The sequence below is a fragment of the Poecilia formosa genome, unplaced genomic scaffold (assembly GCF_000485575.1).
Source record: "Poecilia formosa unplaced genomic scaffold, Poecilia_formosa-5.1.2 Scaffold3, whole genome shotgun sequence".
NCBI lineage: Eukaryota > Metazoa > Chordata > Actinopteri > Cyprinodontiformes > Poeciliidae > Poecilia > Poecilia formosa.
In genome coordinates this window covers 6,348,293-6,409,524 of record NW_006799942.1, presented here as the reverse complement: position 1 = coordinate 6,409,524, position 61,232 = coordinate 6,348,293, and the positions used below count along the sequence as shown (strand labels likewise).

At 38.4% G+C, this 61,232-nt stretch overlaps 2 protein-coding genes across 4 annotated transcripts; one reads left to right on the top strand and one right to left on the bottom strand.

Moving 5' to 3' along the window:
• Positions 1-16,331: 16,331 nt before the first annotated feature.
• si:dkey-251i10.1 (ADP/ATP translocase 3) lies at positions 16,332-19,003 on the bottom strand. Its single transcript, XM_007557417.2, has 4 exons — positions 18,786-19,003; positions 17,495-17,981; positions 17,253-17,393; positions 16,332-17,141 (listed from the first exon to the last, which is right to left on the bottom strand). Exons 1-4 carry the CDS (start codon positions 18,894-18,896, stop codon positions 16,984-16,986), a joined length of 897 nt encoding a protein of 298 aa, XP_007557479.1. The 5' UTR covers positions 18,897-19,003; the 3' UTR covers positions 16,332-16,983.
• A 4,812-nt stretch (positions 19,004-23,815) lies between these two features.
• LOC103141665 (GDNF family receptor alpha-4) lies at positions 23,816-48,477 on the top strand. 3 transcript variants are annotated; one of them, XM_007557405.2, is made up of 10 exons: positions 23,816-24,052; positions 24,235-24,441; positions 34,496-34,762; positions 34,843-34,935; positions 35,012-35,381; positions 37,665-37,774; positions 38,170-38,304; positions 41,665-41,801; positions 44,283-47,855; positions 47,889-48,477. In XM_007557405.2, the coding sequence occupies exons 2-9, from the start codon at positions 24,387-24,389 to the stop codon at positions 44,484-44,486; spliced, it is 1,371 nt and encodes a 456-aa protein (XP_007557467.1). In that variant the 5' UTR covers positions 23,816-24,052; positions 24,235-24,386; the 3' UTR covers positions 44,487-47,855; positions 47,889-48,477. The 3 variants fall into 3 exon arrangements, with proteins under 3 accessions (XP_007557467.1, XP_016529806.1, XP_007557460.1); XM_016674320.1 differs by having other exon boundaries at positions 24,232-24,441; XM_007557398.2 differs by having other exon boundaries at positions 23,816-24,441.
• The last annotated feature ends 12,755 nt before the right edge of the window (positions 48,478-61,232 follow it).

Below are 61,232 nucleotides of genomic sequence, written 5' to 3'. Positions count from 1 at the left end.
TTTTGACGGTCAAGATAACGTTTACTAAATTTTTGTGTGTTGAGACAGTATTTGAGCAAAAATATGTTTCCTCTTTTTTTTTTTTTCCTGGAGTTTAGAGTTTTACTCATTTGCATACACTGCCTTTTTAATATCCTAAGACTGTTAAGGCTACTTAGATTTCTTCCACTGCAAAACATACGAAAAAATGGAAGAGTCTTCTGCTGATGGTTGTGTGTGTGTTTTTTTAGCCTTTTTCACAGTTAAGGCAGGCTGGAATATGGGACTAAACTCTCTCCTTCATAATTGCTGCTCCTCAACCTGCACCCGACTGTTATGGGATATAGATTTAGAGGAAAAAAAAAAAAAAAAAAAGGATTTGTCACTTCAACTATTGTTGTTATTGAGTAGCCTGTTTGGTTTTAATCTCATAATTGAATTACAGTTTCGCGGGGAGGGGGTCGGACGGTTGCCGATTGGATCGGTGTTGTGAAAGATGGCGCAAATTAATTTTGAGTCGGACTAAAAAGCAAAATAATTGCCGCCCTGAACCTAGAACACCTGTGTAACCTGTTCATTACGATTGCGGAGCTGTTTCAGCAGGTGGGAGCTGAGTGCATTACTCTTCGTGCATTCTCTGTCTCTCTCCCTCTCTCTCTCTCTATCTTTCTCTCTTTCTCTCGCTCGTCGAAGGCTCAAATGGCATGCAACGTTTTGAAAGGAAATACAGTCTGAAAGCAAAACAAGTAGCTCCCATCAATCGATAGCACGCTGTTTCATGATATACCACAAGCTGCAGATGGACTGTGTGGAAAAACAGCATACATTCCCAATTTTCCCAAACACCAAGACACAGCATGTGTAGAGTAGATGTGGAAGCTTGTGTGTTCATGTTGTCTCATTCATGCATTGCGCTACTTAAAGTTAATTACAGATATTTTTTAATTCTTTTACATTGATTTTTTTTTAATCCAAAATAGGTCTCTCACACACATGTGTTTATATATATACACACACACACACATACACACAGAAAAACACATGCACACGTGCAACTGCCTGCAACTGCAACCTGAAGGATTTGCTTCTTTTAAAGCGAGCAAACACTTTCAGTAGTTGTACGATAAAGCGAGTAACTAACTGCATTCAGGGAAGTCTTCAAAAGACCTCCTGTCATTTCAGAGAAAAAAAAGTGCTATTTTGCACATTTTCTTAAAATGCCTGTGCTTAATATTTAATCGTTTTCCTTAAATGAACTTTCTTTTATTCAATTTCAAAGGAAAAAAAAAATCTTTTTTTTATCTTGATAAGTGGACTGCATTATTTTCTTGCATATATGTTGCACTGCTTAAACCAATAAGTGCACTACTGTTAACAGAGATATAGTTTTAGAAAAGAGATTTTTTTTTCTTTTCGTTTTTTTAAGAGTTCACATGAATAGCGGTGTTTCAACTTTTTTTCATTTAGTAAATTTCTCAATTCTCGGCTTTTGTTATGGCTTGCCGTTACCTTCAGTATATTCTCGTGCCGTGTTAATGCAAGCATTTATTTTATTTAACCATTGTGTGTGCTCATCTATGTTTAAACCTTTGAAATATTCTATCGTGTCAGTTCCCTATAAGAGTTTATTTGATTTCTTTTTTTCTTTTTTTAGAAACAGTGCAGAAATTTCCTATGAGAACATCCAAGCCAAACAGCATTAACAGTGAAACAACAGTAATAATAAAGAACCTCCCGTCAAAGTCTGTTGGCGGAAGTAATATTATATTATTAATAATAGATTTATAATATGTGTGTATGTGTGTAAATGACGTGCGTGCGTGTGTGTGTGTGTGTGTGTGTGTGTGTGTGTGTGTGTGTGTGTGTGTGTGTGTGTGTGTGTGTGTGTGTGTGTGTGTGTGTCCTGGAAAAAAAAAACAAAAAACTTTCTGTTGTGATGGAGTGCAGCTTCTTTGATATCAGTCCGTCACTAGTGCACAGTCATGTCTCTTTCCTTCGGTGTTTGTGTGTCAGTGAGCGTCTGTGTGCGGTAAATAGCCTAATCAAATTGTTGATAAGTGGAATATCTCAACTGTAGGGCTTCCTTTGCAATATGCAGCGCAGGTACTATAAGAAAACAGCTCTCCAAATCTTTTTGGGCTAATAAGGCACCTGTAACAATTCCTTGGCTTAGGCCAGCTGGCACGCATCCTGCTCCAGCTTCTTTAGCTTGATGAGAGAAAATAAACACTTGTAAGAAAAGATCTTTGAAAGTGTGTGGTTGGTCCTCAGTAAAATTAGCATGTTATTGAACATTTGATTGGGCCTGTCTCTATGGTGTGCATAAAAAAAAACCTATGAAGTGTATGGTTCCTATTCGGTAGCTGTTGTTGCCTAGTTGGCAATATTGCTGCATGCTAGTGCTACATTTGTCTCTACACAGCACGTGGAGGGTTAAATCTCATGCCTTAACAGACAATGCACTAAATAGAAATATGTAAGCAACTGCCGAGATCTCTTTCCAACAGTATCGCCACTCGTATGGCACAACGCAGCTCGTGATGTTCGTCGTCCGTTCAAGTTCCAAACACTGCCAAACTAACATCATCACTTTTTCCAACGAAAATGAAAAAAAAAAAACAGAAAAAAAAAAGAAAGGAAGGAAGAAAGAAAGGCAGAGACAGAGAGTCAAACTGTTTCGGTGTAGTGGGTGTGTTTCGGTGAGCTAACATTCCTTCATGGCACCTAAATTTCTACGTACGTGTTTTTATGTGAACACCTATATCAAATGCACTATTGACTGTAGCTAGATGAGTACAACCAGCCTTGTGGTATCATTGGTCTAAATAGTAGTAGCTTGGTGTTGGTTTTTGAGATGTTTGGTTTCACAATTACACTATGAGTTCTTTCTCGATCACTTATATTTAATTCTTTTTCTCATGTTGTTTTTGGAATAACAAAAGTAGCCAATCTTCATGTGACCTGGGTGAGGGCTAGAACTTGTCCCATCGGTGGCTGATTTCTTGTATCATAAGGTGTTTGATAGGAGACGAGGTTTGGAAGAGAAGGAACCTTTTTGCTCCAGTGTGTCATAATGTGCTATAGCATACGCCCCATTTCCCCTTCCCCTTGTTGCATTAGCATCACGTGTCCTTCACTGTCCATAGTTATATATTCCTTAGATTACTTCGGCTAATTGTGGTGGTGCTTAATTCTTCTCTCGGTTGCAAAAAAAAAAAAAAAAAGTTAAATTTTAGTGCCTTGCAAAAGTTGTCGTGCCCTTTGAACCTTTTCACATTTCCTCACATTTCTACCACAAACTGCAACAAAATTTTCTGGGATTTTACGACAGACCAACAGATGGTAGTGCGTGACTGGGTAGTGAAGAAATAAATTATACATGGTTTTCAAATGGTTTCATAAATAAAAATCTGTGAGTGTTGTGTGTGTGTGTGTGTGTGTGTGTGTGTTAGGGATTGGTATTTATTGCATCTTTAATCATTTTAGAGACATTTTTTAACCATTATTTTGTCTTCGTAACGGAAAACTCTAATTGCAAACTCCAAAAACTGTTTTTTTTTTTAGCACTTTTGGTTCCTTGAGAGCGTCAATAAAAATCTGTTTATTTGAAAGTATGAATAAAAGTAATTATTGATACAGCTGCCTTAATTAATGCCGTAGCGTAAGAAAGTAGTCTGATAATGGGTAAGTTTTATTTTTAAGAGACATTTGTAGTAGTTTTCCTAGGAAATAGCAAACAGTAATGGTCGTAAAAGTAAAGGTAACATTGAAAATCAATATTTACATACTTTTTATTGTTATTTTTGTCATTGTCTCAAATTTAAGAGAGGAGTTTCTGTCCATATTGCCTATCCTTACATTCGGCTCCATTAAGTTGATGTTTTTGTTGAACAACTAGAGAATGAAATTTAGTGCAAACTTTGTTGCAAAATAGCTGAAAGCACTCATAGGATTACTCTCCATGGTTCACCTGCATGTGGACAATCCACTGACTCTCAGTTGGATTTAGGTTATGACTTTGACTGGTCCATTTTAAAACGCAAGTATGCTTTAATATAAGCAATTCGGTCAAAGCTTAAATTATGTTTTTACTCTCGTTGCCCTGCTGGAAGTTAACCTCGTTCCCAGTATTTTACAAACTGTATTTAACTCCATCCAGCCTTTTATCAAGCAGCATCCCCACAGCAAAATGCTGCCGCCATCATATGTCATGTAACATTTCCACACTGCTTTAAAAAGCTCCACAAGTTAATCAGAGATGAATTGTGTGTTTTCCTTGTTCTTCATTAGTGTTCTGTAGAAACCTCTGGATTTGGCTGGATTTTTAAGGTGTCGCTGTAATGAACATGAGGGCGTGTGACATTTATTTTCTTCTGCTTCACAGTGCTACACTACCTTGTGTTGGCCTATCAAATAAAATTCCACGAAAAAAAAAAGAAACATAAAAGTTTGTCAGTTTAATGTGTAAAAATCCATAAAGGTTAAAGGGTAATAAATACTTAGCAAGGCATTTTAAAGGTTGTTGCAACATTATCCTGAAATTTATTCCTCGTTTCCTCAATCGTGCTTCTTATAGTTGTAGGTCTAGACCTTTCTGTTCGCGACACGCTCGCATATTCTCCAGAACGGTAAAAAAAAGGAAAACCTTTTTGTAAAATAGATGATAGCCTTGAGCCTGCAGCCGTTTGTGTTGTGTTTGAAATATATTCCTGTTTGTTTTGTTTATATTAGCGTAGAGACACAGGGTCTACAGTACATTGTTGTCCTTCTTGCAGTAAGTTTAAAATTTCACTGTTGAAGTTGATTATTTCAGAACTCTTCCTGCTTCTCTGGTGGTCATTATGGTGGTGTTCATAGCATTTTTGCGTGGCTGAATTAAAGGAGTAGTCTGCTTTTTTTTTCTTTTTCCTACCGTGTACTTATATATCCATGTATGCTTCGCATTGAGGTGAGAAGATGGATCGTTTCAAGCGTAGAACAGGGTCATTTTAGTCTGAAAAGCATGGGTCCGTCTCTCAGTCTGTCTTCACACATTTTAAAGTCAGATTCTATTTTTATCCAGGCAAGTCACACAATTCAAAGTAGACTACAAGAAGCACCACTCACACAGTAATAAACTGCATTTTGTCCTTCCAGTGCATATAAGAGTAAAATGGTTACAAATATGCTATATATATTTTGAGTATCCATCTCCATGCAGAAAGAGAATACATTTTCAGATAGTTTGATTAAAAAACAAATCCTAACTGCAGCTAGAGTATTACTGTACTTTGTGGGATATAGGGAGTATGCCTAACAAGTGCCTACCAGAACATGCAGCAACTATACACAGAATATTCATAGTTTTTCTCTCCTGCGTTGCACAAATACAGTATATACGCTATTAAGAATATACTATTTATACTAGTACAGCTGAAAACCTAGTGCTTGTGAGTGCAGCAAATGAGAACCCTTTAAAAAAAAAAAAAGAATACCTGAAATGTTTTATTCATATACAGTAAAAGCTACATCTGCGAGTTTTCGTTTCGTTCGTGTGTTACGTTCGTACCATCTGGAGGATTTGAAGATTTAAAACGCAGTCATGCTCGTTTAATTAAATAGTAGTAGGGTTTGATTTTAGCTCAGAAGCTCAGCTTGGTTATTTCTCTCTTTTGTACGGAAGGCTGTTTGAGTTTTTCTTCTTCTTCTTCTTCTTCTTCTTCTTCTTCTTCAGTTTACATTTGCAAACAAGCCATATACTGGAATGTACTGTACGAGTGGGGAGAGCGGGCAGTGGTGCTGTGTGAGCAGCAGGGGGAGACACGGGAGCTGGACGGAGGAACGTTTACACACCTGCCCGTCACAGCGACATAAAATCCAGGTTTAATCCCCGGATATTTCATATCTCCCTGTTGGTAAATAATGCCATTTTGCAAGATTATAACGGCGTCTACGAGCACAGCAGTCGCTGGTTAAACTCGTACTTTCTTGTTAATGAATGTGATGGTTTGCAGTCTGTTGGAGGTGGGAAGCTGCTTGTAGTCCTTAAGTTGGTTTCAAAGTCCAGAGCTTTGATAACAAGGCACCTACACATGCAAACCAAAGCCCAATTTCCTCACAGGGATCCTTTAGGTTTTATTGTAACTTGCAGCCTTGTTTATGTGTAACTGGGAGCTATAAAGATCTAAGCAGTGAGCAGTGTAGATAATTTATTTTTTTAAAAGAGAGAGATAATTTGTACTGTATGCTTGATTGGCACAATTTTAGAATTTGGAGACAGAATGGGAATTTTAAGGTTTTGGCTTCGGGTAAACACATTTTTGCGTGCACAGCAGCCTCTTAACTGGCTCCGACGAGCAACACGAAAACAAAACTGAAAGAAAAATAAACACAGATCAAGTTACAAAACTGAGCTTCTGCAAGATGAAAAGGTTTTGGGATGGCTTATTATTCTGTCCCCTGTGGACTAATTACCCGGTTTTCTCTCCAACCTTCTCCAACTTGGTTGTCATGCCAATTTCCGGAAGGGGTGCACTTTTAAATTGTACCATTATTCTTAAATTAGAAGTGAGAAACGGGAACAGAAGAAAAAATATAAAACAGATTTAAAATGAAAACTTTGTGCGGACCAAACGAGAAGCTCATGATTGTTTCCATTTTAAATCTTTAAATCCTCCACAATGCGTCTTTTTGAAGTAAATAGGAGAAAACAGCTATGATTAAAGACATGGTTCATAATTTTTGAAGTGAACTTCGGTTGCAAATTAAACACGATATCACACCTGCATGAGACACGCATCCTGTGTGTCTTTGTTTAATAGAAATCCGGATTAGTTTTTCCTGAAGCTGAAGCTAACGGCTGGTCAGAGCGGACAAAAATAAAACTCCAATCTTAACAACATCATAATGGTTTATAAACCATTAATAACACTGGCAATGCCCTAACAATCTCTTCCTATGTAAACAGAGGTACATGAAATGCATCTGGTTTGAGTAACTGCCTGCTATTAAGGTAAATTTTAAAATAATTTTTTAAAAAATTATAGTGGCATAAGTGGATGCTATTTTATTCCTTTACTTTTTGCCAGGCAGTTGCAGAAAACTAGATTTTGTATTTGTTTTTTGGTCTCAGTATGTGTTTTACAAAGGAAGAAACATTGCATCCTCCTCCCATTTTCCTTATAAATAACCGTTAATTTCTTTGAAAATAACCCCCCAGTCTGCAAACATGATGACTCAATTATGATATATTTGAGCTTTAAGATAATAAAAGTCCCCTTTGGTCTTGGCCCTTCTTGGTCTAGCCGTAAAACTCAGCTTCCAGCTCCAGCTAATCCGGATTTATTGTAAACGAAGGCGCCAATGGACTTACTGCAGGTTAGATATTAACTGTTTGTTACCAGAGCATCACTCCAGCACTCTGAACTGTCCATTTAACCAGAGACACGCGTAGTTTCATAGCATATAGGCATATAGGCAATGTCATCTATCTAACCGTTACTTCTCAGAAACAGTGTCTGTTCAGGTTCTACAGATATCCAGATTCTGTTTTGACTTTAAGCTTTACAAACACAGTGAAACAGCAGATTATAAAGTATAAGACAGCGATACTAAGCTATAACAAAATCTACTTTCTATTCACTATATGAACATGCAGTTATTAGGCTACCCCTGTTTTCATCAGTCGTCGTCCTTCGATGACCGCGGTGGATCACCCCTCTCCTTTAGCAGAGCACAAACTCTTTTTTTCTTTTCTTCTTTTTTCACAGTGATTAGGGGACTCAGCTGTGTTTTAGCCTCTGAAGACTCGACTCTTAAGGCTTTTATTTTTTTTGTCTTTTCAGTCACTGTGGCCTTTTTATGGCTTAGTTCAGCCGGATGAGACAATTAAGTTTTGAAGTGTGCAGCAGCGTAACTAAACACATACATTCCTGTCTTCAGTCCAGCACATTCCAACTTCAAGTCTGGCATTTGTTTCCCACTCTTAAACCACCTGATATCAAATCAGTTCGTTTTAACGGCAAATCTGTTCCATACTCCCGAGAATATAGTTCAAATAACGCTTGAGTAAAATTTGCATTTCCCTTACTTTTTAAGAAAAAAAAAAAAAGAAAAAAAAACCTGATCCGTTATTCAAATTCTTCGTAAGATCTCATAACCTCTTAAGCTCTGAGCACAGCTTATTCTTGTGCGGACTGGTTTTATAGGCAGCACGCACTGTTCTATTGCTCTGTTTCTCTTGGATGTGTGCATCACGTTTTTATCGTGCAGACGCATGAGTTTTAAAACAAAAACAACCCAAAATACAAATGGAAAAGTCGAGATCCTTGACGCTGCTGCTGCTGTCTCAGCCAATTCGCCTGGCTTTGATTAGAGATTTCTAGCGCGATTCTGAAAGTTGTGGTAATTTGCAAATTATTAGGAGATACTTAAAAAAAAAACTGTACAAGTTTTTTGTTTTCACAAACCAAAGAAGGGTTAGGATAACTTCAGTTTTTGAAGAAATTCCTTTTTTCTTTTTTTTTTTTTTATGTGAGTAGGGTTCCTGCAATCAAACTCGATTGCTTAAGTTTTCTTTTTTTGTTTTCTTATAGATTTTGGCAGGATGCTTGTGAAACTGCGTGTACGCTTTGTCACTTGATTGGTTGTTTATAGTTTTGTGGATTGTGTTAATTGCCTATCGTAGACCAAAATAGACTATCCTTTTTTTTGTTTGTTTGTTTGTTTGTTTTAAATGAGAAATGCAACAAAACATAAAAATGAATCCGACACAGTAGCTGTGATGTAAACTTATGGCATGTTGAAACATGTATCAGATTGTAAATGTTGCATTGTTGCTCGGGCAAAACGTGATATTCAATAACGTGTTGGTTTTCTTCACACACACACACACACACACACACACATTTTGCAAACTATTGTACACTTCTTTTCTTCTCCATCATATGGGATTACTTCAGATTACTTTGTCCGATTGTTTTTTTTTTTTATGTATTTCTGTGTTTTTGTAATAGAATTTTTTTAATAAGGCTGTCCCTAAAATACTAATCTGACAATGTGGATTAGAATAGATTCAACCATTTATACTTGAGATGGACCAAGATGTTAATTTTGCACATATTTGTAGGTTGTTTTTTTTTTAAGCCAAAAAAAAAAAAGAAGAAGTAATCATTCACATCTTTCAATCTGAGCAGTTCAAAAAACTCAAATTTAGTCAAGGTTAAAAAGAAATCATCACCTGACAATATGTGAACAAAAAAAAAAAAAACTACACTGAAACCAAATTAAGCGATGGATTTATCCATCACAATGCAATCCAAATATGTGATGAGATACCATTTTTTTTATAACCAATTTTTTATTAAAAAAAAAATAAAAATAACGCACGTCATCTGTGAGATGAATGTAAAAACATTTGGGGAATTTCGGTATTTGACCACAGACAATAATTCATCACTGTAAAAGTCTGCTGTATGCTTCCTTATCCTGTGGTTTCAAAATAGGAAAATTCAATTATCGTACTTCATTTCGTGTTGTACATCTGGGCCGAAGATTTCAACAACGACAAAAAAAAAACAAAACACACTTATAAACCCTAAATTTCATGTTCCCAAATAACAACAACAACAACAAAAAAAGCAGCTTAAATTGATTTTCTTTTCACTTTTTTATGAGGCTTTCTGCTGCCATATCATGTATGTAGATGCTTTTGTAAACATGCACTTAAGTTAAACTATGAGATGTGCATTGAAATATATGTATATTTTGTTTAGGCTCTTTTTTTTTCTTCTTCTTTTTTAGCGTGATATATCATTATTTCCCTACAAATTATTTCTCGGATACAATTCTGAACTTGGCAGAAGTGGAGCTGTTGTAGTAAAGGTAGTTTTAACATCAAAACTAAGCAACCCTGAAATATATGCTGCAGTAATGTGTTTTCACTTTGTCTTTTTTTTTTTTTTGATAATTTATGCTCCAAGTTGGTCTGTATTTTATTATTATTATATTATTATTATTGATGTTATGAAAAAAAGCTTGTTTGAAATGTGTTGACTGCTGTTTTGAAATAGGAGATTTTTTTTTTTTTTTTTCTAAATGTATGTTCAAGGATGTTTTCTATATGATTTGTCAAACACTGGACTGGAGTGAGTTTTCCAACATTTCCAAGCTGAGAGATGTATTTGACAGACTTAACTGCACAGATAACACCCGCGAGCGTAGATGTGAGCCGCCAGACCAAGCTCTTCCTCCCAGCTTCATGAGTGGGAGCATGAATGACATGATCCTTAAAAAAAACAACAACAAAAAAACAGGATCATAAAAGATGTTGAGTTGGTGCTGGTTAGCTGATGGGTATATAAAACAGGAAATATTCCCAAATTGTTGCATGGTAAAGACTGGTGACTAATTTTTGTTCTGTTTTTCTCTGGAAAAAACAAAAAAACAAAAACGAAAAGAGTGCTCTTTTAGATTTTCAGAGAAAAACATATAAAGGGACGCCACTTCTCACCTAAGCAGTTATCACATTCATCTGACCGGTTCCCTCTACGGTAAAGCAGATTGTGAATCATCAGACCAAACACCACTTTTCAAACCAGAAAAGAGATTTGCACTAGACTGATTTTTTTTGGTCTTCTTCTATCTAAAAGCAATATAACGAACTCCACACGTTTTCAACCGTAGAAACCGTACGGTTGTCACTGTCCCTACAGTGCGAGTGCTGATATTTGACCATTTTCTTTTTATACTTGTAGGTACAAAACGTGTCGCCCTTTGAAGTGCACATCCACATCTTGTTTGTAGCAGAGTTTTTGCCTTTTTTTTTTTTCCCCCCACTTGATTTTAATTTTTCTTTTTAGTTTTCTTGCCCTTCTCTCTCCTCCTCTCCCCTCGAGTATTATTGTCCAGAATCAAGTGGCATTAAAACTGTTGTTTCCTCCTGTGAACGATTTTGGACAAAATACGCAGCACTTACACATAAGAAGCAAGATTCAGGATGTCAAAAGGAGAAGAAATAATTCACGATGAGTCAGTGTCATTTGTCTGCATCACACAGCCTGCAACACGTCTGAAGAGAAACAAACAAACAAACAAACAAAAAAAAGAAAGAAAATGCCAAAAGATAAAACCCAGCTGTACCCACCGTTGTGCACATTTAAAAACACTGGTCACGGAGCTCTCTGCATATTTGGTCACTTTGACTGCTATTTTTACAAAAATGTAAAAAATAAAAATTGCTTTAATTAAATAATTAAAAACCCAAAAAGTGCTTCTGTAAACACACCGTTATTGGCTTCTCGTCCAGAGAATCTTTTGTCTACCAAACTGTACCATACGTCATCCTTTTTCAGTGAGGTCACTGACAGCAGCCACAACTTTTCAGATATGGTTTCGTTGACGAGTACATGTAAATTTCCCCAAACAAAAAAAAAAAAAAAAAAAAATCACACAGTAAAACTTTGCCATTTTTTTTTTATTTATTTATCTGGATGTAGTGGCTTTCCTGTTTTTTCCTCTGCTTCGTGGTGTTGTTGAAAGATGTTTGCGGTTTTGTCTAAATTTGCGTGTTAGAGGAAGCATAAGTACGTGCCTTTCTTGTAATCTCCTTGGTGAGTTTGTTTATTATTGAAAAGCTGAAGCCAGCCAATTGTGTTTGCACTACAAACCAAATTGCTTTTTTTTTTTTTTTTCTTTTTTTGTGATGTAGACTATTTAAGCGAGCTTGTTGCGTCACTTTAACCGTACAGTATGCATGAGGGTGAAATTGGTAAAGTCTAGGGCTAGAGCTCTCGTCTGTTGACCTGTAAAACCAGTGCAGCTTAGAGGATCCTTGTGAATATATCTCGGCTTAGTTTCACGTTTAAGTTTTCACGTCCATCTCCTTATATAGCAGTTTATTTTTATTTTTTATTTTGTTTCACAGTTTCAGCAGTAAAATTAAACAACGGGAAAAAAAAAAAGAAAAAAAAAATCAAATAACATATACCATGAATACAGCTTTTACTTTCACATGCCACAGTTAGAGTCACAGAACTTAAGCAAGAAATATTCTTATTTTTCAAAATCCATGGGAATGCATGAGTATACGAGGTCGCCTCAAGACTATTGGTCAAATTAAGTTTTTTTTTGTTGTTTGTTTATATCCAGTAATCTTTTTTCAGTGACATCAGAAAAGACTTATGTGCTTTGTGTCTTACAATTGCACCTTAATCATGTCAGTCCATTGGGGGAAAAACAGCAACAAAAGAAAGGAAAAAAAGGCTGGCAGTGTAATATCTCTGATTTTAGCACCTTACTTACACAGCATGTTTTCACTTTATGCCAGTTTAGCTATTCTTCCATATGTATGATTTCGAATCTAAACCTAATTTTTCACAATTATAAAAACAATTTCTTCAAGGGATGTGCCAAAGTTTAGAGGCGATCTCTCGAGTTGTTATGCTTGTCATTTTCTTTTCATCCTTTTATCAGTTTAAGCAACGGTATGTCAAAAACGTTCCTATAACAGTGTGTGGAATCAATTTATCTCAGCAAACAGTATCATTACTTGCCATTTTACAATAAGCCCTGTATTTCACATATATTTACCAGTGATGTGTATTTGTTATTATAAAGAAAATAGCCGTAAAAGCTTCATTATGTTACATAATATTGTGACTTTTTTCGAAAAACTGTGAAGACTTATCTTGCATATACTTTATAAAGAAGTATTAAGCCTTAATACAAAAGACTAAAAAAAGTGTGGAAGAATAAACTGATTGTTGCTAAGTAAGGATGATTTTTGTAAATGTTACCAGCACTTTTTTTGTAATTTTCACTCTCTGAGGTATTGTACAAGTTCAAGCTGTTTGTGAAGTTTGATTATGAAGGAATAAAAACTAGTACTTTCCTGTACTTCACAGAAAGTCTTGTTGTTGTTTTTTATGCACTTCACTCCGTTGTGCTTCCCTCCCTACGACTAAATGCCCATAAATTAAATTAGACTTTTCACCTTTTCTCACATTGCACTTAAAAATTTAGATGTGTTTTATTGAGATTTAATGTGACAGATCGAGAAACGGCAGCACATAATTGCAACATGAAAGATGTTTGGGGTTTTTTCACAAGTGGAAACGTAAAAATTGTGTTACGCCACCAATATAAAATACGCCGTAACCACCTTCCCTCAGTAATTACTTAATTAGTAAATTAAAGTCAATTTGTGCAATGCGGAGAAGCTTACAGATGGGCTAGCTTGCAAAAACAATATCCAAAGTTGGAAACGGTACGGCACAACTGCAAACCCACCAAGACGCGCAAACCTGACAGGCTGGGCAAGCAGAAAACAGATCCATGGTAAGTCGGGAGGAGCTACAGAGATCCGTGGTTAAGGTAGAAAAATCTTTTAATTAGACAACTATTACTCACACACTCAACCAATCTGGCTCTCATGTAAGAGTGGCATGAAAGAAAGCATTTATTGGAACAAATATTAAAAGAGAAACTGGTTTGCAGATTGCCGCATGCCATGTGGAGGATCAGCAAAGATGTAGAAGAAAGTCTTTTGGTCATGAAATCTAACATACAAAACATATATAGAGCAGATCCACACTTAATGTCACCGTGGAGATAATGTTCTCAACATGAAACACGGTGGTGACAGCATCATCCTGTGGGGACCCTTTTGTTCAACATGGAGAGGGATAGAAGGAGCTCACATATGATGTTGTGCATTAGAGTGGCCCAGTCAAAGTCCAAATTTGAATTCATGTATGGTTTAGATAATACTGAAAGCTCAATCTTAGCTCTACTTGAGAAACTGTGGTCAGACTGTGAACTCATATTTCACAACCTGAAAGACTGAATATCAATATAAACACACAGTAAACCTTTTTTTTTAATCTTATACCTGTAAGAATTTGGTGAAAACTACATTATGTTTTCCACTTTAAAATTAAGCACTATTATATGTTGTGCTGTCACATAAAATCCTAACAATATTCAGTAAAGCTTATAGTTACAGCCGGACAAAATGATTTTAAAAAAAAAAGTGTGAATACTTATGCAACACACTGTACGTGTTGAGAATCGAGAACTTTTTAAACCAAACCTAATATAGAATTTAAATAAACATGCATTTATTCCACAGATTATAGTGGCCTGGTGGAGGTAGGTGTAGATGCCAATTACAGTTAAACTACAAGCTGGAATGGATCCCAGAATGCAGGAAACACCCAGGACGAGCTGCCAGCTAGTTACAATCCTATGACTAATAAACGCTCATTCTTCACTTCACACCTACGTTGTACTTCAACCGTGCAGACTCGAGTGTTTGGACTGTGGGAGGAGACTGATACAGCCGATGGAGAAGCTTTACACAGAAACAAACCATGGAGTGGGAGTGAGGCTACGCAGCGAGACACGCAGCTGCTGACAGGCCATGAAGGATTCTCTCAAAGAGGACAAAAAAAAAAGGAAACATTTCCTGCTCTAAAGCAATCAAGTTAGTGACAGACCGTGCTGCGTTTGTGACCTAAACGAGTAATATTATCCTTGATCCATTGTCAGACTAAAACCGTACAGATGGTCTTCATAAAAGAAGCAGGACAACCCAGTTAAGCGCTGCCATCTGTAGACGATATTCTGTTTCCTGGTACGTCGATGACAGTCAACAAGCTGAATGTGACCAACACACGATTAACAACTAAAATATGGAACTGTAAACAATAAATCACAATCTATAAAATCACATGGAGAAAAAAAAAGAAAAAGAAACTGCATACACACTTTAATGCAGAGTTAATTGAGAGCGTCTGTGTTGTGATATTTAATGTGGACCAGCGGTGTTGGATCTCTGCGCCGCAGCATCAGATAGGACCCTCAGCAGCCTGGGATTCAGCTGTGTGCCAGCTGCAGGGCCTTTTCCCCTGATGAACACAGAAAACTGATCGGGTTATAAACAGCGAGCAAGTTAGAGATGCACCACAGGGCTGAACCACCAAGAACTTTATGAACTAATAAAAGATAATTTTGGGAGCAGCTGATGCAGCTTTTTAGATTTTGTGCGCAGACGAAGACACATGATAAGGACGTTTTTATGCTCTCAGAGGTAGGATGAGTGCTCTTTTTGGCACATGTCAAGATTCCTTCTGTTTGTTTTTCTTTCTTTTAAGTTCTTGACCTTTTCACCTTATTCATGGTGCCACCGACAGGTGTGGTTGGAGTGTGGGGGCATAACAGTGATATTGTTTTATGCATAGCTTGAGAACGAAAGGACAAGTTTTGATATAAAACAACTTTTTACTTTCTCATATAGTCCTTTCTGGTAGCTATTTTTAAATAAAGAAAAACTTGTTCTAATTTGTCAAATAAGTGGATTTTCGGTGAAATTTCCTGAAAACTTGAGTTTTGCTGACTACTACGTTGTTTAAACATATTAGGAGGTGCATTTTTTAATTTATCAGATATATCTTACACTTTTATTACAAGCTCACTTTTTAAATAAAATAAAAATAGTCTGTGCACATCCTAATTATTAAAATGGTATTAAAAGTATTAGTTTTATTTCTCACATCTTCCACTTTTTTTCTTCCACTGAACTTTCCATTAATATGCTTGGTCAGCTTCCTTATCACGTTTTTAAACTTTGACTTTTTGTTGCCTAACTTCCTTGTAGAAAGTGTCAATGACTGCTGAACAACTAATTCAGCTCTTCCCCTTGATTGTGCTGGACAGAAAATGACCCAAAAGTTTCTGCAATGAAACATTTCTGCCATTTTTTTTGGAACTTTTTAACGTTTTGATTGACTAAAATAGTTTACATTTAATTACGATGTCCCTGTAAACACATCTAGCATGAACCTCTTGTGAACAAAATACTTCTTTTGAATTGGACGTGACACAGAAAGGAGCTTTAAGATCAATTTATTTACAACATGAGCACGTAAATGATTCCTTTTCCATTCACTTTAGCAGCAGCTCTGTCAACAATTCAACTTTCATCAACCGGTTAGCAAAGTGCGTGTTCATTGGATGTGCGTATCACGCCTAAAAGGAAAACTTAAGACGCCGTTTTCAAGCTTGTCTGAGCTTAAACCGCAGACGTTTTCCTCTTGCTTACCACTGGCACCACCTGCTGTCAATCAGGCTAAACAACATGCGCTCTCCAACTCCAACCACTGGAAAAATATTTCTGCCTATACTTTAAAATAAATCTTCAAATATGATTCCCGTTTAATGCCTGGCATTTAAATGTCATGAAACCCTTTGGCGTTTCCGCCCCTGTAAAATGATTAAGATTTTACTGGGGGGGAGGAATTACAGCAAGCCGTCACCGTTACTATCCATCACCGCGCAAACATGAAGATCCACCTCTTTAACATTTGGGACTTTTGGCTGATTTAGCCTGAAACATGCAGCTAAATAGTGTATTTTGAAAGGTTCTTTTGTTAAAATGACTTTTCAAATGAGCTAAAAGACAAAAGATTTAAGACTCTACATCTGCCATGAGTTAAGCACTTTAGACTGAAGATGTGGTAGCAACAGAAAGCAATCACCCTAAATCTCCCTGTTCTGAAGAAGTCTTGTGCTCTGCAGGAGGTGTGCCCTGTTCAAAAGGAGAACAGGCTTCGGTGTTCTACTCTAGAGGCTCAAGGAGAGATAAGCGCGAGTAAATATAGCAGTTGAGTGTAATCCACTCGGTGCATTTCATTATCCCGTGAGTGTTCATCTCACGCTATGACAGTGGAGGAGACAGTTCACATCAATGGTTAAGGTTGTTCCCCAGGGGAGATTTATTCAAGTTGGGACCATACAAACCTAGTGAATGACACAAGGAGGTATTTATAATTTTCTTTTTATATCTGGAATGACATTGGTAAAGAGGGTGTGGAACGTTTTAAAATCAAAGATGCACAACATACAGCCACCTCTCACAGCTACTTTGTGAGATGCTAGTTGTTCCCATAAATAAGGCAGAATGCAAAGTCCATAGAAATGGAAAGTTAATACATTTAGCCAAATTGGACAGTGACGTGACAACAAGAATTAGATGACTTTCTTCAGCTCATCGTACAGCACCAGCACGAAGGCGCCGCCCATGCCTCTGAGCACATTGGACCAGGCCCCCTTGAAGAAAGCTTTGCCACCCTCGTCACGTGCGATCTTGCGCCAGCAGTCAATGGTTCCACTGTACATGATGTCAGCTGTGGGAAAGAAAACAAACTACATGAAGCAAAAACGACCATTTCTGCATCCGTAGAAATACGTCCATCAGGCTGGACACGCTCTTAAATGTACAATTTAAACAGACTCACCTCCTTTACGTCCAGACTGCATCATCATGCGTCTACGGACAGTATCGAAGGGGTATGAGGTCAGGCCAGCAACAGCTGTTACAGTCTGTGCGATCATCCAGCTCACCAATATGTGGGTGTTCTTGGGGTCTGGAAGCATACCTGTGAAGGTACAAGCATATGAAAAAAAAAAAAAAAATTAGAAACCACCACACAAAGATCCTCACCATATATACCAGTTATTCAGCATGAAGTCAACATACCCTTAGCTGTGTCATAAATGCCAAAGTATGCAGCCCTGTAGATGATAATGCCCTGCACAGACACGTTGAAGCCCTGGTACAAGCCCCGTATGCCATCTGACTTTGAGATCTTTACCAGACAGTCACCCAGACCCTTGAATTCTCTCTCGGTTCCCGCTTTTCCCACGTCAGCCGCCAGACGGGTACGGGCGAAGTCGAGAGGGTACACAAAGCAGAGTGAGGTGGCTCCGGCGGCTCCTCCGGAGGCAAGGTTACCAGCAAAGTACCTCCAGAACTGGGTGCGCTTGTCGACACCATCCAGGAAGATCTTCTTGTACTTGTCTTTAAAGGCAAAGTTGAGGGCCTGGGTGGGGAAATATCTGATGACATTGGCGAGGTTGCCTCTCCAGAAGGACAGGAATCCCTGCTCCTTGGGGATACGGACAACGCAGTCCATGATGCCTTTATACTGCTTGTCGGCGGTGATCTGTTTGCTGGCATGCTGGACCTGGGATAGTAAAAGGAAAATCATTAGACATCTACTCAACAGCTAGACACATGAAAGTCACAAGGTTCTCCCATTGTGACCTTGTGGCAGGTTAAAGTTGTGAAAGTTGTTAGTGGCTTCCCCCACTGTACCCTCTAATCACTGTCCTCTGGTAATCGCTGATAATGACTGGATTGATTAATCTCGAACTGATTTAGTTGTATAATAAAACAAAAATAACTTGTGAATATTTAAAAGTGAAACCATTTTTAATCTTTAAACTTCCCATTTCTTTGCAGTGCGAATGGGAAAGGATGTAAAACTAGTTGACCCGGCTTTAATAACCGCCGCTGGGCCTCTGTACTTTCACCAACCGCTACCTTAGCAACTGCAACGGCTTTTAACTGTAAATAAAAGTGATATAAAACTCACCTCATATTAATAGCACTGTTATAATTGAAATATTATAATTAAAATTAAAAATAAGTAGGTGTGTCAGGGTTGTACAGCGTGTACCAATGCCGCTACGAGCGTTTGTCCTTTGTTAGCTAAAGCTAACTACCGGCTAAGGTTAAGGCGCAGCGATGCAGTTAGCAACCGGACTCGTGTAGGTCATTCTCACTTATGTGATGACCTTAGATCTTTTACTACATAACTCTTATGAATTTATTGTATTAAACATTAACGGCACGTATGGGTGTCTCGGTAAGCTTGTAGACGAGCAACAAGAACATTTAGTAATACTTCAGGATGTTCTTCAGTAGGGTGAAACAAGCTACATGGCTAACACTCAATGAGCCTCCCGGAAGACGCATTTTTTCTTACCTGAAGGAGAAGCTTCACTCTTTCGATTGGGGCGACGGCTGTTTTGGAAATGGCAGCGGAGATACCGCCAGCCAAGAAATCCTTAGCAAATGAAATAGCTTGTTCACTCATGTTGCGATGTTCTTGATGTGCCTTTCAGGTAACCAGTATTAAACGATGTTTCCCAGCTGCCCTTAACGGCTGATGGCCTGCACCGACGAAATGGCCGATTTTGAAGCCGCGTAGAGGATTTATCGAACCAGATAGCTCGCGATACTGCACGGGAACTCGAACAGTAAACCATTGGCCAAGCCTTCAACGTCATGATGGTTTGTACCAATAGAATGTCTATATTTGAATGACGTAGGCTAGCGTGCTGTACTTTTTTCCCAGGAAAGTAAATTCACGTGAAGTGACTCACTTGATTTGGACACAGAGCAGGAAGAACCTCTGCGTGGATTCTCTTGTTCTTGTCTGGTTTCCGGTTCAGTGTCACCCTGAGAACAAGCTTACCTGACAGATAAAATCTGTATTGAGTAGAAACTATATAAACATTCAAACTGTCTATGATTAACTGCAGGTACTATTCAACAAATTAGAATAGCAATTATTGAACAATTAAGTTAATTTAGTAAATTATTCAAAAAGGAAAAGTCAAACATAAAGTAGATTAGTAACTTATAAAGTGACATATTTCAGTTATTGCCGATAATTTTGATTATCCCATATTAAGCTCCATAGGAAAGTAAAGTGCTGCCCCCACACCAAAAAAAAAAAAAAAAGCCCTACATACATAATAGTGCTCAAAAGGTTTTTAGTAGATGGCTGTGTTGACTGTACTCAATAAAACATAAAGGCAGTAGTGGTAGGAGTTTGTCCTGTAATCAGTGAGTTGCTGGTTTAATCCCTGTTGTTGTGTCCTTGAGGAAAATACTTTCCCCCTGAATGTGGGAATGTTGTGTGAAGTGGTTTGGGGTTCTCTAGTCTTAATGAAGTGCTATACAAGTAAAGGCCATATACCGCAGTGGACCAACGGCATATGACATGGCTCACTAATTATGTGTAAAAAGGTCACCTTCCTCCAGACTCTGGGACCCTGAAGTTTAAATGATATTGAAAAAGAAATAGTTTAACAGAAATGGAGAACTTTGGACTCACCTTTCTCCTTAACCCAGCTAAGAAGCTTCTGATAGCCTGCAAACATCTGTGTGTCTTTGTCTATACATATCTTGTGAAAATGCTCTTGAATTGACATTGTGAAGGACATTATGTCCTTCTACACAACTTTTCATAAATATACTTGGATAAACCACTCTGTAACTTCTGACTAGTCAAGATATAAGTTCATTAAGATGCACTAGTAGCACTACTCTTTTTAAAACACAGCGATAATGACATTATGAGCACAGTTGTTGTTTTTGTTCTTCTGAGAATTTAACATAGTTTTTAAACAATCATAAAAATAAACTGAGAAAGCCTAAATATATATATTTTTTTCTCTTATTAAATAATTGGGTGTTGCACATGTTTTATAAACATTACATTACAATAATATCTTGCAAAACCCAGAATTCTAAGAGCAAGTCACAAGTCTAGGCATATGCAAGCAATTAACAGTCACAAACAACATGAAAAAAAAAATCCCACCTTACAAAGCACACAGTTATAGGCATTACAAATATGTATAGTTTTCTAATTGTTTATCAGGGCAGGATGTTATATATTTTTCAAAAGTGTTCTAAAAAATGTTTATAAAAATGGCTGTTGTCCAAAATATTTGAAATTGTGGACATTAGACTCACCTAATGTAATTCTGAATGCCTTTTGTTTGACTGTCTTTACATTAGTAAGCAACCTTAATATCCATCCATCCATCCAACCATCCATCCATCCATCCATCCATCCATCCATCCATCCATCCATCCATCCATCCATCCATCCATCCATCCATCAATACCCAATTATCCATGCAGAATCAGTCATATAGCATTGCCTAGCTAATGTATGGGTTTGTTGCAATTTAATTCTCCACCAAAGTAGGCTATGTATGGCTTTCCTATGTCATTTCTATGAAGAAGAAAAAAAACATTATTTTCCCAAACAATTTACTAATTAGATTACACCAAGGAAACACTTCTTTCAATTTGATTTCATGTAAGTTTGGAGACTCCCTCTGCCTTCCGCCTCCTCTACGTACACTGCAAGTTACAGAGTAAACCTGCTAAATGCAGCATCTTGGGCTGCTGATGAGAAACCTAATGAAACACATGCCATTTATGCATTTGTCCACCAGGGGGAAGCAAAAGATAACTTGCTATCAGTGAACCAAGACGATAGGACTCTTGGTTCACTGAGTCTTATCATCATTCATGATCCATCCATCCAGGTGTAGATGCAGACTGGTGTGCATGTCTGGACAGATCACCAGTCCATCACATGGCAACTCTGAGACACACAACCTTGGCAGTGCACTCGCATCTAAGGGACATCTAGATTAGCCAATTTGTACTGTGCGAGAAAGCCAGAATCCCAGGAGATAACACCACATGCAAGCTAAACTAAACTAACTCTCTAAACTAACTAAACCTAGCACAGGATGATCACAACTAAAAAGAAATGACTGCAAAACACATCTATCAATTATAATCAGATTTTAGACAGCTGTGCACATTTTTTTTATTGTTAGGGTATTCAAATTATTTACTACCATTACCAAACTTTGGAACTACGGATTCAGTATTTGCCAGCTTGTACTTCCTTTTAATTGACAGCAGATGTCAACAAATAGTTGAAATCTTACATTTAGCAGAATTCAAATCTCACTCCGTATGGAAGAACTCATTTTTAAATGTCTGTGAATCCCTCCTTTTTGTTAGGATCATCAATGACCAAATTTAACATCTTAAATGTAAAAAAACAAAAATGCAAAGGAAAGCCATTTAAAGAAAACCCAAGATGACACCTGTCTCATATTCTGATATGAATCATGCAAATATATGTTTGGAAGAACACTACTGCTTCAGATTTGCACATTTTGGACTGCAGGCATTAGTCTAACAAAACACCTGCTGCTGAACATGAAACTGTAGTCAGCATGAGAAAGGACCATGTCACACAGCATTTCTTGCTGAGATGTGCAGAACATAATTTACAAATCAGAATGTGTTTGGACAACAAGACACTGAGTGAGCATGAACCTAAATATTCGGTGGACTAAAGTTCCCCCCACTAGTTCCACCCGGGTCAGTCGAGTCCAGCTTGTGATCCTGGATCCAGAGCTGGACATTCTGTCCTGCTGCCCAGTACCTGTGGGACACATTTCCTCAATGCCTTTTTTTGTGCGTGAAATTGCACTTGTGCTTCATCTATTCCCCCTTTCCAGGATACCTTTTTAATTGCATTCCAACTGTAGAGATGTTTGTCTTCTGTTCTATGACTTAAATTTATTATTTTACTTTTGTTTTTTCAATTTTCTTTTCCTTTATTTGTTTGTGTGTGTACAATGGCCTTGTATTATGATGATTGTGATCCTGTTTGGTGTTTTATTTTATTTTTTTATTCTGACATTGTACTATGTGTTAAATTCCCTACTGGATTTTGTATAACTATTAAGGTTAAGTTGTTAGTGAAGTTTAAAACAAATGTACACAACATTTGGAACTTCAGGCACCAGCTGGAAATTGGTTTTGTTCTGTCTTGGCGAGAAGCAGCCACAGGTATTCAATGTTTTCATGCTGTAAGATGAGTCATTTTATGAACTTTGACAAGTTAATTTCAGCATAAGCCGTACTTTTATTGACTTTATTATTTTTGAAGCTAAGCTTTTCAAATGAGTCATTTCTTCATCAATGTACACATAAAAAATATGAGGAGAGCTGAATTGCTTCTCATGACAAAGAAGGAAATTATGTTGAGCTTTTTACCTGTACAGCAGGCCAGACACAAAGAGGCAAAATACCTCTTCAGGGTCAAAGGTGAGTAATCACATTTAAAGTGATTCTTCTCTCAGGGTAAATACCTTTCAATTACATGGTTAGGCGCAGTGTATCTTTAATAGTCTCTCAGTACAATTACAGAAGGATAAAAGTGGGAAACACTCTAAGTATGACTCTTCATTGAAGAGATTGGAACCTACTTCATTTAATTTTATATTTTCAAGATTGTTTGTCATACAATCTAAAACCAGAAATTAGGATATATGCACAAACAATACTGTTCCTTCGGGCTCCTAAACCAGCAGAGGGCCCCCAAGAGCTCTCACGTTTGCAAACGGAATGAAACTTTCTCAACTTCAAATGAGTAGTTTATGAAAAATGAAAAATATTGTTGAAAATGCTTCTGTCCATAAACAGTTAAGAAGAAATAGAAATCATCTAGGATTTAATAGAACTAACGGATATGCTAGTTTTAATAATAAATGGTGAAATACAACTTGACAGTTATTTTAACAGTCACAGTTTAGTGTCACTAATCATTTCTGCTGATTGCCTCTGTGTCGCAGTTCCACAATTATACCCATAAAACACTGACTCTAAGTGCAACCATTTAAACTGTCCCTGCCTTATGGACACTTCTGCTGTGGGGGTTGAACTTTTTCAAAAAGTGGCCAGATGGAGTCGAGTAATAATATTGAGAGGGGGAATCAAAACCAACAGAAATTCAAGAGATTTACTTAGCTGACAGAACTAGAAATTTTGATCCGACATCACTTCTGATTTACTTTGACCAAAAACTGAATCTGTAATAATTTAACAGCAGCAACGAGGATGAGTGGGATTCAGTGCTGTTCAAAAAAAATGTCTTAACAAGAACAACAGTGTCTGTTTTTAAGTGGTTTTATTGTTGCGTAATAGTTCTTTCTTGGCATTGGCTATACCTCTTTATCCTGATTAATTCAAAAGAACAGTCTTAAACGAACCCAGTACTGTTCATTGTTGGAAGTTATGTAAATCATTTTCAGAAATTTGTTATTGTGATTAGAGAACTTTTTTGTTTTCTACGTTTTCAATTGAAGCTTAACCGTGGCATTAAAAGATTAAAAATCGCCTCCTTTCAGTTACTTCCTACTGTCCACCTCCTGCTTTCCACGGAGTTACAACTTCACCGCAAAGACCCAGCTGTTCCTTCAACAGGAAACGTTTTGTCTTCCCCATTGGTACGTCCAGCCTGTTCGGGGGCCAATCAGGTTGGGGCTTCGCCGCACTCAACGTCCGCGCGGACAACCGTGGAGCTGAGCTGCGCGTGGAATCCCACGCAGAAGCGTAAAAGGCAACGCGCTTTGGAGACAGGTGCGTTTGCCTTTGCTGGGGAGTCTTTACACGGCAGAGAATCTTTTCCACTTTTCAAGCAATTCACAGGAAACCCGCTGAATGTTTACCTTGTTCCGTACGAATCATAAAAATGAGGGGAGCGACAAAAATCGCGAGAGCTTGAGTCACTTCTGTGCAGTTTTGCCAACTTTGTGCAGCAGACCGTCCGGAACACTTCAGTCCGAGCGGACACAGCAGCGGGAGCAGCAGCAGGAGCCAGAGGAGTGCACAAGGAGGCTGGATGAAGCAGGAGACGGGCAACTGAGCTTCAGCGAGCCGGGTACCCGCTTCCCCATTCCGCAGCTGTCCCCCAATGTCACCGGACAGGATGATGATCATTGGACTTTTGCTCAATGTCTTTTCTCAGGGTAAGGAGCATTTATCATTTAATTGCATGAGTCCATTACACACATTTTCCTCTTCCATTATTTTCAGGTGTCGCATTTTCATGCACATGCGTTTTATATTCAGACCCCTTTACTCTGCTGTCCCTAAATACACTGCAACCACGTCTCCTCTATTTGTCACAAAAAATCTCAATGAAATACTTTGGAGTTTATGGTTTGGCACGCAGGGGCTTTCAAGGGTATGAATACTTTTTCAGTCTATTTAGTAATTAGAAATGCAGCCTCAGGATAATATTTTTTATTTTAAATTTTGTGCAATATTGTGAGCAACTTATTTTAGAGAACAACAGTAAGCTTAGCAGATCTATATTTCCAAAATTTCATACATAAAATAGCACAAAAAAAAATAAAAATAAAAATTGATCTTTGACTAAGATGTACATTATTACTCTGAAATTTTGTTCATTTTGCTAAAGGGATTTTGTATTTGAGGTACAAAAATTTGCTTGTGTACATAAATGTTGGATAGTTATTAAAATACAAGAACAAAGGGAAAAGTGTGTGTGTGTGTGTGTGTGTGTGTGTGAGAGAGAGAGCGATAGAGAGAGAGAGAGAAAGAGAGAGAGAGAGAGAGAGACAGAGATGTTTTTTTCAAACCAAAAGAATGCAGCAAAATAATTCACTCTCGGTTCAAGGTAAGCTACTGAGACATAAAGTCAAAGAGGTTTATTAAATCATAGAGCAGGAAAAGTGTTTTCTATGTGGATGACATCATTGGGTCAGGTCCGTTATCTCTGCCTTGGACCAGATCCAGACAAAGGCTCTTCAAAGTATTGACTGGACTGTCCTGGGCTGCTGCAAATATCACACATGAATTTTTAAACACTTTAGTTCTCAGTACTAAATCAGAGCTTAAGTAAAATTGAAGTAATGATTTAAATCTTTAGGTGAGCATGACAGGTTTGGAGAATCCATTTGTCTTAGCTGATGATCAGATGGAAACAAAGCTGTCCAGAATAGTTCACACTTCACGGATTTGGATTCTTCGTCCTGCGAACACATTCAACTTTCTATAAATAAGTTGTTTACGACCGAAGCCTAAAATCTGAGCTCGGCTGGTAAAGAAAAGTAAAAAAAAAACTTGTTGGTCTTTTATACAAAAAAATATCAATTTAATCAGTGCTGTTGTTTGAATTTCATGTTTTCTCCTGTTTGCATGCACCGCATTGAATGACTTTTATTTAGAGCACCTCTCTCGTCAGTGGGTTCAACGTCGCTGAGACGCATGCAGACATTATAATTGTTTAGATTATGACAAGATAAGAGGAGACGGGGGCTTCCACACGTCCGGCTGCATCCCGATAATGTTGGCTGTGGGTGCCCATTAGAGATTAGGATCGCTGAAAAAGATTAACTGCTTTTCTTGTTAATGTCAAGCCGCTCATGCATTCTGTGTGCCACACAGAGTACTTAGCTTAGGTAGAATCACACCAAGGAAAAACATTCATTTTCAAGTGCCAATTAATTGAGATCTGACTCATTACACATGCAAATTAGATACTCTGTCATGATGTCAGTTCTTCCTATTATACCTGATTGGAAATCAAAAATTATTTGATTCAAAGTTTGTCATTAACGTCGCCGAGAACTGCGGATTGTGCAGAACGGAGTCTTAAATCTGCGTCGGTTTATATTTAATTGTCATTGGTCGTTTCTGCTACCTCAGCAATGCTGGCAGGAACTTCAGAATAAGAGTGCAGCCTCCCCAGCTTGTCTGTCATCAAGACCAAAATGAAGAACATCAAATAACACAATATCTGCTTGATTTTGATTTCATGCGTCTTTAAGTTAAAAGACATACTTTCATATTTAAAGTAACCTTTTCATGTTTCTGCCGCCTGTGGGGTTTTATGCGACAGGCCAACACAAAGTGGTGGCGGTGAATTGTTTTCAAATTATTTTGAAGTAAGAATCTGAAATGTATGGGATGCATTTTTATTCAGATACACCCATGCTAATCACCTTTTGCTGCAGTTCTGGTTCTGTCTGTTGGGGTATGTCGCTACAAGCCATGCAGACCGCAAATTTGAATGACAAAAATGTCGCATGCATTTCCAGATTTGATGGTGGGGATGTGTAAATATCAATTTTCAAGCCTTACCACAGATTCTCAAGTAGGTTTAGGTCTGAATTCTGATTGACTGTTATCTAAACCATTTCATTTTTAGCTCCAGCTGTATGTTCACACCAAAAGAGCATTTTCTTAGTCTTTCAACGACTGCTTTCTTCTTACCTATCTTCTATTAAATGCTTAATTGCTTTCCTGTCAACTCATTGGTACAGAGTTTCCCCATCTGTGTGAATTTCTGCAGCTCCTCCAAAGTTACCATAGGCCTTTTTGGCTGCATCCATGATTAATATCAGTTTTGATGGAAAGCCATGTCTTCGTACACTGATTCCCAACCCTCCTCCTCAGGCAACACTGTCCTGCATGTTTTATATAAGTCTCTATTTCAGCACATTTGATTCTAATGATTCATGGCGTCAAGTGCTGCAGAAGTTGGTTAAATGTCCAGTTATTTAAGTCAGGTGTGAGGCAGCTAGGAGACGCCTTCAGGACAGTGGTCCCTAAAGACCAGGATTGGGAGCCACTGTCTTAATCAATCTTCATTTGCAGATGATAGATTGAACAGTGGTGCATGAGGTGCTCAAATCAGATTTTTTTTCTAACCCAGCCCTGCTTCAATCTCATCCACAACCGCTGTTTTCCTGTCTCTTCCTGATGCTTTTTGTTATCTAATGTTCTCTAATAAACCTCTGAGGCCTTCAGCGGACAGCTGGATTAATTCTGAGATTAATTTACACACAAATTAACCTTCCTTTTTTTTTACTAATTAGGTGCCTTCTGAGGACAAAAAGGTTGTTCTTAGTTTTATTTGGAGGTGTTGGAGTAAATCTGGCTAAATTCCAAAAGCGTACCACACTTTAAAGACTTTTGAGAAAGATTTTTAAAACCATGCGTCCTCTTTCTTCCTCTTCACAGCTTTGCAGTAACACTGTGCTGGTCTCTCACATAAAATTCAAAGAAATGCCTTATTGTTTGTGGAACAATATTCAATAGCTATGAATAATTTTGCGGCTTGCCGTCTTTAGTGTGTCAGAATACAGAAATCCCTTCCTGGTTATCATTTTCCAGCTAATGCAGATGACGTCATTCACACCTTTCCCTGAATTTACCTTGCAGAAATCTCAGAGACAAATGGCCTGACACTAAAAGGCCTGACGGTGTTTGTGCCACGTTTGAAAACTATTGTTAAATGACATTTAACCCGACTTTGACCTGTTACTGCCAGGCCCCTTTGGATTATTACAAAAATCCCAGGCAGTGCAGGCTGCAACTGTTGACTGACTGCTGCTATTTCTGTGCCTTACTTACTGGACCCGATTGAGCCTGACCAGTGTTTGTCACAGGTTCGTTTTTAGTTCACATAAAGTGAAAGATATTCATGAGCATTCTCAGTTTGACTTTTTGAGTTTTTCTACTTGTAGAGTTTTCTCTCTTTGTTGTCGTGCCGTCTTTTTGTCTCTCCTCATGCTGAGGCATTGTCTGTCTGCACTCTGATTTTGTATTTCCGTTTTGTTCACAACAGCAAGACACAAAAAAATAAAATAATAATAATTGGTGCCTGTTGAACATCGCACAGGTAAGATAAAACATAAAATAAACCTTTTATCATAAGTAGTAATTTACATATTAGGCTTTAATGTAATTAAACTATTGAAGGATAACTGTCATCATAATTTCACCTTTTATAAATGTGATTTCTCACCACCAGCCTCTTAAAAAATGTGTTATGGTGATTGTTTTTTTTTCCTATCACCTAACTGCCATTGCCAGTTACTCAGTTTTTTGTGTTAATCTGAATCTTGACTGTCACTCACAGACAACTGCACAGATAAAACTGCTCTGATCAATGGGCATTACATGTGTGTGTGCGTGTGTGTGTGCATGTGCGTGTGTGTGTATGCGTGTGTGTGTGTGTGTGTGCGTGTGTGTGCGTGTGTGTGTGTGCATGTGGCCAAGAAATTATGTGGCACATTGAAATTTAGGAACACAGTAAACAGCAGAAGGCAGAAGCCTGGAAGATTCACTCCGACTGGCTGATGATGCACCTGATGCATTTAACCTGAACTACCGTGGAGGCTTGTGGGGTGTTGTGGTTAATGCATGCATAATGTGGCTCCACAATCCGACTGCCGTGCCTCATTAGATGAGGCATTAGCCACGTAGTAGACGCACTATTTCAGAACATAAAATCAGCGTGCACTCAAGTGCACCTCTGGCTCAACTTTTTCTTTTTTCAGACAACCATTTTACCATCCGTCACTGCTCGACTGGGCTCGGTTCTGGCTTCAGCTTATTGGCGATACACAATACCTGCAATCTTCTTTGTTTAGTCTGCACAAAGAAACTTAGGAAAAAGAGGCTCAACTGGACCACATTCCTGGATTTCCTGCCTCACAGAATCCAGGTCTTGTTTGCATTTCATCAAGCCTAATTGAGGATTCTGCTTATCAAAGCATGGCAGCAAGGCATATTTAGTCAATTCTAGGCTTGGAGTTTGTAAAGGTTTGCCAAATGTCTGTGCCGCCATCACTACACTCTCTTGTGACCACAGAGTGTGAAGAGCTTCAGTCAGTTCAGCAGGGATTAAAAAAAGGGACAGAAGTAGAAGTTGGAATAATAATAACTCTGTTCTTATTCACATTTAATGTAGAGTTCAACACCTCATGCATTTTCTTCTGCATTTAGTAGAGGTTTCCCAAATTTACCAGTCAACATTCGGCCAGTTTGGGAATAAACAATTTTAGTTTCATTTGAGCTGATTCCGAGGAAAACATAGCAAGTAGTGTCACTTATTGGCATGTTTCTGCATTTAGTTCACTGCAGTGTCTCGCTGCTATGTGTGTGACTTCCTGTCGACAAGTCCCTTCTGTCACAGTTCCCGACCAAATTTCACATCAGACTCACACTTTCCCACTAGGCATTCTCTCTTGCCTAATCAAATTACTGCCCAACAATCTGGATTCTCTTCAGCCTAACCCACCATGTTTGAAGAGACAGAAGAGGAACTTGCCAAACCGTCTCTCCCTGTGAGAGTGGGCGCAGAGTGTTGAGGGCGGCGCAAAAATCACGGCGTTAACCTTCATCAGCTTTGCCTCACAAATTCTATTAATCACTCCAGTGAGAAATCAATAGGGTGCTCGCATATCAAAGTAATTCATGTCTTACGTTTTTTTTTTTTCCTATTTTATATCATTTAAAATAAAAATCAGCCTCTGTCTTTTCTAACATTTTTCTCAATCAGGCTTTCTACTTTTTTTTTTTTTTTTTTTAAATGTTGCATTGCAGAATTTACTTTGCCTTGCCACTGTAAAGCCTTTTTTCCTGTTAAAATGTACTACAAACAAAAGTACATGTTATATGGATTTTATAAAGGAAAGACAAAATAGTTCATAATTATGAAGCTGAATGAAAACAATGGCTTTTATTTTAAAACTGTTAAATGCATTTTCTGTAGCCATAGACTTAACATAGACGTCGCCCAATCTGAATGAACTCGAGTTATTAAAGACAAATTAGCAGCATTTCAGTTTTCAGTTTGCAAAGCTGGTTGAGGCAAACCCCAAATTTAAAATCCGTGCCTCACTTTTCAGATTGCTATTTGTAAAAAACGTTGAAGGCCATTCATCATATGGCTTCCACTTCACAATTATGGACTACTTCATGTTGGTCTGTTACTTAAAATCCCAGTTGCATACAACAAAAATTGCCTCCATACAATTGCAATTCTTTGCAATTTAGACTGTTGGCTCTCTGTTTTCCGCTGTGGTAAGAATAGAAGAAAACAAAGTGCTCTCTGTGCATACAGAAGATTACAAGAAGCTTCTTTAAACTGCAGCTCAACACAGTGGGATTTGACACTTTGGTACAATTAGCAATACATAATACATAGGCAGACTTTGCAGATAGACAGGTAATGATCTCCTTTACACTTCACGCGGAGCTGTGACTGTGACAATGACTCACTGCCCTGTGTGATACTATTTTTTCGTCCCGCCTCCTCCTATGGATTCTGTGCGGCGGCTTTGGAGGTTTTCCTGTGGCGGGGATGAAACACAACTTCTGTTCATGATATGTCTCATACCAAAGTGAGACATGGACCTCATGCGGTGCTCGAGATTACAAAACATGCAGCAGCAGAATTGAATTGCAGTCGCGCTTTGTGCCACGTGTCAGCAGGAGCTTAATCGAAGTGTGTCACCAGACGAACTCAAAAGCCGGGTTTGTGCATGAACTGAGGCGATGGATTATATGTTTATGTTTACGAGCTGAGCCAGTGAGCACATGTGATAAAAAGACAGGTACGGATCTGCTAGCCATCATTCATTAGGTTTAATTTCTAACACACTTTATGCGTTTGCTCGCCTCTTCTTCTGCGTGGGGTGCACTGATAAAAGGGTACGACAAATTCACAAAATCAAGACGAAAAGTGTGTGTGTTTCCTATACACACACGTTATATTTTTTGCTAGACTGAGATCGTATGGGTAGAAACTGGTAAGGGTAATTAGGTGTCACATTAAAAAAAAACTAATTTCCAGAAGAGCTTTAATAAAATACATTTTTCACTCACAAAGAGCATTTCCCCCCATTGTTTCCCTCAGGCAGCTTCTGTCTTTTCTGCTTTGTGACTCTAATGGGGCAAGAATCATCATTATGGAGAGATTTGTGGCTTTTCTCTCACAGACCTTCCTGGTTGGAACATTTTGAGTCAAAACAACCCTAACTCCTTATTTCTATAGACAGACGGGCTGTTGTGGTTCTGAAGAGAAACGAGTACTGAGGATTAATAGCTCTGTATTGTAGAGTGTAAATATTTTGGCTTGTCGCCTTATAACCACGTCTGAATCTTGACTGCGCAGGCCTTTGTTTTAGGACGTTGTTCTTAGTTTTAATCAACTTCAATGAAATTGAATGAATTCAATTCATTCAATTTTAATGAACTGCAACATTCCTCAGCATCTCAACAAAAGATGGCATCTTTTGGAGCTAACGTTGATGGCAATGACTGGAAGTGCAGCTCTGGTTTTTGACATGTAATTGGCTGCATCTTCATGGCGGCGAAATGAAAATTCCATTACAGATGGTGACTTGATCGAGAGAAAGAAGGAGATAGATGATGATGAAGAGAATAGGTGAAGGACCAAACCATGGGATAGCCCTAACGTGACAGTGAGTGTCAAAGAGAAATGATCCTCACAAGATTTGTGAGATAAGACTGGAAGTAGCTGCAGGCAAAGTCTGTGAGTCCAGTGGAGTGGTAGGATCGGATGATTTGTGAAAACTGTCTCTGTACTATGAAAAGAGCGAAAAGTTGACTGGAATTTCTTGAATATGGATTGGAGGCGTGCCTGTGGTTGTTGTAGTAGTTGGCTTTCTGAGAAGTGATTTCATATTGGCACTTCTTTACTGAGGTGTGATTTGGAGTTTAGTTTCAGCTACCGTGCTTCTCGAATGGCTGAAAGCCAACATTTCAAGCAAATATTTGCTTTGTGTGCAGTAAACGCCATTTCTTTCCTGAACTTAAATGAACGTATCATATTGAAGAGTTGTACCAAAAATAGTGATTACGATTTATTTTTATAATCATGCTGTTCTCCTTTCGCCTACCTTTTGAAACACATTACTGCATAAAAACTGTAGCTTTACTCTTTGTGTAAATTTAGTATGCTCAAATAACTGTAGGCCTGTTTCCAAAGCTGAATTGTGTTAAATAAACTGTTTTTAGCTTCACAGAGGTGTTGCATCTGGAGGCGGTGTTTGATGTTGGCTAAAATGCTTTTTCCAAATAAATGCATTTCTGTTAAAGAAGGTTCTCACACTCACTGTTACGGCGTCTGACAATGATATATGTTTTCCAAATAAATTACATGTATGTCCCTACAGTATATGAAGTACAATAAGCATAACAAATGTTTTCAACATATTTTATCCTTCAGAGTCTAACGACTCTCATGACAATGCAAGTTTTATTGTGATGATGAATGGAGTAGTTCAAACGATGTTTTAGAAAAAAAAACTCCCTGTGAGGGTTTGTGCATTCTAGACACATCTCATATTTGAGAGTTGGCTGCTGAACAGCGTCGCTTTTGAGGCAGAAAATTATCATGTTCATATTTTTTTTCTTTTTTTTTTATGTTTGTGTGTGTGTGAGGCTGTCTATTCGCCAGAATTTATGCCAAGTTTATGAAGGCAATGCTGCTGGGGTTGCTATATCCAAGAAGCTCTCCAGTGATGAATCCAGTGATGAAAATAGAGTTTGTCAAAATAATCAACGCTTGAAAACGTTGTTCCGGCGAAGTGAACATCTGTGAAATCAGAAAGAAAGGAAATCAATCTTGAAAATGTGCTTTGGATGGATGTCAGCAACTGTAATCCTGCACTGGGGAACCTGGATAAATTATCGCCTGTAAAAAATAAAAAATAAAAACTTCATTACTAGTATGACTCATGAAAGACATCAATATGGTCCAACACTGAGCATTGCCAGGAATCTGACATTACTGTGTTGTGATTTAACAGTGTACAATCTTTATTGTACATGTGTTTGTATTAGCTGATGAAATATAGGCAAAAGAAGCTGAAATAAGTGTGCAGTCATTACCAAGACCTTGGCCAATTACTTCCACAAAATAAACAACAGTAAAACAAAATGGTTGTAAAAGAGAAAGGGGACTTTAGGGCATCAAAACCTTTTGCTTGGGCGACCACGGACTTACCAAAACTCTGCAATAAGTCAGACAGGAGAATACAGTGAGACCATTTAGGCAGAAAAGAGTTTTAACGATACCTTCTGCTCAAGAGACAAGCTGGCAAACTGTGCAAGGTTCAAGACAAGGTGGCAATATTTTAGCAATATTTTCAAGAAAACTAGGAATACAGATATTTTGTTCTCACAAATAATTTGAAGGTTTAACAGACTAGAAAATATAGGAACTGTTGCTAGTCTACACAGTCTACCATTGATTTGTGAGAAAGAATATAGTTGAGAAAACCATTAAGATCCTGAAGAAATTATTAAAACCGTTACATAAAAATACAAACAAAAACCTGAGCTGACGGTGAAAAAAATTACTCACTAATTTGACCTGTTGGAAAAACAGATCTTCTTATGCAAGTAACATTGGGAAACATTAGGACAATGTCATTAATTTTTTTCTTGTCAGATAATAAAACTTTGATCTAGAGATCTTGATTTGGGTCAACAATCTGCCTTTGTCTTCATGGATAATTTGGCTCTGTGCAGGTGAAATTTTGAGGTGGTTCAATACTTGACTCTCAAAACCATTAAGAAAAATGTCAACTAAATGTTTTTCTGCATCCAAATAAGGTAATAAGGTGTTTTATTGCAAAAGAGCTGCAGCTCCAAAATTTCATCTTTTTTTAACATCTTTTTAATCCCTTTAAGGGATCATAAAGTTGACGAGCCAGGTTTCTGCACTGATTTAGATTTTTTTAACGCCATGCCTGAAACCTGAGATGAGCTGATTAACTGCCTGTTTTAGTTTAAATGTGATGATTGATCATTTCGTTGTAGTGTTGCATGTAACCACATCTAATCTAAAATCGTGTATTTTGGTGTATGTTACTTTATAGAATGCTGTCTGCAATCTATTACTACAAGCCTGCTTCCTGGCTGAGATGGAGACCTGAGTTTCACACTCAAGTTGCACATTAATTGCAAAGACTTCAGGCTTGACTTGACTTTTTGACCAGAACATAAACTGCAAACCTTCTGCTCTGACAGGTGAAGTGCAGCCGGACATGGTTTTTGCTGAAAGGATGAACTTGATTCATTATCCACTGACCTTCACCGATCGTGGGATATTAATAACACATAACAACCTATTCATAATTGAGCACACTGTTACCTTACTTTTTAGCTTGCAATCCGTAGCGTCTGCAATGAACCTGTTTGCAGCTCATAATGTCAGAGTCTCCTCTTCTGCAGGCGGCGTTTCAGTATCTGCGTCCTTAGACTGTCTGGTGGCGGAGCAGGGCTGTGTCCAGGAGCCGTCCTGCAAAGGCATCTATCGCCTGCTGGAGTACTGTGCGGCAGAGGAAGCCGTGTCGCCTCTCAGTTCAGATGCCCGCCTGGAGTGCCTGGAGGCCCAAAACTCACTGCAGCATTATCGGCCCCTTCAAGTCTGCAAGTGTCAGCGGGGCTCTCGCAGAGAGGAGCACTGCCTGAAGGTTTACTGGACCGTGAGATTCGCAGGTGGGTGGAAAACACACACTTTGTACGTGGGTGTTCTTTGAATTCGGTTGCTTCATTCGTGTGGTCCAATGTTGTTTCAGCGTACGATGAGTATGAAGTGTCCCCATATGAAGAGCTGAAGTTGAATCTGGTGAGAAACATAGAGGTGTCGCGAATGGCCTCCATCATGGCAGGTAGAGTATGTCCTGTTGGTTTAGAAAGCTGTTTGTTTTACTTCACACTAACGAGTCGGTACTCTGCTTCCTGCAGCTTCCTCTGTTGTCGTGGACGGCCAGAACCAGTGTCTGAAGGCCGCCCAGGACTGCGGCCTCTATGAGAAATGTGGCTCCCTGCGCTCAGAGTATGTGGTAGCTTGCACCAAGCGAGCAACAGCCACCGACAACAGCTGCAACCGCCAGAAATGCCACAAAGCCCTGCGGCGCTTCCTGGAGCGTGTGCCGGAGGAGTACAGCTTCGCTCTTCTTTTCTGTCCCTGCTCTGACACTCTGTGTGGGGAGCGCCGGAGGAAAACCATTGTGCCATCATGTTCCTTTGAGGAGAACGCAAGAGGGGAGGAAAGAGTCGGCAAGCCCAACTGCCTCAGCCTCCAGAACTACTGCTCCAGAGACGAGCTGTGTAGGTAAGAGCCTGTGTGCAGAGAAACAGGAGCAGTAAAGTCTGCAAAGCGATGAGCAGCAACCCATCTACCCACTTTCCAAAGTAGTTGCATTAGTTCACTCAAATATTCATAACAGTTCAACTTCTCATGCTTTTTCACGACAGCCAAAAACTTAAAATATGCATAAAATGAGTTTATTGGGGTTGAATATGATAGACCTTTGCAAAGTAGTTCATAATTCTGAATTTTAAGCAAAAGTTAAAGTGCATGTTTTCAAAATTATGCACATATAAGTTCTTGAGAAGATTTAGCTCCACAGGATTGATGATTTTAGAAACATGTTTGCTGTATTTGTAGCTGCAGATCTCTGGGGATAAGTTGCTACAAGCTCTGCAGATCTATAACCTGAGATATGTTTTATTTTTTAACAAACAGGTCAATGTTTCTGTGATCTTTGGGTTCAGGGTCATCAACAAATCTCATTTTAAATTACATTTCAATCGGACCACCTCACCTTATGTGGACTTATAGGTTTTATATATGTGCATACTTTAATCTGTACCAGCAGTGTCAAACTCATTTTCATCTTGGGCCATATCAGGATATTTAATGTTCTCAAATGGCCAGTTGTGCCAAAATAAATTGATAAAACCCATTTCTAAACTTAAAATGTTACTAAATGAATGTCTCTGCATATGATAAATATGTTTTAAAATTAAATAACATTGAACATCGTTTCACATTGATGTAATTTGACAGTATAAAAATAAAGCTGCTTTGATTTGATTGATAAAATGATAAAATAATATTTAAGCACACAGTTGCTATCCTGAAGGTTCTATTTAGACTTTCTATGTAGAAATATAGACTAATTTAGGGTCAAACTATGGGAGCAGTGGTTAAGCTTAAGCTGTTTTGCTTCTACCATCTTACTCCAGTTCCTCCTAAGAGATCTCCACTGGCTCCCAGGCCAACTGGTTTGTAAAATCCGAACTGTGCGTACCGGGTCAGCCCCAGGGCATCATCCCCACCGAGAGTCCCAAAACGCTCAAGAAAGTTCTGCGTCTGCAGAACTTCTTGCCCGTTCGTGGATAGTACAGAGCTTAGTTAATAGTCACGCTCTCTAGGTCGCAGGGACTCAGGCTGACTGATCATAAAAAGCTTTTCTTCCTGCCTTGGCTCTCCCCTCACCACTTAGACATGGTACAGCAGCCACAGCAGAAGCTACACCCAAACCCACGGTCAATTTCATGGTCTCTTTTCCCAGCTGTCATGAATAATACCGGGAGACAACTGAACTACTCCACCTGAGAGAGACTTCCACATCCCCCCTGAAGCAGCACGGTGCATTTTCCAGGGAGAAAAAAAAAAGACTTAAATTTATGACTCTTAACTGATTCATCCGTAGCGATTACTTTATTCATAAACACATGCAGCACAAAGCAGAGGGGAGCACCCTACACACTTTCCTGGAACGGAAAATGACGGATTTGGTTAGTAATTTAGTCTGTAAGGGAAATTATAGCAAAACAGGTGTAGCATTTACTAATGTTATGACATATAGTTTATATTTTCTAAATGAAAACGGTTGGCAATAATAAAAGGACATTTTCCAGAGACTCATTCTGCAGCCACATAGCAAAGCTGGTGTGTTATTAGCAGCACAGCTCGTTCTGTTTAAGAAAATACTTTTATTATTTTGTTTCTCAAGGCAGCCACAAGTTTCAGCCAATCAATGGGAAAATCCCTGAAACGCTCCTTCAGTAAAGAGATAAAAATATGTTTGGTTCACTCCCTAAGCCCTCAGTATTAAACAAATTGAAATTGGAAAGCTCTTCTTAATTCACTTAATCCAACTTGTTATGCACTGTAAAAATATTTAACCTTTTCACCTTTTTTTCGCCCCACAGTACAACCAGAAACTTCCATGTATTCAGTTTGAATTCGAGTTCATGCAGTGAAGATTCATGTGTTGTTTTTGTCTGTCTGTATTGAAAATGAGATCCAAACAGATAAGATTTAATTTCTGAAGTTTTCTTACAAAGAAGTGTTTGTTGTGCTGAAAAAAACAACAACAAATTTCCAAACATATTTCTAATGTAGGTACTTCTCTTTCTCATCCTTCAATTTATTTCATTGTTTTGATTTATGACAGCCCCGAGTGCCAAAATAAAACTTCCAAAACACTTTAAAATGCATTCAGTTTTTATGTGTTGACGCTCCGAAAACCCATTTTCTCCACTGAGTGTGTGTGCCTGTGTGTGTGTGTGTGTACCTGTGTGTGTGCGTGTGTGTGTGTTTCAGATCCCGATTTGCAGATTTCCAACACAACTGTCAGCAGTCCTCTCTTTCTGCCTCTGGCTGTATGCGAGAGAGCAGAGCCATGTGCCTCAAGGCTTATACCGGACTCATAGGTGAGACGCTGAAAAAAAATTAAAACATGGAACAAGGTGAAACAGAGAAGCTGAGAGGGGAAAAATAACAAAAGCCAGTAGCAGAACTCATTATCAGTTTTGTGTTTCTAAAATTTAATTCACATATTCTTTGTTTTAATGCACAAAATAAAGATGTAGATCAATTAAAATGCTGTGATTCAAAAGCACCATTTCTTGATGGTTTGCATGAGCATAAAAATAATTTTATTTCCTTCCGTTTTAAAATACAACAAAAGCTTCAGTGTACTTGCAGTCATAACAAAAACCAGACAACTGCTGACTTCATAATCTAAAATTGTTTTTGCACGGTGCAAATTCTGTACTTTTGCTGATGGAAAGTGTTGTTTAAAGAGTTTTAAACCTTTGTTTTCCAGGAACCATCATGACTCCCAACTATGTGAGCAACAGCAGCACGGAGGTGTCCCAGTGGTGCTCATGTGAAGGCAGCGGGAACGAACTGCAGGGCTGTCAACGCATCCAGAATCTGTTCAGCAACAACTTGTGTCTACGTAAGGGAAGTGCATGAGAAAGTTTGTGGGACAGTTCAGTTTTAGGGCTGAACTGTCCCAGTGGGCCATAAATTGCGCCCACTCAGGACTTGATGGACTCTTTGGATTACCTGGACTTTTTTACTAAAAAAATCTGGTGGCTATGGTTGAGAAAAACTGAGTCCTTATTTATGTTCATTATATATCAAATGAACATTCTTTCATGAATATTTTAGCTGCCATACTCAAATCTTTTAGAAAACCTGTGAGGAAACCAAGGACTTTATATGATCCACAGCAGACCGAGGCACTATAGAGAAATCTAAATATGGCTTTTCTGTAATTTGTCTTTTTCGGTAGATACATCTGGACCTGCTTTTGGATCATGCTAAAAAGAGAAGAGCAGTAATGGGAGGTCTCTTCCCTCATGCCTCCCAGATGGCTCTTTATTCAACTTAACAATTATGCATAATTTGTATATTGGTGACTGAGAGATATTTTTTTCATGTGTTCCTAAAAGCCTAATTACTATGCTTTTTGTTTCAAGTAAAATAAAATGTTACTTCGTTTAATTTATGAATCAAATCCTTAAAAGAACAACGCAGAGGCGCAGTAAACAAATCTAATCATTTTGGATAACTGGCGTTACAGCTTAGCAGATATTAACATCTGAAACATATGCTGAAAGTCACAGAGTCGTAATAATATCACAATCCAGTTTTCTATAATATTGATCAACTAATATGTAATTACTAGAGTGAAACTGGTTGAAAGGTTTCTGTTTGTGAAGAACAGATTGCTGCATTTAGGGATTACATCTGTAATCGACATGATCAGACAACAAAATAAATAAAATCCAAGGTTTGAAAATGATCAGGTATAAGAGACCTAATGATCTCCTGCTCCTTTCTTACCGTCAGAACACAGTGAGATACTTTAAGTCTCTACTGTAAGGATTAAACTAAACACAAACATTAGCTCCGGCAGTTTGTGGAAGTTTTCGATTTCCCTCTTCTCTCTGTGAATATTGTGAATAATGGCCTCATGTGAAGCAGATCATTAAAACTGAGAGCATAACCACAGTTACTTGAAAATTCTGGATTGAAATGTGGCAAGAAACATGAATTAAAATAAATTATAGTTCTTCTGAAATGTTAATGAGTCAATGCTGCAGCTTAGGTTGCCAATTTCCTTCATGTCTTTATACTTTGTAGAATAAACTCGCAGCCGACAATCCTTGTATCACTGTAATAACAGAGGAGACGTCGTATTTCAGCTGTCAAATGTAAGTATTATCTAAATGAATGGCGAGATGCTAATCTAACTGAGCGCTTTCTAATGTGCATTAATACAGAATTCAAATGAGGTGGGCCATAATTGATGATTGAGAGGGCAAGGCACTGAACCATAATGTTTTCTTATAAATAAATGAACAGCGAGAGATGTTCTCCCGGGTGCTTGGCCGCCTGCCAAATGCGAATGTGATTCTGAGACTCGGCAGAGTCGATGAGTCCTTTCACCAAATCGTGATCAACTGGAAGCGGCTCGAGGTTGAGTCGTAGCCAAACCAGAACGAGCATCTAGAGGTCTTGCTCAGTACGTCCTGCTGGTGTATAAGGATGCCTTGTTTAGCATGTGCCGTACTAAAAAAAAAACAAAACAAATTAAAGCAATAGGGGACAGACAGACAGGCGGTTTTAATTAGAAATAAGATTTCACAATGAGGGGCCTCATTAACAATCAAGCTGTATGTGACTTTCATTTAGCGTACAGCACTCACATTTTGTTCTCAACATTGTCTTCCAGAAATAACGTTGAGGCTCAGATTAGTTGTGATTGTAAACCAATGCAAAGTGAAGATAGTGGGAGACAATGGGAACTCTGCATGCCTGTTTTCGCCTGCCAGTCGGCTACCATAGATATCCTGGAGATACCAGCTGCTGGTTTATTCCAGAAAACTGGCATTTCTTCCCATTCTTATATTAAATAGATGCTTGTGAATAACCTCAAATTAATTAATCTTTTTTTTGTTGTTTTGTTTTTGAAACTGAAAAAAGTTAACTGCTTTCTTTATCCATTTGCAAAAAGGTTAACTTTGTGGAGCTCGTTTTTGTAATGTTTTTTTCACTGCAGAGTGACCATGTGTGAGCAGCACACGGGCCTGTGGCAGGGCTCATTATGTTGCCGATTAAACAGCCCATCCAGATGTGACCAGCTACATTTTCCACATTCAGTTTAACACTTAAATATTTCTTCTCCCTTCTCGGCTCGAGACAAAAAGCTGAAAAGAAGTTGTGCCTTACAAAAGAGGAAAAACTCCAAGTGAGGAAGAACTGACACTGGAATAATTTAGCATGAAAGTATATATGCATCTGATATTTGAGCCACAGAATTGAGTGTAAATTGAGTTTTTTATTTTTTTTAATTGGTTAGAATATAATTTTCTGGGCAGGTTTTTGACTCCATAGCGATTGTTTGACTTTTGTCCTCTGTGGCCGCAGCCGTGTCCAGAATCAGCTTTGCAAGTTGAAATTAGATGGAAAACACAACATGTGAGCAAGAATATATGCTACCATGTTACTTTTTCTTATTTTGTATATTTTTTTACAATAAGTGATATCTCTTACAGAATGCCAGACAAAATATATTAGAAAAAATGTGTAAAAAAAACCCCCCATAAAAATAAACTTAAATCCTTTTACTCATTGTGGAAAATATCACACGTTTGGAAAACAATGGTTGTTTTCACAAAATTTCTGTTGATTCTTGCATTGTTTCCCATAGAAATCCTTTAAAAATGAACGAATGTGTGGAAATAAACCTCGTGGATTTATTACATACAGTGGAGGAACTATGATGTTTCTTTTCTGAAGTTTTGGGATTCTTGTCAGATATTAAATGATAATCGATTGGCATCCTTTAGAAAACTTAAAATTAGATTGTAACCATTTTAAATCCAGAATGATACAAATCAATGCAGAATTGGTTTATTGGACAGATTAAATAAAGTTTTATTTTCTCTGCCACCTCAGTACTCAGAACAAAATTCTATATCAACATTGAATAAAAGTATAAAAATGAAAGTTCTTCATTTTTATTCTTTGGTTCTTCAAATGTTTTGTTCTGTTGAGTAATTTCACTATAAACTTGTATTATAAGGTTTTAATTAGTTGAGCAAATCTCTCTTAAACAAAAAAAATATATATATATATTTCTAAACTAAGCTCATCAAAAGGTAACTTTTGTTATTAATAGTGAAGAACTTGGAGTATTTGGCTCCATCTTAGCTGAGAACACACACTGATAATGTTTTAGTGATGATTCAAAGCGGAATTAAGATGTGAAACTAATGAAGACGTCCCCTGCTGATTTTGTTTTTAGGCAATGCCATCAGCTCCATGGGAATCTCAGCGCCTCCTCCGGTGGAACACACGCCGGTGCCAGTTTCTCAGCCCTCCCCTCGCGTCTTCCAGGAGAGGGTCCACGTTAGCGTCAACACGCTCCCTGAATTCAACAGCGTAAGCACAAACTCCTGCTACTCTCTCGCCGTGTGTCGGTGTTGGAGATACGGCTCCAGTCAGGGGACTGCATATCAAATCCTAACGCCGAAGTTTCACTGAGGACTGTAGCAGTGAGTTGAGGCCCAGCAGCTTCCTGCATAATCCCAGATTATTCTTGTCTCACTTCCTCTTCTATCTCCACCTCTCAGTGTGGTTCAGGATTAGCTGTAGGTGTTTGCTGCAATCTTGACTGTTATTATTCATGGGAGTGCGCTCGTCTGGTTCATATGTACAGTTGTAATCTTACTATATCCTGTATTGCAATAGAACCTCAGGAGACCCAGACCCCACAGTTCAGGTGTTTGACTTTTGCATTTCTTCCGCACACTTCCATTTAAATACCTCTTTACAATGATGTGGCGGGAATCCAGTGAAATAAATCAAATGACACTGACTGGTGTTTGAAATTTGTGAGGTTAGATCATTGCTGGACACTAGTCCGGCCAACATGGAGATGTGGTTGAGAAATTACAATTTCTTAAAATTGTCTTGAGTAAACATTCACGTAACGTCTCAGGGGAGTTTGCGGGTCAATTTGCTGATTTGCCCATTTGAACCTGAATGTCTCCATGCTTCCCATTGTGGAAGGTGATAGCTACCTTAATTGTTTTGCTAAATTAACACACTACGTTTAGCTGGAGGACATAAATAGTGCTGTAGTGAAATGCAGTGGCAGCAAAAACATCCAGAAGTAGAACGTCCCTTCATCAGGCTGTCACTTTTAGCTGCAAAAAGAAATTCAGCATCTCGGTGAATCACAAAAACTACTCACTGATTTTGCACCAACAGCGTCACAATCATTAAAAATAACAATAGAACTGATCTAGTTTCATTTGAATTCATGGAACAGTTCTGTGCAAAATCCTCCACTTTTCGACTTAAACTTTCACAAATAATATTGTTGTAGGGCAGGAGATAAATGAAAATGTAATAAAATCAGGTGTGTATTGTCAGTCTAGTGTAGTATCACAGTTCAGCATTGATTCTTACTGTTCGGGTCGCATGGAAGCTGTTGTTTTTGTGCAAGCTGTTGCTTGCAAGGTTGTTATCCATGGAAGAGGCTGCCTGCAGAAAAGTGTGGCGCTCGCTCCGTGACCTTTTTGTAAAAGCGAAACAGAGGATGCAGGAAGGGGGAGGGAACCCTGGAAGATAGTGGCATCAGGTATGCTGAAGCAGAAGGCTGTCCCCCAGGTGAATCTGCGTTGTGCATGTAAATATAATATGCAACATATTTATACATAGATGGAAAAAGTCCAATCTAAGCTGAGAACTGAAGTGTTGTCACTCAGAAGTGATATTAAATAAATGCAGCTGCACATCTTCAAACCACTGAGTATTATATTTCCATGCATCCCATAACAATCCTATTGTCAACAGTCCCATAGTGTTGCTTGATGCAAACAAGGCGGTTTTATTTTCCATGCATTTGGAGTTGTTCTTTCGCAGTTTTTGTCATAAGCAAATAAAAGAGCAGACAGCAGTTTGGCTCTGCTTGCCTTTGAGCTTCGATGCATGATAACTTGGAGATTTTAAAGAAGAAATTATGCTAGCCCATATAGGCATGAAGCCCCGTGGAGGAACCTTGCAGTTGCTGCAGAGATATCCAACGATGGCCGTCTTATGGCAGCAGCTTCAATGGAATATTTTATCAGGAAGAACATGACCTCATTCTCTTTGGATTTTTTTTTTTTTCATGTTCAACAGCCTGTTTCTTCTCAGTCCTGTTCCTGAATGTTCATGTTGTGGAGCAGATGCAGAACTTTACAGACATTCCCAAAATACGCTGGTTTCTTTGCTAAATCAAGGTGATCATAAGGAACCCAGACAAACAAATAAGGTCATTAAAAGTTGCTAATGGGGATGTGGGCAGATTTGGGCAGTAACTAATAACATTTACTCAATTACATTTACTTACTTGAGTAACTTTATTGGAAAAAATGGACTTTGGGTCCTGCTATGCGGATGTTACTTTGACATGTTGTTGAAGATTCTTTCATTGACAATATCTTTCCTAATTGCTGTGGCCTCTTTCAGTAGGATTATGTTGAAAGTACAAAGGAATCAGAAATGGTTTGTGTCACAACAACAAGTTTGAAGTACTGTTTTGGCCTCCAAATTTCGGAGAAATTTCACGCATCTGTGGTTTATGTTGGACAAACAAGTCTTATCCATGAGGCCCAGTTCAAAACTTGTCGGACTTCAAGAATCTGATGCTACCAGATGCTAGCAGCATCTAGTCCCAAGTGCTAGTAGATAAAAAACCAAACCAAAACAAATCAAGGCCATTTTGAAGGTTTAAATTCTCATCTTGAATATTTTCTTTGTATATTTGAGGTGTTTTCATGCGTAGCAAACTCCGACTCTTCTTGAGTCTACACCGTCCCTCCATGTTTCATTGCGCTTGTTAGTTGGAGCAGTCACTCTTTCTCTCCTCCACAGATGGAGGACAGTGACCAAGAGGAGGAACAGGAAGAGGGAGCAAATGAGGAGTTCAACGTCATCCCACCATACTCTGAGAAGGACTCCGACACCGAATCAGGTGCCAGAGGGAGTCAGAGAGGAGAAGCCAGCCAAGCGGAGCTCGCTCTGCCGTTGCTGCTGCTGCCAGGTCTCTTCTTGAACTGGGAATGCTGGAACGACTGAAGACTCGACTTTTCTCTCAGCTTAGAGTTTGCAGTCGCTTTCGGTGTCGAATTCATTGCAGCCCTCACTGTGGACCACAGTCGACGGTTACGGAAAAGACGTGTAAATGCCTCCAAAAAAAAGTTTGTGTCCTATTTCTCTGAACACTGTAAAATATTCCAACTTGTTTTTTGTTTTTTTTTTTCCTTTTAGGCATTTATAAGACATTACTCATCCTTCAGTTTATTTGCTTAAGTGACCTTTCCTCAATGTGAGCACATGGGTGAATTGCAAAGTGCTGTTTGGGCAGAAGCTATATCTAGAGCCTCCCTGTCTTTTAAAATAAAAAAGTAATACACAGTACTTCACAAAGAAGCATATCACCCAGGGCTAACATGCGCCACACACTCTCTGGAAAACCATACCCAGTCTACTCGACTGCAACGAGACGGGAGCGCAGCTTTTGATTTCTGTTTCATAACTCGTGTCGCATCCATTTCTCTGCTGCTCCTTTGGCTCTTCCTCTATCTTCATCATGCTAAAAAAAAACAACAACAACAATCTGCTTTAAAACAAGCTAATAAAAGAGGAAGCAGCATTTAAACCATTTTGTGAAAAATAAAAAAGGATCTCTTAAAAATTGCTTCATTTGACAAGACAGGGATGAGCTTCAGAATGATGCGCCGTCACGTTTTGTATGCTTGTTCTAACTCCACTCGCCGAAAATCATGACAAAAGTCACTTTGCTCTTTTTTTTTTTTTTTGTTAACACACCACTTAGCATTATTCCTCCTGCACCAAGCGGCTGAGAACTCAACCGCGGGCGAAAGTAATGAGATCAGACTCCATTGTAGAAACGGTGTTGGGAGAAAAGCAACATAAGCAATTACTGCACGATTCAAATTGTTCCCATGCAGGGGGGAAAGTCTGGAGTAAGGCTCACGGGAGAGAAAAGCCAATTTGCTGCTGTCGTAGCCTCTCACTTTTTTATCCTTAGGAGATCTAGTTTTAGTGCTCCTTCCCCGACATGTACGTTAGATGTTTTGGAAGCAAAATGAAGCGATAGGGACGGACATAGGAGGCTAAAGAGCCTGCTGGCTGCTCTCGTCACCGGCCAGCACATCCAGCCATTCTCTCTGCTTGAAATATATTTTGCTGATGTTAATGGTTTTTCCTCTTACGGCTCATTTTCCTGTAAAATTAAGGAGCTGTGGATACAGAGGTGGAAGGAAGTTTTCGTAGAGAGATATAAACCAGTCTAATTTCAAAACGGGTTTGAAAGAAATAACTAAGCCGAGTTCTGTAAAGATTTTTGGGTTTTTTTGTGTTTGAACTCAGTATTTGCAATGGTTGAACTGAAATTCACCGGTGATGTCTCAGATCGAGAGGAAAAGGCTGAATGACCCACAGCTTTTATGAAGTGTAGTGTCTGGTCTTGTTTACTTGACAGGTTGTTAAAATGAAGACTTAACTTTGGATGCAAACTGAGAAGGACAGAAATGTACTGAAAACCAACAAGCAGCTCTTCCCTGAATCCAGCTCCATCTTTCTTCACATTTTCTAGAAGTCAACGTTAAGCTTTAATTGGATTTTGTGAGTTTAGTAAATACGACTTGACTGTTACATGCTTTAGGGCAAAGTGACATCATGCTGTTTTTGTTTTTTGACCATTCCTTGCAGAAAACAGCAAAGTGGATGGACGACTCTTCAGTTTGCTAAAGCTCCAAAGTCCAAACCAGAAAAACAGAAATACAATATCAGACTGGGCATCAAAAGGTTGCGTTTGGTTTTAATAATGTGATCTTGAGCGTTCTGTGCTAAATATGGTGGTGTAACGGTGAACTACACACCAGTGTCAGAAGCTCATGTAGGGTTCGGGTTCTCGGTTCCTCTCAGTGATCCCAAGCATGGTCAACTGAGTCAAAAGGAACTAGACTTGGTTTTAGATCCTTAAGGATGTTTTACATCAGTTTCATTTTAATTCTCATTTAAGGCGTTTTCTCAGTTTAAGCACACTTTCTTGGTCAACTACAAACTTTGTGGGCCTGAAGCCCATCCAGGCAAATTAGGAGTAGAAAATGCTGGATTATTATATTATATACTTCCACGTTATAATTGTAGTCCACTTAACTCAATCAGATGCTAAAGATTGTTTTCTTGACCACGACCACATTTTTGTCCCAACTGAAGTTCCAGTTAATTGTTCCTCGACATCTGAATCAACACATCTGCAGTCATCAATAATCTCAGACCTGCTAATATTTAGCTTTCGCCATATTTCCCCCAGAAATATTTTGACAGAGCTCACAGAAAATGTTTTGCTGCTTCATAAACACTGAACATCTTAAAATCTAAAGACTAGTTTGTCAGCTAAAGTTGACCCTGGTGTGGGCATCCACATCCACCAAAGCTTTTCACTTGAAATATAATATCCTACCAAATATTCCACCCTGAAGTTCTTTGTGATTGCACCACTGCATGCACTGAAATTGACAGCTGCAATTCGATATGTTGTCCAGCTCAACGTTCTGTATCCAGAAAAGACAGTAAGAAATGCCAATAAGTGCAGCGACGACTAGTTAAAGCATAATTTCAACTAAAGAGTTTGTCACGGTGTGTGGTTGGTGGTGGTGTGGAGAGATGCAGGGAGACCCAGGACGTAGATGAAAATGATGATTTTAATGAAAATGCTCAAACAGTCCAAATCTCAGGCAGCACGGCAGAGCGGAAACACAGAGGCTCAGCACCGGTAGCAACTGAATTAAACAGAGACTGACAAGAGGAGCTTATGCCGACACAGGACTTCACAGTTCTACTGTGCCGGCAGACGAACTATCATAGACAACATTAGACAAGGACCCGAGGAGGAACAAGTGGGACTAAATACACTGGGAGGGTAATCGAGGGAACGAGACACGCCTGGGAACAATTAACGGGGAAGGTGCAGAGACAACAGAGACTCACAGGACAGAAACTGAACACAGAAAAACCCTAAAATGACACAAAAAACACGGATCATGACAGAGTTGTCATTTTGTGCTGAGAAAAACGTAGACGAAACGTGACTACCTATCAGACAGAGAGGTGCAGCAGTCAAAACAGTTCCTTTTATTATAAATAGCAACATCAAAACATCAAATATGGCTGACCTACACAGTTTTGCAAGCCATGCGCAAGCCAGTAGGCAGTTATGTAAATAAACAGACATACACCAACAACAGAGGAGTCAAGTTAAGTCAGGAACTCTGATCAGATCCACTGAGGGATCAGAATCTGAAACCGAGTCCGATAGTCTCAGTTCGATCGGGGACCAAGATTGCAACAATTGTTACATCAACATGTGGTGGTTTCTCATTTCTCTGTGCCAAACAAACCAAACTCTTTCAAAAAGTTTGGTTTTTGAAGTCCAAGTGGTTCTTGGAGTCGCTTCTGTTGGCTCGACTCCAAGAACCACTGAGGGAAACGACACAAAAACGTCTGAAAAAGACATGAGCGCAACTTCCTTCTTGACGAAAAGTAAACAAAAATGGAGTGGTGTCAAATTTCAGCAGCTCTAGAGTTTCTCTTTTATTTTTTGGCAAAGGACTACGAGTCATTTTTCCTACTAGCGCTAGACTTTTGAATCTTGAACGTCAGGAACTGGTGCCCACTTTGTTTTAGCCTTTTCGTCTTGTTTATGAGCTTTCGTATATTTTGTCAGTACATACCGTTTGTTTATATTTGTAAACATTAATGTCCCACATCGGTTCTGTTTGTTGAGGGCTTTCAAAGAAGAAAAGCTCTACATTTATAGAATCTAAATCTTAAAAGAACTGTGTAAATACCTACCAAATTAGACAGTTTGTAGTTTATATCATGAGTAGTAAGACCATGTACAGCACTGTTTCACATGCTAAATTTATTGTAAAAACATATAAAACATAGCAGATGTTTCCGTGTATTTCCTGTAATGTTGTGCCATAAAAAAAGTATGTCAGTTTGTTTACAGAATAAAAAGTCTCATTAAAACGTGTTCTTGTCTAACACACCCGATGCTTCTGATTCAAACTAATCGCACTGTTTAAGAGTACGGAGAGTTTTATTTTATACACTGACATAGCCATCTAAATACATTTCCATGTTCACATATTTCTGAAATTCAACATTGTGGACTACTTCTACAAACAATTTCTCATTTCTCAGTGTGATACCTTGAAATATCCTTGCTGTAGTTTAAGCAGTTTGGGAGGACAGTAGCTCTACTACGAAGTGCACAGAGGAGAGTCAGTGGAAGCTTATTCACTTGGTGCCTTCAGATTAGCTTAAAAACTGGACAGAGAGCTTAATTGAATGGGTTTCCTTGACCAGGCAGGTGGATTCAAGCATTATATCACAAAATATGATGCAAAAGGTTGTAAAATGTGCTTTTTTCTGGTGATACAGACCTGTCCTCTGAAACGATGAGTCCTACCTCTATATCTGTTGGAAGAGTCTGGATTTGGCATAACAGACTATACTGTAAAGTTTGGTACAAAAAGGATAATGATTTGTGGCTGTTTTCCAGAAGTTGGGCTTGGCCTCTTTCTTCCAGTGAAACAAACTTGTAATCCTTCAGCACACCAACATATTTTGGACAGCGTTATGCTTCCAACTTTGATTTTCAATTCACAAATCCATCAAGAGATGGATGGGTGAAGGGGGTGTGGGATAAGTTGATAAGTTGGCCTGCACAGATTCCCGACATCAAAACGATGGAATAAAATAGAGTACATGCTGCTATTCAGGCTTTCTCAACCAACATCACTGTCTGACCTCACAAATGCTCTACAGATTCCCTTCAGCACATTCCTTAATCTCATGAATTGCCTTTCTTGAAGATTTGCAGGGGGTGGACTGGCTTCATATTTGACCCCTGTAGGTTTAATATAAATGAGGTTAATATGTTTGCAGAATAGGCTATATCAATACTTGTTTCAACATAGACTGCAAGGTTGATAGGTCAAAACTTTAAGCACGTCCTATTGAAGCAGGGTGAAAAAGTCCATTCCCAATGAGGTGCCATCCTGCAACTATTGGATGGGTTCCTTCTGCAACACACCTGCATCAAATGATTGGCTCATTAGCAGGCGTTTGGAGAGCTGAGTTACTGCCAGAGAGCGAAGTCAGCCTTTTTATTCAGACGTGTTGGACTGGACTTGGGCTGTAATGATGTAAAGCAGCGACTAAAACAAATAAATTCATAGTTTTTCTACCATTGATATACCATGCCAGAAATTTTGTCACCATCTATGTTCTTGCACGCCAGCGGGGAAAACTGTGGGTCAGTGGGTCGACTACTGAAATATTGTGGATTTGATTCCGACTTTCTCCTGCGATCTGTTGAAGTGTCCCCGAGCAAGGCACGTAACAAACTGTATAAGCTGTACCTGCTGGTGTGTGAGTGTGTATGTTTTGAGTACTAAAGTCTTCCTAAAGCTTCTTCGGTATGAGTAAAAACGTGCTGCATAGTTTCAGTCCACTTTACATTTTCTGACTGAGTTGATTAAAGGGCCTTAAAGATGCAACATCCAGATGTAGTTTTCACTGGAATGGTTCGTGATCAAAAATGAGCAAATACAGGGAGCAACAGATTCTGGCATCAGCCTTTGCTTTAATTACTGAAAGTACAGCTTCAGGGCTTCAGGGCTTTGTTTACAAGTCCAAACTCAGCCGCCTGGCTGCAAGGTTAAGTTGTTCCTTAATATTCCCCAAATGAGGAAAAGTATCCTCTCTATTTTACCCATTGAGTTTATGGGTAGAGCAACTGGGCTCTCAGGAGGTTTTTGCATGTTTTTACCCATACGCTGTAGAATTCTTAAAATTATTATCACTGCTTGACATTTTATTAACAATAAAACCTTTAATGGTTGCAGTCATTTAAATCATCTAACACGAGGGGCTATTACACTTCAGACCAACACAGATAATAAAGAGTTTTAAAAATTTATGGGGGAAAAACAGCAATAACGAAAGTTTGCTTATTCATAGTATAAATGAATAATGTTGGTCATATTTATTTGGAAGTGTGTAGATTTAAATGTTGGCCCTGAAAATCCAATCTTCAGATATTTTCTCCTGAAGGAATTTATTTCCGGAAAGATCTTCACTGTAAGGACGGTGTTAATGTTGAAATCACTTTTAAACTATTTAGAAGCTGGATTAAAATCTGGAACTTTGAACTGTTTTCGATATCCTCATGATACAGGGAAGAGGGTTTTATGTGGATTCGATTTAGTGGATTTGGATTCTGTAAAGAAGCATTGGGAGAATGCCAGGTGTCATAATGGGACAGGATTGTTTAGCTGTAAAACCATAACCTTCAAAATATCTTTCAGACATTATGTAATCAGCCAAATAAAATTATACCTCTTTCGTAAACATTATCTGAAAAGATTGAGACCTCAGTCAGATGAGAAATGTAATTCTCAAGTATTACATTTAAAAACAGACTTTTACTGCTATTTTTGTTATTAATTGCAACTTTCACAATTAACAATTAATAATTAATTCACAGTTAAAAGTCCACTTATCCTTTTCAATTAGGGGTTCAGCGTAAATTCAGCAGCAGAATGCTCTGCACATGCTTTATTTGAGTTCAAATTTAAGATCTTTTTACTGCGAGGCGACAGTAATCACAAGTGAGCCGCTGTGCCGCCACAGGAGACGCTTGAACCGCCTAATATCCCAGCAGTGTGCTCATAATACGCAAGAGATTAGCAGTTACTTTAATGCTTATTAATTAAGTAAATCGGTGCGCCCGTTTTCACATAGTCCTATGTCAACATACTGAACTTGTCTTCACATAGTGCAAAAGAATGTATTTTTCTGAACTTGGCTTCAAACCAAGAATATTGAAGCACTAAAGGAAATTAGGTTTCCTTATTAATATGATAATTTGTGCAGCAAGAAATTCTGCAGTCTAATCAGATCACCCACTTAGTTTTTTCCTCTAGTTTTCGTTCATGAGTGCAGTTCCTGAACCGATGAGTTGTCCCGACTCTTGCTCTGCATAAATTCTCAGGCCCCTGCTAACATTAAATGATGTTTCACTTTTAGTGATTGTAATTAACTTGTAATATTATACATGCAAAGCTGACATAAAAAAAAGTTAATTTGATGTTTCTGTGAGCTTTGAAGCGTATAAGACTAATTAGTCCTGCGTAACTCACTCTGACAAACATGATTTACAATTGAAATGTTGCAATACATGATGATAGTGGCCTTTCAGTAATGTCGAGAAACACTCTGCTTTAAGTAAATAACATCTAATCTTTATTAATCTAAGATGTGGTAACGTCTGTTGGACATTTTGAGACTGAAATTAAAAATGTAAAACTCAAACAACATACTCAGGTTGTTTAGTAATATAATACCAGTTCGAATGAATACAGTTAAGAAAGTATTGAATTAAATCAGATCAGACTTTCATAATATTATCTCATTAAACTTCCCGTTTCCCCAGACCCTGCGTGCCTCCGGCTTGTGTTTGGATCCTCCACCAGCACACATCAGGACGCTGCCGTGCGCAGAAAGTTTAAAAACAAAGTGCCAGAGGTCAGAACTGCCATTCGAGGCAAAATAAACTGTTGATGAACAGGAAAACAGAAACATGAACTGTTGAGCGAAATGTCCGCAGGCATTCATCAAGACAAACTGCAGCAGGGGTTGAGTAAACAGATAAGCTCATCTTGAATGAAAAAGGGTAAAATAATCAGCTGAAGCAAGAGCAGAGTGGGATTTACTGATAGTAATAACCTCATTTCACCTTTACTTACCATGAACCTGTGCTCATCCTTTGAAATCTGTCTTAGCTCCAAAACACCTGTTTTTAAAGTTTTGAACGTGGTTTATGAGACTAGAGAAGCTGATTTATTTATTTTTTTTTTTTGAATGCTGCAGATCCACTACAGGATATTGAGTTTTTAGATAAATCTGTTGTGATTTATCAGAAGTCCGTAGTTAGCTAATGAAAAACTCTTTCCTTCTTTTTTTTTTCAGAGCAAGGTGATTCCTGGACTGTAACCATTTTCACTTATTCTGTTTCCGACAGCAGAGGAAATGTTAGAAATGAGCAGAGGACATAAATATATATTTGAGAGCATACAAAGCATTAACAGCTCTACCTTCTCTCATAAAATATGAGCTATATGATTCTAAACAAAAAATAACATATAAGATCGCAGCTGCTAGACTTAAGTCTTACTGTGTTCATGTGACTTTACTTAATTAATAACAATGTCAGTTTTTCCAACACACTTGAAACAAAAAAGGTCTTTGGTTCGAAACTTATCACAGTGTGTTGTAAGACACTGTGACCTGAGTTCAAGTCTCAGTGGGACCTGTCCGTAACATTTCCCATACACTACCTGTTCTCAGGCTTAATTTGAAATCAGGCAGAAAGTGAGTCTTGACAGCTTGTCATAACATAATGAACAAAATGTGACAATAAATAACACAAAGGAACCAACAGATGTGGAAGGGAAATGGCCAGAAGACCAAATTTCAAACATCATAATATGTAGAAAATTGCTGAAGAGCTCACAAGTGATTTTTATCAAGTCAAGTCCTTAAATTGTTTAGTTATCAGTTCTAAAATCTCACCAGAAACATTAAAAAGCCAGTTCACCCAGTGACACCAAAAGACGAGACATCCGGAATTAGCGCAAGCTAGCACGCAGTCTTTTACAGTAACGTATCTGATGGTTTCCGTGCAGATAACTGGTGTTTGTGTGTGAATAAGGGAACGATCAAAAGATGTTTATCCTGACAAATGTCTATTAATCAGAGAAATGCAGCCAAATTCCTTTTTTGACCTTTGAATGTCTTAGCAGATATAACTACACACACCTGTGTGTTATTAAGCAACCAAAAAAAAAAAGAGACAAATTTGCAACATTAATTGCTTTCATGTTTTGCAGCCTTGATTGTAATGTCTTCTGACATTTTGCAAGAAAAAAATGGCTCATGTGCTTTTTGGTTATTGCAGAAGAGAAAGGTGGAAGGTGCCTTGAAATAAGGCGAGGTGGGAAGACGAGACAGGACCATCGACTGAATGTTTGCTGGTACAGTAGTAATTTACCAGCAAAATGATTCTTTGTTTGACCAACCTAAAACCATTTACCGAAATAATTGAGACGTTTAATTTACATGACTTTTGCTGCTTTTTTGGATGGTAACTGTGGTGACAAATCGTATATTTACCATTATTTTTTCCAGCAATTCTAACCTTTTTGCAGGCATTTTGTCATTATTTATGTGTACAAGCAGAGAATCACCTTTTCCACAATCACCAACTTAACCTTCTGGAATAAATGGTTAAGGATTGTTAAGCTTCTCACTTCCTCAGGTGGAATAAAGAAATTGTTTCCACCTGCAGCATATTAATCAATGTTCTCACAGGGACAGTCTTAAATGTTCCCTTAGTTAAACCCAGGTGTTAGCTTATGTTGGGTTAGTCACTCTGTATGGTGGTTTTGAAGCACAACGAAGTTAGAAAACTGAACAATTTTCACTGAAAATCTAAATATTAATTGTTGAACTAAAGTCACAAAATAAGCAGTTACTGGCTTTACTTCTGTGTAAAATATTCAATGAAAACAATTCCCAATAAGTTTCACTTCTACCTGGATGTGGTTGGTCTTACTCTTCTTCTTTAAACTATTAATACTTTAATAATTTCAAACATTTTGTGTCTGATTAACCATGGTTCAAAACATGACTTCTTTCAGACACTTCCTTAATGCAGAGGAATTTATTCTGAGACGGTTGGCATCTGCTTCGATTTAGGCTAAATTAGCAAATGGCTTTACTTTTACGTTTTATGTTTCAGCTCAGCACGGTCCTTCATTCCCAGAAGGGCTGCAAGTAAAACGCTTTCACCTCATCTGTCCTTTTACTAGCAGTGCAGTCCCACATGCTGGATGAACTTTGACTGAGGTCTTCATCTTAGTACAACAGCAAGTACACCGACTGCAAAAACACTGCTGGGTCAAACCATGTGAGGTCCAGTTTATTGTTGCTACTTTAAGAATATTTGTCACTTCGTTTGAACATGTTAGACCAACATGTTGATTTTATTTTCAACCAATTTTGAAAGTTTACTGTGTTAGTTGTCTAGGTCCTACTTGTATGTCACAAAAAGCTGCAAAGCAACAGACGTTCAGTAACAACCTGCAGAATACGGATTTTAAACACTGCGGCGCCTGTCTCTACATCTCGGGTGACTTTTTTTTTCCAACGTTAAAGGAACAATAAAATCATTTTCGGAGCTTACAGTTGGAATTCAGCTTTCATGGTTGTTCAAATGCAGGTTTGGGGTTTTAGGATGCTTCAGCAGTATAGTAAAAAGCAGTTGGGCGTGGGAAATTTCATGCAAAACTGCATTTAGAAAGCAGCAAATATATAATAATATTGTATTAGCTCTAGAGCTGCGAGTTTTGCTGCCAAAGATTGAAAATACCAAAATCTATTTCTCTGGAAAAACAAATAAAGTATTCTATCCGAGGATATGTGAATACAGCCAGGCTTGTGCGCCTCAGACTGTGGAGTGATTTTAAAAATGCACATTCTCCTCTGCAGTAGCTGTCATTGGAGTGATTGTGCCTGGAAGCTTTGTGTTAAAGCGATACACTGTTTTTTTTTTCTTTCTGAAATGTTCCATACGGTATTGCCACGGATTTAGGTCTGGCTGACTTTAATGCTCCATTAATGAACAGAAGCAGAAATATTGTACGGAATGCATTTTCCTAAGAGCAGATTTTACTCTTAAGTCTCACATTTATGTGAGCATCGTGTCCACAAACCCTTAAGAGATTATGTGATGATGCTATAATATCTGAAAGGGCTACAAGTATGAGCCCAAGGCCAGTTGGAGTTTAGTGACCATGAAGGCTAAAGCTGTAGCGACACAGGTTATTGAGTCAGAGGTGTGCTAGGCTGCTTTTAAATGTCAACAGGAAGTTTTTTGCATTATACAGAAAATGCTGAATGTTTTCTGATATTGTATATCTGGGGATGAATCTAAAACACCAACTTAGCAATCTTGAATACTGTGCAAGATTAAAAAGCCTCTCAGTCACTCTGTGACACCAACATGCAGTAGAGGTTGTTTTTTATTCTCAAAAATTTTATATTTCAATCTTGTTTTGCTTAGAAGTGTTCAGACAAACCTCGCTGCTTATTCCTCTATTTCTTCCGTAGCTGTATCTTTTCTCTGTTGCCCGTCTTGTACCTGCCCCGTCTCATCTGAGCTCCGACCGTGCCTGCTGGCTGCATCTCCGCTCTGTAATTTGCGTCCTGTTGAATCTGGTCTGCAGCTCAGATATGGGTTCTGAAACTGGCAGATTTATTTCACATTTCACCACCAGAAACAAAACATGTCTTCTTATTGAGTCAAGAATTTTGTCAGTTTAAAACTGGCTCCACGTACAAATTCCATCTGTAAATAAATCAAAGTGGAAATAAAACATACGAGGGAATCTACCAAGGACTGGCTGACAATTTAAAAATGGAAAATACTTAAAGAAAACCTTGAAACCTGCTGTTACAATACCAGTAAAACACAGTAAATGTTTCTTTAAGTGAAATAAAATAACCTCCTTTTTCAGATATCATTTATTTAATTTTCACATGGCTGTGTATTTGTCTTGATTTTCTTCTTGGTGTTGCTTCAATCTAGTTGTTTATAAATCCCTGCATATAGGCTTTATTTTTTAATCTTTGTTTATTTACATCTTCAATTGTTTTCTGTCAAGACCGTTTTGTTTGTGTCTTGCGTCTTTCCTTTTTATTTTATTCTCTATTTTCTAGTCAGGGTTGTTCTTTCTGCCTCTGTTTTCCTGACTACACTCTCGTATCTTTTTACATCGCTTCAGTTTTGGTACAAAAAGTCTGTTTTTTTTTTTTTTTTTTTTCTTTCTGCTGCATCTTGCATCCAGCGTTTGGCTCCACTTTTGATTCAATTTTAACTGTTCTTGTAGGTAATTTAAGCCTGCCGCATAAACAGAATGGAAATGCTTTATGGGAAAACATCAGACACGGGTATAGAAAATCCCTGGATACAATAAAGGCAGAGAGGGGCAGAGAGAGAGGGGGGCGACGAGGCTGTGCCAAAACAGAAATGCAGTCTGAATAAGCAAAACCACCTATGTAGAACATACTGATGACAGAAAGAGAGAAGAGCTATCCCCTCAGACTCGACCATAAAGTAAGAAAAAAAAACGTTTTGAGAGCCACGACTCAGTCACAGACAGATATTAAGAGAAAAAGCACTCAGACCTTTTAAAGAGAAACAGGTTGCAAAAAGAGTGTTTTAGTTTAATTTCTGACTATTTTACTCCTGCAGCATTGGAGCCATGCATGTGTAAAAAGCAAAACAAAGAATGAATGAAAGGGACACAGACAGCAGGCTTTCAGACGGGCTGACCATGGTTGAAAAAAAAAAAACACGTTGAAAGACAAAAAGCAACAGATGGAGGCAACGATCCCAGCAGTGAGACTGTGAGAACAACATCTAGAGCTTTATCCAGAAAAAAGGCCAAATATGAAATATCTCAGATCCTCTTCATGATTTAGCATTTTTGGCTGCCTCAAAACTTTTAAATTTGATGTCATAATTTAAGTTTTTGACTGCGCTGCTGAATGAGTTTGATCTCTGAAACCCTAGAAAGACATGGCATGTCTCTGAAAGGCGGAGGGGGAGGGGGAGCGAGGTCCGGGAAGCGAGAGAGCAGAAAGAAAATTGAGATGAAGCATTTGATGCATGTCTTAAGAACAAGGGTGGGCTTAATGATAAAACATCGCCAGTGAATAAGTCTGCTGCCAGTGGACAGGCCAGGCCTGTCAGTGTAAGCATAAAAGGTGATGAGTGAGAGCTTTGCACTGTAAAACCGTCATGCTCTGCGATGCACGGTGCTGAAAGTACAAGGGGAGGCCTTGAATATAAAACATAACCATAATTAAGTGCTGATATAAAAGTGGCACCGTCCAATCTGCTTTGACGTGCATGAGGGTGGTGCATGTGGGAGGAACATGATTTGCTACTGAATCAGATAGTTTCAGTGGTTTCATTACATCGTGCAGAATATGACCACATGCAATTAAAACCTTGTTTTAGACGTCGTTCCTCCTTTGATCGAACTTTTTAATTTACAACAAACTGAAACTATGGCACGTCTCTCTCTAACCACTTAACCACTGGCATTTTAAATCTGAATGCTGAAGATAAAAGTCTGAATTCCCCCCTCACATGCCTCACAACAGTTTATGATGGTTGTTTTAAAAAGTTTGATTCAGTTCATAAAATGTTTTGCACACATCAGTATATTACATATTGTATTTCTACTGGTGTTGATGATTTTGTCATACAGCTAATGAAGGCCCAACACTTAGCTTCCCAGAAAATGGTAAAATGACATAAGACCAATAAAAATAATTTCATCATAACACAGAAGTGTTATTTTACGACCCATAAAACCATGTGAACGACTGCTGACTTCCAACTGAGTCAATGACATCCTCTACAGTAAGCAAAACAAGGTCGTTGTTAAATAAGTTGTCTCTTCACAGAGTGCTTAGTCAAAATGCATTAATGGAAAGTTGACTGGAAGGAAAAAATGTCGAAGAAGTACCAGGTGTATCTGAAATGACAAATTTGAGGAAGATTCATAAATGTTATAGTGAAGCTGGAGTCCCTGTTTTAGGAGTCACCTCATTCAGACGGACAGGAACTACAAGAGCCACAATGCTTGAGTTAAGCCACTGTTTAACCAGAGACAATATCAGATAACATCACTGTGTTTGATTGGTCAAAACACTGATCTGACCTGAACCCCGGATACAATCAGGATCAAGAGGAAGTTAAAAGACACCAGACCCATTTGTCAGCCTTCTTTACAACCCGGCTCAACTTCTGAACCATTTCTGCTTTGAACCATTTCTGTGTAGTTTTTACTGTGTGATTTGGGCTGTTGACCTGCTGGAAAAGAAATCTTCCATAAAGATGCCATTTTTAATCAGGATTTAGCTTTTTTTTTTTTTTTTTTTTTTTTTTTACTCATGGTGCATGCTCAGAGCTGAGGGTGCGATGGGTAGTCGCAGTGGCAGAGCGCTCGCTCGCTGTGATATTCTCTGGGCAATTATCTGCTGCGGTCCAAGTGGCAACCTCTGGAGTATAATCATAAATTTACCACAGACATTTGCGACTCTCTAAAATGTCTACTCAAGAGACCCTCTAAAGTGAGTCAGTAGCACAAAAAGAAAACGTCTCACCAGAAATGAATCGCGCTTCATCCAATTAGCGCACTGATGAAACTGCACCTCTCGCTCTAATATGGAAACAACATTCACTATACAAACCTTTAACTTCAGCAAAGATCAAATTCTACTTCGTTTATACCCTAAATGAGAGATTTAAAGAATGAAGCACTAAAAGACCATAAACTTAACGGATATTCAGTCAGACTGACACTGACTCCTCACAAATGTTCTCTGGCAATAACCAGGAAGAGTTTGAGACTGCAGTGCATGGCCAGTATTTTGTAAATCATGTCGAAAGGCAGAGATAGTGATGCAATAGTAAAATCAATAATAGCTGAAGTTTTTGACGATGGCAGTTTAATAGCAGCACAGCTACTTTCCACTCTTGAAAAATAATGAAAGTGTGTGGGTTCAGTAATCTACAATAAAAGACACATGCTTGCATGCTGGTGCAACTCAAAACAAGTCAGAGATGATCATGTGGGCCACTGTGGTATTTCAGACTTACATTGGCTTTATTTTCCTAAACTACTATTTATGTAGTTTACCAAAATGATTGTTCAAATCAACCAACACTGACATTTAGCAAAAAAAAAAAAAACAAAAAAAAGAGAGAGAGAAGTAAATGCATTCTATGGGACTCATTATACATACTTTTAAACTGAAAGATTGTCTTTTGCTTGCAGTTTGTCTTTTTCTTTCTGCTGAAAATCAGAATAAAATGTGGCTTTGGTTTTCAGCGTGACCCTGACCAAGGCTACACAACTTTCTGTTTTGGAATCAGTGGATGTTATTTTACACATTTTAGAGCCATTTGTTTTCATCCAGGGTCATTTTTCCCCACCCTCCCGCACCTTCTTTAGACTGATTCATTAGTGCCAGGAATTTGAAGCCTTTCACTGCAAAACTATGTTAAAATGAAAGCCATGTTTTTCACAGAGAAGCAAAACTTTGTTGGTTTCTTGATAAAGTCAAAATGAGAAGGATATCTGAGAAGTCTGCTAATGCTCTGACTGCACAAATTATCACAGCAAGACATAACAAATGACAGTGGATGATGAATTAACAAATAATAAAATAGTAAAGAACAACAGAGTAGCACCAGCTAGATTCAATCATGTGAGAGGTGGTCTTACTTATTAAAGTCCAATACATATTTTAAGGTTTTACTCCCTGATCATGAGTTTTGTACATGTGAGCTGCTCTTAAGCATCACAGCAATTATGAAACAACTGTAAACACACCTCTTTTGTTTAAAGCTATTTATTTTTTTTAGATTTCAGTTTTATTCAAACACCTCTAAACTAATATAGTCGAGATTTTTGCAGACAACTGACAAAGCAAATACCGTCCAGTATTATACCTGCAAACAGACATGATTAATATTACATCATAAATGACAAGCTGCATGAGTGTGGAATGATATCACTGCACTTATTTATATTGACTTATGACAGCACTGTGGCATGGCACGCACACGTGCATAAGGGTCAAACAGAGCTCTTAACAACATACCCATCAAAACACTGACGACAGTATAAAAAGGGAGCATAAAAATAGGAAGGCCTTTTGCAGTGAGCAATTTTAAATTGTACCATCCAGAGAGGGTCTTTCCGGGACAGGAGTCAGCTGCTTCTTCATTTGCTTTGTAGCCATTTCTGTACTCCAGGCCCAGTGGTCAGACATTAAAAGCCTACAGTCTGGCAGGTTGAGGTTTACACAAAAAGCACTTCCTCTCTATTGAAATACACATAAAGACAGAGGCCCTTTTTGAGACATTTGCTTCGCGGGCGAATTATGCAACTTTAATGGACTCTACCGAGATGCACAAAGTGGAGAGAAGACAGAGATTCCTGTGAATGTGGAGGCTTATGAGAGCAAGAAGAGGGACGGAGAAGAAAGGTAGACGTGGTATCTCGCAGGTGGAAATATATAGCCACAGGCTTAAAGGCCCAGAATCCCTTATTTCCAGAGGAGAGGACGATTTCATTTCTATTTTCCCTCTCATCTCGTCCACACAGACACACACACACACACACAACAGACAGTGAAAAATGAATGCAGATAAACACTCCAACAGACTTTTTGCTCCACTATCTGCAAGATCGTCTCATTTATGTGGAATAGCCTTAAGTATGAGAGAAGTGAAGAAAATGTGCTTCCACAGTGATGACAAGGGAGGCGTGAGCTGGGAACTTTGTGATATTAAGAGATGTTCATCTAAGAACTATTGCCTTTGAGCTTCAACTTTCTTTGGTTTCTATTTTACTCTTTTGTGACTCAAGGCAAGCTGAGAACTGACACAAGGATTATTGATGAAAATGTTTGGTCTTCTTTATTGCTTTGCACAAACATGTTCATAATCTCCACCCTCTAATAGGATTTTGTTTTTTTTATATAATTCACCTGTTATTCATTAACCCTTTCATGCGTGAATTATGATCCTTTGTGTCAGGATTTTTTTCCCCCCAAATTTTTCTTTGATTTTCTTAA

Excerpts from the sequence above, each read along its gene's own strand:
- LOC103141665 (XM_007557405.2), top strand. The coding sequence starts at position 24,387 with ATGTCACCGGACAGGATGATGATCATTGGACTTTTGCTCAATGTCTTT. Across the intron at positions 24,442-34,495 it reads GCTCAATGTCTTTTCTCAGG|GCGGCGTTTCAGTATCTGCG; the intron begins GTAAGGAGCATT and ends CCTCTTCTGCAG. Across the intron at positions 37,775-38,169 it reads GGCTTATACCGGACTCATAG|GAACCATCATGACTCCCAAC; the intron begins GTGAGACGCTGA and ends TTTGTTTTCCAG.
- si:dkey-251i10.1 (XM_007557417.2), bottom strand. The coding sequence starts at position 18,896 with ATGAGTGAACAAGCTATTTCATTTGCTAAGGATTTCTTGGCTGGCGGT. Across the intron at positions 17,394-17,494 it reads CATTTATGACACAGCTAAGG|GTATGCTTCCAGACCCCAAG; the intron begins GTATGTTGACTT and ends GTACCTTCACAG. Across the intron at positions 17,142-17,252 it reads GCAGTCTGGACGTAAAGGAG|CTGACATCATGTACAGTGGA; the intron begins GTGAGTCTGTTT and ends TCTTTCCCACAG.